The following is a 71,824-nucleotide window of genomic DNA, read 5'->3' on the forward strand; positions in this document are numbered from 1 at the left end:
TGTTTTTTACCCGTTTTGAATTTATTATTTCCTATAGCCCTGGCTCCAAGAACACTAAACCTGATGCCTTATCGCGCCTCTTTAATTCTTCAGAAGCCCCCGCGAACCCCGAGGGGATTCTCCCTGAGGGACGTGTCCTCGGATCGGCTGTCTGGGGAATTGAGAGGCAAGTTAAACAAGCGCTCACCCACGCCCCTGCACCGCGCGCCTGCCCTAGACACCTTCTTTTCGTCCCCGACCCTACTCGCCTGGCCGTTCTTCAGTGGGCCCACTCAGCCAAGTTGGCTGGTCACCCCGGCGTTCGGGGCACGCTTGCTTCCATCCGCCAGCGTTTTTGGTGGCCCACTCGGGAACGTGACACGCGTCGTTTTGTGGCTGCTTGCTCCGTCTGCGCGCAGACTAAGTCTGGGAACTCTCCTCCTGCCGGACTTCTCAGACCTCTTCCTATCCCCTCTCGACCATGGTCACACATCGCCTTAGACTTTATCACCGGTCTTCCTTCGTCGGCGGGCAAGACCGTTATTCTCACGGTCATCGACCGGTTCTCTAAGGCGGCCCATTTTATTCCCCTCGCCAAGCTTCCCACCGCCAAGGAGACGGCACAAATTATCGTTGAGAATGTTTTCAGAATTCATGGCCTCCCATCCAACATCGTCTCTGACAGAGGTCCGCAGTTCACGTCTCAATTTTGGAGGGAATTTTGCCGTTTGATTGGTGCTTCCGTCAGTCTCTCGTCCGGCTTCCACCCTCAGTCTAACGGTCAAGCCGAACGGGCCAATCAGACTGTTGGTCGCATCTTGCGCAGTCTTTCGTTCCGTAACCCTGCGTCCTGGGCCGAGCACCTCCCCTGGGCAGAGTACGCCCACAACTCGTTGCATTCGTCGGCCACCGGTCTGTCTCCATTTCAGAGTAGCCTTGGGTACCAACCCCCACTGTTCTCGTCTCAACTCGCCGATTCCTGCGTTCCGTCCGCCCAGGCTTTTGTCCAACGTTGTGAGCACACCTGGAGGGGCGTGCGGTCCGCTCTTTGCCGCTATAGGGACCAATCTGTGAGAGCTGCTAACAAGCGTAGAACTAAAAGCCCTAGATATTGCCGCGGCCAGAAGGTATGGCTCTCCACGCTCAACCTCCCCCTTAAATCCGCCTCTCGTAAATTGACCCCGCGCTTCATCGGTCCGTTCCTTATCTCTCAAATCATTAGCCCTGTTGCAGTGCGACTCCTTCCCCGCCACCTTCGGCGTGTCCACCCGGTCTTCCATGTCTCTTGTGTTAAACCCGCCGTGCGCTCTTCCACTCGTCCTGTTTCCCCCCCTATTTTGGTTGAGGGCGCTCCTATCTACAGGGTCCGCAGGATCCTGGATATGCGTTCTCGGGGTCGTGGGCATCAGTTTCTGGTAGACTGGGAGGGATACGGGCCCGAGGAGAGAAGTTGGGTTCCCTCTCGGGACGTGCTGGACCGCTCGCTCATCGATGACTTCCTCCGGAGCCACCAGGGTTCCTCCTCGGGAGCACCAGGAGGCGCTCCTTGAGGGGGGTAACTGTTATGTCTTGTCTTTGTTTTGTCATGGTATGTCTTGTCCCTGTTCTTTCTCTTTTCTCTGTCACCCTCTGCTGCCCTCTTTGGTCATTTCTCCTTTCCCTTTTTCTCCTGTTCCTTATCTCCCCTGAATACTTCGCTAATTCTCTTCCCACCTGTTCCCGTTTTTCTCTGATTAGCTCTCTACTTCTTTCTCTGTTCTTGCTGCTTCCTTTGTCGGATTCTCACTAGAGTTTCTCCCGCAAAGCTCGCCAGACGCAGCGAGAGGAGCTGGATACAGCTAAGTGTTTTCTCTCGACCCTAGCCCTCCCTGGGGAGACCAGTCGCCACTCACTGCTACCCCCGGCCGCTACTTTGTGACGCCTACTGAAGTTCTCTAGGAAGTCTTCTGTTTGCATCGCCCTCTCTGTGGGTTGTTTATGTTCGCTGTCATTCTCTGAAGGAGAACATTTGTGTTTTTCATTATTGCTTCCTGAACTGACATTAAAAGACTCTTTTGTTAAATCGCTTTTGGGTCCTAACTTACCATTGCAACAACATCGACACAATTCTAATCCTTTTGGCTCTATACACCACCACAATGGATTTGAAATGAAACGAACAAGATGTGCTTTAACTGCAGACTTTCAGCTTTAATTTGAGGGTATTTACATCCAAATCAGGTGAACGGTGTAGGAATTACAACAGTTTGTATATGTGCCTCCCACTTTTTAAGGGACCAAAAGTAATGGGACAATTGGCTGCTCAGCTGTTCCATGGCCAGGTGTGTGTTATTCCCTCATTATCCCATTTACAAGGAGCAGATAAGAGGTACAGAGTTCATTTCAAGTGTGCTATTTGCATTTGGAATCTGTTGCTGTCAACTCTCAATATCAGATCCAAAGAGCTGTCACTATCAGTGAAGCAAGCCATCATTAGGCTGAAAAATCAAAACAAACCCATCAGAGAGATAGCAAAAACATTAGGTGTGGCCAAATCAACTGTTTGGAACATTCTTAAAAAGAAAGAACGCACCGGTGAGCTCAGCAACACCAGAAGACCCGGAAGACCACGGAAAACAACTGTGGTGGATGACCGAAGAATTCTTTCCATGGTGAAGAAAACACCCTTCACAACAGTTGGCCAGATCAAGAACACTCTCCAGGAGGTAGGTGTATGTGTGTCAAAGTCAACAATCAAGAGAAGACTTCACCAGAGTGAATACAGACGGTTCACCACAAGATGTAAACCATTGGTGAGCCTCAAAAACAGGAAGGCCAGATTAGAGTTTGCCAAACAACATCTAAAAAAGCCTTCACAGTTCTGGAACAACATCCTATGGACAGATGAGACAAAGATCAACTTGTACCAGAGTGATGGGAAGAGAAGAGTATGGAGAAGGAATGGAACTGCTCATGATCCAAAGCATACCACCTCATCAGTGAAGCATGGTGGTGGTAGTGTCATGGCGTGGGCATGTATGGCTGCCAATGGAACTGGTTCTCTTGTATTTATTGATGATGTGGCAATATTATCTGCTCATATTCAGCCAAATGCTTCAGAACTCATTGGCCGGCGCTTCACAGTACAGATGGACAATGACCCGAAGGATACTGCGAAAGCAACCAAAGAGTTTTTTAAGGGAAAGAAGTGGAATGTTATGCAATGGCCAAGTCAATCACCTGACCTGAATCTGATTGAGCATGCATTTCACTTGCTGAAGACAAAACTGAAGGGAAAATGCCCCAAGAACAAGCAGGAACTGAAGACAGTTGCAGTAGAGGCCTGGCAGAGCATCACCAGGGATGAAACCCAGCATCTGGTTATGTCTATGCGTTCCAGACTTCAGGCTGTAATTGACTGCAAAGGATTTGCAACCAAGTATTAAAAAGTGAAAGTTTGATTTATGATTGTTAATCTGTCCCATTACTTTTGGTCCCTTAAAAAGTGGGAGGCACATATACAAACTGTTGTAATTCCTACACCGTTCACCTGATTTGGATGTAAATACCCTCAAATTAAAGCTGAAATTCTGCAGTTAAAGCACATTTTGTTCGTTTCATTTCAAATCCATTGTGGGGGTGTATAGAGCCAAAAGGATTAGAATTGTGTCGATGTCCCAATATTTATGGACCTGACTGAATATTACGGGAAAACCCACCACGGCAATAATTTGTTTCTCCTCCATTTTGTCTTCGGAACAAATGTTTGGTGGAAACCAAAGTTTACACGGTTGTGTTCTCCAGCGGAGCACTTCTATACTCCAATAGGTTGCCGTTGAACCGCATCACAGCTCATTACCATAATGTTGCCCGCACTTGAACTTTCCTCTGACGCCCACTCTGCCCAAGACTCGCCGCACCACTTCTCGCCGCGAAGAGACGCTGGCTGCCATAGAAAATGAATGACTTCCGGTCAATTTGATTCTGGTCTGAATGCACCATTAGGCGTTTAATAAACGATAAAAAGTTCAAGCGTGTTATTTTAGCACCTCACTTAACTTAATTAGCCCATTAATTTGCTCATGTACATAACTCCTCCTCTATCGCATTTGAGGGATCTACGGCAAGTCGGAGGATTCAAATCATTAACGGAACGAGAACCTTTGTTTCACATTGCAAACGCAATACTGCAGCCAACATTTGGCTAATATTGTAATATTAGCAACCCCCCCTACACACACACACACACACACACTGCAGTAAGTGAATGACAATTTGTGAATTAAAGTTAGTAAATAGGATCTTGGTGAACGAATATCCAGCTTCGTTAGCCAAAAGTTGGCTGCAGTCATTTAATGTCGGTTTGCAAGGTAAAACAAAGGTTCTCGTTGCCGTTAATGTTTTAGAGGAGGAGTTATGTACATGAGCAAATTAATGGGATAATTAATTTAGGTGAGGTGCTAAAATAACACGTGTTAACTTGACGCGTGACGGCGTACAGCTTTTATGTAACTACTAACGCTGTTTACTTAATGCATTACGGCGTTTAGAAAAGGCTGTTTCAAAGCTTAATACATCGATGCAAAACACGTGAATTTTGACCCATATGGCTTTCCATACACCCCAACCCTATATACCTGTGCATCCCTTACTTCTGCCCACACCATGTTCACCATCATGATTGTTGTTGTCATCATTAGCTCCGCCCTAATCTCCAGCCTGAGACTGCTGTGACGTGTGGCTCTGCGGAGCGTAATCTTTTCCCCACCCGTATACTGGCAAGTCCCGCCTCCTGCATTCGGATTGGCAAGAGCTACATACAAGCGGTCTGCGATTGGCCAGTTGAGAAGTCGTTCATATCACCTTAGTAACCATTCCATAATAAACAGATCTATTTACTAGATCTATTCAGATGTTTCAGATCTATTTACTATACAGTATATCCCATACAGCTAAATATATTATATGTTACATTTGCCAATTATTTTATTTAACTTCTTATCATTATTTAATTCTGGAATTGGTTTTTAATAATTTATAATGTTTGACTAAAATAGAGTGTTTAAACTTAAATTAAATTATCAAGATGCGTGTTTGTGTAGCAAACTTAATATCAAGACTTTAAAAGTCGTGTAAATTGTTTATTAAAAATAATAATATTTCAAATGAACAATTAGATTAAAGGAATATTTCACCCAAAAATGAAAATTCATCATTTACTCACCCCCAAGACATCCCAGATCTGTCTGACTTTCTTTCTTCTTCAGAACACAAAATATGATATTTAGAAGAATATTTCAGCGCTGTTGGTCCAATAAGTAAATGGTGACTAAAACTCTTAAGGTCCGAAAAGCATATAAAGGCAGAAAAGTAATCCAGATCTTCAGAAGCTACAATATTTATCTTTTTCTAGGAATAGGGTAAGAAATAATTGAAGTATATATTTCTTAGCTTAGATAGCCTAAGTGAGAAATACACTGTCAACTTTTGTTTTCCAATTTTATAATAATGCATCTGACTCCATATATAGTATTCAATTAATTCAAGTTCTGCTTTAAATTGAATTAAATTACCTATTTTCAGTTCTAAGGGTGTATATAAAAGTCACAAAGACAAAGAAAGAGCGAACAAAACTGCCGTTTCTCCAAGATGCAGTTGAGATATAATCTAAGTTCAAACGCAACATTTCGAGCAAAATTATTGGTTGTTTTGTGGAGTAGCCTACTCGTTAGTTCAGCTTCAGATGTGTGTGCTTGTCACCCTGCATGTTCAAATCAGACAGACACACTGAGGAAGAGTCGTGAGATTCTCATATTTGGGTTTGTACATCCGCGTCGCCAGGTCATTTTTCAGGGGCGTCATTCAGCCACGAACGTAATTTTAAATGTAGGTAACACAAGTTTAGGGGCAGCTCAATAACAACAACAACAAAAATATTTCAGTATGAATATGCAATAATCTTCATAAACGCAGCCTGTCACGCAGGTCTTCGAAGAATGTAGGCTATATTGTATGGCTACATTTTGTTTGAGGTTCACGTGGCGTGACACCCTCCGCATCCCGCTACTAGTAGAGAGAGGCGGCTTGTGTCACTCTGGAGGAAAAATGAAACGTCAAGAAAAAACCAACGCTGCCTTTTGGACTTTATCGAAAAGAAGTGTATGGTGAGAATATACTGATGTTACCTACATGTTTAGCTTAATGTTTTTAAACTTGTGGGCTGGTCAAGGACGTCCAAATGTAGGGTGATACGTCCTCTTTTTCAGACCTTAAAAAACGTCTGGCCGGGATTTCTAAATTTCCGGAAATGTCCGGGATTCGGCTTTAGTTGCATTATGATGTGCATCTGGTCTAATATTTCATTATTTTCAATACGCGCGCGCGCATATTTGCATTGCATTAACACCTCTTTGTAATTCCCGCCTTCTCCCACACCAATTGGTCGATTATAAGAGGCTTGCAGCAACTATTGGTTAAATAGTTATATTCCTGCCTGTCAATCTCTCCGCGAAGCGCTGTTGTTTTCGGCATCAAACAGCTTTGAAAAATTGCTTTATTTTACATGGCCATTCAAAATAATAGTAATAGTAAATTAAGGTACACACATCAAATATTTTATTTTAGTACATGGACATGAATGTTGGACATTTATATTTATTAATGTTATGCTAATAGAGTGTCTTTTTCACTGGATTAAAGTTTGCATTCATAGTAGCACTGATTTGAACCCTATTATAAATGGTCTGCATGGGCTAGTCCACTTATGGTAGTAACAGGCAACTGACTAACTTAGATGTTCATATTAAACTAATGTTACACCAAAATAAATGGTTTTAATGTTTAATGATAAATCAGGAAATTAGCAATTTTTTAGGTAAACATTGAAAGTTTAAACATTAGTTCGGCGGGTGATTGACTGGTGAGAGGTTTTGCTTTGCTGCTATCAGGATGGTGTTTTAAACCTCAAATATGATGTGGTTTTTAACAACCTCTGTATGTGGTTTTTTTTGTATGTGATCCAATCACATTACACCAATCATCCAATCCAATCACATTTACAACTATATTTAGCGCTGATCTTTTGCATTTTTTTACCAGCTGTAAACGGGGTCTTAAGCTAGGGAATGCCGTGTGTAGGGCAAGATGGAACCGATATAACAGCAAACTTTGCTCCACTATAAAACGTTATATGCAAGACTTAATGTCTTGAATTTCTATGCTCATGTTTATTTGTAGTATGTTATTGTGTAATATACTCTCTCAGAACCAAGTTTCAACAATAACTGGGACCTGTTTTAAGTTTGGCAAGATGCAAGAAGAATCATTGTTAAAGCTGCAGTCAGTTGAGATATCTGTGAAAGAATACACAGCATCAATCTGTAAGCTTTCTTGCTCACTTGAAGCCATGAATAAGCTGGTGGAAGATGTGATGGAGAAGGTGATTACTCTGCAGGCAAAGATGGCAGTGGTAGAAAATGAGAACAAAGTCCTCAAAGAGAATTGCAGCCGTTTTTATGGTTGCATACACAGATGGAACCTTTGTGTGGCCGGGATACCTGAGTGTGAAAGGGAAAACGTTAAGCAGATCCTTGTTGATTTGTTCAGGAATCTCTCTCTGAACATCACGGTGAAGCTCCAGGACATGATCGACATCACACATTGGCTTGGTCCAAAGTCTGGTAGTGCCAATCCTCCACGCATCATCGTCCAATTTTTGTCCTGTACATGTCAAGACATATTATGGACAGCAGCCAAATGTTCCGATCTTTTGAAGCAAAAAATAATTCGGATTATGGAAGATTTGACACAAGAATGTAAGGCAAGAAATAGGCTCTGGCCACTGGTTGAAAAGGCAAGCAAGTAATGGAAGAAAGCTGGGTTTAATGGCCCCATTGCATTCATTAACATGAAAGGAATCTCTGTTCACAATATTTAGACTGGCATTGCAAAATTACTAAAAAGGCTGCTGTTGTTGCATGGGAATTTTTTTTTTCCCCTCCTGTTTCCTCAGTTCATATTTAACTGGGCATTCATGATTTAGTCATTAGTTATTTTGACTTTTATTGTTTTAATTATTATTATTGCTGTTTTATTGCTGTTGATTTTATTTAGTTTTTATAATTAATCTTTTAATTTGGGTCCAAGATAGGGTATTTATCTGCCAAAATACTCTTGGGTGGGGAATTTCGATTGTAAGTTTTGGATTTAATTTAGACTAATTGTAGTCGTATTCTGTTCTATTCTCATGTTCTTTTTAAATCTTTCTTGTTTTTAATTGAATGTTAGGGGACTACGTGACATAACCAAACAAAAAGCCTTGTTTTTGTTTTGTAAATCCAAAAAAAGGGACATATTTTCAACAAGAAACGCATTCATGTTCTGTGGATGAAAAGCTCTGGTGTAACCAGTAGGGGAGCACTGTTTTGTTCTGTCATGAATCTAGCTCTTCAAGTGGGGTCTCTGTTTTACACAATAGCAAATTTCAAGGAAAGGTTACTGAAACATTCTCTTCAGGGATAGGGAGATGGATAATTATAGTTGTCCATATTGATAGTAATGTTCTCATAATGGTTAACATATATGGGTATAACAGGTCATCACTAAATGTAACTTTATATGATGAAATAATTTCTAGCATAATTAATCTAAAGGCTAAATATCCCTCTTATTTATTATTAATTGGTGGTGATTTTAATGAGGCACCAGACTTTGATGCTGACAGAAATCCACCTAGAAGAGTTCCCCCTCATAGGAAAATTCTGTCATAGCTTGAACTTGATCGATTCACATATATATTTATACCCTGGTAGTTCCATGTCCACCTGGTTTAAATCAGATTTCTCTCAAAAAAAATCACAAATAGACCTATGGCTGATTTCAGACTGCCTAATACCTTATCTGGCTTCTGTAGATATTTCACCCTCACCTTTAACAGATCATACAGTCATTTACATCGTTTTGTCTGATTTTAGAGGGCAAAGGAAAAAGTTAAACACTGGCTACTGGAAATTAAACCACCTTTCTACTATCTGAAGCGTCAGGAAATAAAGAAGATCGCAGAGAATTTAAAATCGCTGGAAGATATCTAAATGGGAGCCATTTAAATATGAGTGCAGAAAATTCTCCATTAAATTTGGAAAAATTAAAATGGCTGGGGAAAAAATAAGGAATTTTCCAATCTAATAAAAAATGAATAAGATCTTGAAGAATCATATTCTTAATGATGTTGACAAGGAATCCCTTAATGTTTTACAAGATAAACTGGATGACATATATCGAGAAAAAGCAAGGGGTGCGTTTATCAGATTGAGAGCGAAATGGCTTGAGATTGGGAGAAAAATTCTGCGTATTTCTTTTACCTAGAGAAGAAATGTGGAAACAATAAGAACATTTCATCTCTATATATTAATAATAATTTGTCTCATGACACTTGTCTGATATCATCTCATGTTTTTGAGTATTATCATAAACTATATACCTCTTTATTTGACCCTCAAGCTTCTACCCTTTTCTTTAATAAGATTCAATCTATGATTCCACGATAAGTGAATACAACAGGGAGCTCTATGAGAAAACTTTTTACTATGGAAGATCTATATAATGTAGTGAAAATAATGCCAAACAACAAATCTCCAGGGCCCGATGGCCTACTTCTTTAAAGTCTTCTGGGACACTATTAAGGAACATCTTTATGAAGCACTCAAAGAATGTGCTGTGAATGGTGAATTGGCAGAATCAATGAAGCAGGATCTCATCCTTCCCACATCACTTCTTCCCACAACTAATAAAGATTGTAAATACTTGGCAATTGGCGCCCGATCACGCTTTTGAACTCAGATTTTAAATGATTAGCATCTCTATATTCAAATAAACTCAAACCTTGTTTAGGTAATATATCTCTCACCCAATCTGTTTTTTGTTTTTTTTAAATAGGCGTATCTCAAAAAACAACTAATTTTAGATATCTTAGACTTTTCTGAATTGATGAATAAAGAGGCTATATTTTTTTTACTGACTTTTACAAAGCCTTCGACACTGTTAAGCATTCTTTTATTTTTTAAGCATTACCTATATTTGGTTTTGGCAGTTCATTTATAAAAATGATACACACTCTTATTAATGGCATTAATAGTTGTTGGTAGAGGTATCTGTCAGGGATGATTACTAACTTTCTATTTCTTATATCTTCTGAACTTGATGGTATAAATATGGGAGAAAACAGTGTGTTAGATATTTTGGGATTGATGTTTGAAAATCAGGCTCCAATCGGCTCAACAAAAATTGGATTAAACCAAAAGATACTAAATTGCTTGGCTGCAGAGAGATGTAACAGTCTGTGGGAGAGTTCTCTTATCTAAAGCTAAGGATATATCACGTTTAGTATACCCTGCTCTCTCTATATAAATTGATAAAAAAAAAAACATTTCAAGTCTATTGACTCTTTGCTGTTGATTGTTATTTTTCCAAATAAAATGGAATGTGTTCAAAGGAAAACTTTGATAAGAAGTTATAAGAAGGGTGGTCTTGATGCATTAGATTTTCAAACAGTCAACCAGGTCTTCAAAATTAATTGGATTAAAAAATGTATTTCTGGTAGTGATTTACCCTGGTTTTGGATCCCTAACCTGATTTTTGAGCAATGTGGTGACCATATATTCTTACTGGCTTGTAATTTTTAATTCAAGAAACTACCCATCAAACTCTCAAGTTTTCATACACAAGATTGCTTTCAAACATAATTTCTCCCCCAGACATGTATCAAACCAGCACTAGTGTTCACAGAGATATTCAAACTCTCCCTGGAACAGTCAGTAATTCCAACCTGCTTTAAACAGTCCATCATTGTTCCTGTCCCAAAGAACCCCAACCTTCCTGCCTTAAGGTATATATTTTATATCAATTGTGATGAAGTGCTTTGAAAGACTGGTCAGAGACTTCATCACCTCCTCACTACCTGACACCATGGTTCCTTACATAGTCTGCAATTATATAGTGCTTTTTTTAACCTTAGAGGTTACCAAAGTGCTTTAAACTGTGTCCCATTCACACAATCATACACCAATGGCGGCAAAGCTGCCATGCAAGGCGCTAGCCTGCCATTGGGAGCAACTTGGGGTTCAGTGTCTTGCCCAAGGACACTTCAGCATGTGGAGTCATGTGAGCTAAGAATCGAACCGCAAACCCTGCAATTGGCAGCCGACCCACTCTACCACCTGAGCCACAGCTGCCCCTTACAGTTCACTTACCGTCCAAATCGCTCAACAGAAGATGCCATTACACATCTCCACCACACAATCCTAGATCACCTGGACAAGAGAAAGGGAAATTATGTTAAAATGCTGTTTGTTGATCACAGTTCAGCTTTTAATACTATATTTATCTCTAAACTCATTAACTTACACAACATCTAAACTATATTTAACTTACACAACACCCCCCACTCTCGGCACCGGAGCCCCCCAGGTTTGTGTTCTAAACCCCCTGCTGTACTCATTGTACACTTATGACTGTGTGGCCACTTCCAACTCCACCACCATTGTCAAGTTTACTGACAACACTGTTATGGTGGGCCTGATATCTGATTATGATGAGAGGGCCTGTCTGCAGGAGCTCAAAGGCCTGGAGTATTGGTGCCAGGAGAACAACCTCCTTTTGAATGTCACCAAGACAAAGGAGCTGATAGTGGACTTCAGCTCAAAGAAGGCGAGGAACTACCACCCCATTATGTTCAACTGGGCCACAGTGGAGAGAGTGGACAGTTTCTGATATCTTGGCACACACATCTCGCCCGATCTGTCATGGTCCTGCCACATTAACACCCTGCTGAAGAAGGCCCGTCAGCGTTTTTCCCACCACAGGCTCTTAAAGGACTTTAAACTGCCCTCTATGACGCTTTTTTTTTTTTTTTAAACCTGCACCATTGAGAGCATCCTGACAGGAAACATCACAGCCTGGTCTAGAATCTGCACAAAACAAGATAGACTGGCTCTACAAAGAGTGGTGTGATCAGCAGAGTGCTTCACCCACATCAAACTCCCTGACCTGCAGCAAACAATGCTGGACCAAAGCCACGAAGATCATGACATCCTAATAATGGACTCTTCTCTTTGTTGCGGTCAGGGAAACGCTTCCGCTCCCTGATTGCCATCACCAGGACTAGTTTTACTATTCAACACCACACACTTGAAGCAATATTACACTCTGCATTATCAACATCTACAACTCACCTCACATCAGCCTGTGCAGGTCAACATTACTGCACAATTGCAATTTACCTTGCACAATGTACATATTGCCAGTAAACTGTTGCTACTACCACCTCTACATCTGTCATTATGCACTATGTCATACTCATATGCATACTTTATTGTATTTCTTCTTTCTCCTATTTTATTGTGTTGTATATATTACCATAATCTCTTAATTTTTTCTAAATCTTAAATGATTTTATTCTAATATAAAAAAAATCTAAAGTACTTTTAGCTTACAAATAAAAAAATAATTTAAGGGTAGCAGTTTGGAGTTTGTGTCAACCCTTTTTGAGTGGTTGACATTCTTACAGAGTGTCTGTCAGAAATAGGTATATCTCAGCTCTGTCCAAGATAGAAAATGCTGTGTTGGGACATTCCATTCCAAATACATTATCAAACAATAACTACAGATGCATCTATTTACCCACACCAAGCGTTCTGCACATATCACCCCAATTTTGCATGATCTTCACTGGCTTCCTGTGGTTTACCGTATCAAATTCAAAATTCTCCTTCTCACTTTTAAATCTCTGCACGGCTTGGCTCCCTCCTATCTCTGTAATCTGCTTCACCCCTACGCACCGACTCGCTCTCTACGATCCTCCGACTCTAGCCTTCTCGTCGTCCCTCGGCATCGCCTTGTTTCGATGGGGGGCAGATCATTCAGTGTTGTAGCACCCAAAATATGGAACTCTCTACCCCGATCACTCTGTTCTGTTAACACTATCTCTGAATTCAAATCCATGCTCAAAACTCACTTATTTGCTGAATGTTATAACTCTTAAGTTGTACTGGTTTTTTTTTTTGTTTTGTTTTTTTTCCGCTGGGTGCTGTCCCATCTACCTAACATTCTCATTTTCTGTACCTTCACTGTTATCTACCTGCTGTTATTTTGTCTGCTGTCTTTGTCCTCTGCCTTTATTGTTGCTTGTCTATTGTAAAGCGTCCTTGAGCTCTGGAAAGGCGCCATATAAATAAAACTTATTATTATTATTATTATTTATACACTAGGCAACATGCCTAACAGCAGGCAAACACACTCACATACGTATCTCCTAGCCATTGTTATCATATATAGACAGGATAATAAATGAAATCTGATCCAGATTAAATATAAGAATAAGGACTCGCGATTGACGGAATCCATCATTCACGGGACGATCATTGGCTGAGAAAGAAGGATTTGGCGAACTCGGATTGGACGGCTGAACCAGACGATCCGACAGAGACCGGATACACCACACTACCGTATGACTCATAATTATTTATATTGATTTGAATTTACTGGAAAGGGTACTTTTTGGAGAAAGGGGGGTATGGGGTAGAAGGTATTTGTAAACATATATGCAGCAACACATTCCCGTTATATATGTAGTCTATTTATTAGTTACTTTCAATTTCTCATTGAGATGAATTATGTTTTTTTCTTATGGAAGAGTGAGGTTTATAATGGAGTAGTACGTACACTTATTCAGCCCGGCTAGCTCAGTCGGTAGAGCATGAGACTCTTAATCTCAGGGTCGTGGGTTCGAGCCCCACGTTGGGCGTCAACTTTTGCCACAACAAAAAGTGCTTTTAAAGCAAGATCTAAATGTACACAAGGGACAAGTGTTTGAGATGTGAACACTTTTGCTATTTTTCTTTTTGTATTCCCCTCTCGCGCTATAAAAAAATGCGACTGTGACCCGCTTTAATGAAAATATCACATTATTTTTTTCAACTCAACTTCACTTGGAATCTCAAGGTCCAGTGTTGTTAGAGTGATCCAGCACATTGAAAATCCGCCCAGAAAGTGATTTTTTTTATATTTATCAAACAATAAGCATGAAAATATAACGGCTACATTAACGATTAATAGTTTCCACAAACACAGTCCAGGTTCTACAGGGGTGCTTGAACGAAACTTAGACTCAGGCACCCTAGAGCTAATTTCTGGTAGCGATATCCAGAAATGGTCCAATCACGGCCCGCGTCGCTACTTGGATTCTTCGAAGAAGTGGCCAATGAGGCGCGCGTATTATCTAAGTAATACCTAATCATGTAAATCGTATATTATTTTGGCTTTATGTTAACAAATTGCATTGCTGTAAATATATAACCTGTGAAATGAGTGTTATTGACTCTCATGGCAAAAAATGTAAACAAATAAACAGGTTTGTAAGCATTTGTGCTCACGTTATTATTTATTTTTATATTTTCCCTTATATTACTGAAATATATTTGCACTTACTGTATATTTTTACTCTATTTATAGTAAATCAAGCATTTTAATGGTGATGCCAAAAAACAACTTGTACAATAAAACAAAAATCACATGTTTGCTCTTAGACATTTTAAAACATAAAATCACATATTTATAGTACAGATTAAAAATAGCATTTTCCAGTTTTATTAATATACCAAAAGTATTGTTACGCCATTGATTTCTATACATCAATTAAATAGTACTGATAAAAAATAACAGTTTCCAATATTAATGACACATCAGAAGAATTGTTACACCATTTATTTCAGTCCATGTATCTTTATTTGTAACAATCGTTTTAATAGTGACACAAACAATAAGAACTGTACAAATATTTCTTAAGTGTATCATCAGGCACGAAACTTCACAAGATTAAAATCACATAACGATTGTTCAACTGATAAAATCATTTCAATGTTTATACTCCAGAGCTGGATTTGAATCTGCGTCTCTATGACGATTGACGTCAGTTCTCTTGGAGCTCCACCACGACGGAATCGTAATGATACATGACAATCTTCTCAAGGATAAGATATGTTTTATTTGCTTTTTTATTAGATAGCCTACTGAGCACAGGGAGTCGTAACATAATCATATCAATAGCGGGAGTTGAACAGCCTAAAACTGAGTTATGAATCACAATCCGTAACCTTGCATTTGCGTATATGAAAATGACCACACAAAATTAACACTTTAAAAAACAATACAGATGTAACCTGTAAAATAAAAAGCTTATTGTAATAAAATAAAAAAACAGCATTGATATTTCTTTCCAGAAACCCTTCACAGAGTCACATTCAAAAACTAATGTGGTATTGTTTCAATATTAGAGTTACAAAATGATGATTTAATCCACTAGGCCTAGAATGAACTCTTGTAGACTCCTGAAACTGATCCCGATTTCAAGAGTCATGCAGTGACACTTGTAAAACTGCAGGAAAAAAAATTATTTGGGAAGAGCATTTGTACAATGTATCATACAGTATCTGTAAATGTCTCCCAAGGGAAAAGATCAAAATGTTTTCCGTTGGACTTCTGTTGTCAATTGGACAAACACACAAAAAGCAAAACAAAAACACAAAACATTTTCTTCACATTTATATCCTAGAATAGTTTACTATCGCTATCAAAGTGTATATGCAATCCAGCTACAGAATATCCAGATATTATCCAGAAACGCATGTTATGCCAGATGTAAAGGGGCTTAAATATCTGAGACAGAAATGATGTGGTGAAAGTGAAGATCAGGGACGTGCGCAGACATTTTGAGGGTCAGGGGCTCTAACCCCTTTAGAGGGGTTTGGGAAGTGCACATGAGCGTCCTCAATTTCTTTTATGCTAAAGTTAATTATTTTTTTTCTTTTTTTTTTACTTTTAAAGCTTAACTAAAGAAATGAATTACACTTTTATCAATGGAGTAGGCCTTTTAATGTATCAAAATATGATTAATAGCCTAATTAAACATAAAACTGGATTAAATTACTTTGCATCCAAAATTATTTTCAAAAATATGTTAAAGACAAAAATATAAATGGTGGGATAATTTGCACTATACAGAAAAAGAAAACAAAAACACCTTGGGTTTAGGTTACATTCACCGGTTCAAAAATGAATTTGTGGATAAGAAATGCATTGTGTTGAACAGAAAAATGCACAACTGTAAGAAGATTCCAAATCTTTATTTTTTATTATTTTTAAACATTATTTTTATTAATGGACTACAGGGAGATTTGGTCTATAATAATAATAATAATAAAAAAAAAAATAGATTTAATTTTGGGTGGCATTTGCACACCCTGGAACACTGTTCTGTCAGAGGGGCACCTCAGCAAAAGGGCAGGGCTTCAAGACACCCCCTGTGCATGTGCCTGGTAATGATCAATGTAGTAACTGCAGCCTGTAAAGACTGTCAGAAACGGTGAAATTAAACAACATATAATAAGTTGCAATCTTTCAGTGCAATACATTTAACAATATTAATTTAAACAAATAACGTTGAATTAATAAATTATCCATATTCTCTGCATTTCAGTTTTTTTATACAAAAAGAAGTGCATATGAGTTAATTATTCTCTCTTATACCTCACCATTGTTCCGTAAAGAAATGTTCCGGCTTCGATACAAGTTAAGCTCAATCGACAGCATTTGTGGCATGATATTGATTACCACAAAAATGTATTTAGACTCGTTCCTCCTATTCTTTAAAAAATCAGTTATCAATGAAGAACAAAGCTGAATCCAGTTTCTTATTCACGCTATCTCTTCCCCTTTAAAAGATGCCATCATGTGGAACAAACTTGATCTGTGCATGTTTTACCAGTTTATCATGACTTGACGACTTTATTAGTATAATTTCCCATTTGCCTTTATCACATTTCAAATACACCTTTGTTTATAAATGCTTTAGTCAATTCAGAGTTTATAAGTCTGTGGGTCTTTTTCAGGATGAAATTCTGTATTGTCACATATAAAAAAGTAATACAAATGCCACATATCATATTACATGGGTTGACATATGTCACACCGTGCAGTTCCAGAGGGACTCTGATGTGCTCTGTTATTGTCTCTTCTGCACTGACTCTGTATGCTTTGACTTTGGCCATCTGCAATCTGTTTGATTTTTTGCACCTCTCTGTAACCAACAGTACATAAACACTGCGCATCCTTTGAAGATCAGGCTTTGGGCAGATATACCATTTTCTATTACGGGATTCATTATCCACGTCCGTTGTTTGCCACATGATTTCATCAAGCGATGTTGTCTTATAGATTCATGTCATTGTAACCCATAAAAAGGGTTCAAATTAGACATTTTAATGTAGTTTTATGTGTGCTGCATACTTTAATATTTTGATATACATTATTTAAAAGTGTTTTACTGTCAGATCTGAATAGTTGATCAGGTTTTCATGAGGAATGCTGAGGTTGATGCGAGGATGATGTGTGTCCCAGATCTGTACGTTCAGGATGCTTCAATCAGCTGTCAGTAGTCACAAGACAGAGTATATCCTTAAAGGGATATTTCACCCAAAAATGTAAATTCTCTCATCATTTACTCACCCTCATGCCATCCAAGATGAGTATGATTTTCTTTCTTCTGATGAACACAAATGAAGATTTTTAGGAGAATATTTCAGCTCTGTAGGTCCTTACTATGCAAGTGAATCAGTGTCAAAATTTTCACATTTACTCAGAAGATCCAAAATCCACATAAATCAGCATTTCTGTAATCCATAAGACTCCAGTGGTTAAATCCATATCTTCAGAAGTGATATGATAGGTGTGTGTGAAAAACAGATCAATATTTAAGTCCTTTTTAAATCATAAATTCTGCTCAGTATAAGCGATATGCAATGTGAATCACCAAAAACAGAGGAAGAAAAATGTGAAAGTGAAGTGGAGATTGATCGAACAGGGAGGAGAATTTATTGTAAATATATATATATATATTACAAATTAAATAGACTTAAATATTGTTCTGTTTTCACCCATACTTAACGTGTCATTAACATTGATTTAACCACTGGAGTACTTTTATTTTGCCCTTATGTGGATTTTGGATCTACAGAGCTGAAATATTCTTCTAAAAATCTTCATTTGTGTTCTGCTGATGAAAGAAAGAAATAAAGAAAGAAAGAAACTCATACACAACTTGGATGGCATGAGCGTGAGTAAATGATGAGAAAATGTTCATTTAGGGGTGAACTAACCCTAACAATGAATGTTGCTGTCCTTTTCTGCATATCGCGGCCCCCTCTGGCATATTCCGGCGCTGTTTTGCTGCTCTCTTCAGCAGAGATTCGTACTAACCATTTAAGGACATGTGAGTGATTGTTTCAGGGTTGCTGAAAATGTTAAAAAACACTGTAAATTATTTCTGTTGTTTTGACAATATTATTGCTGTATTTACAACTGCATCTTACTGTAGATACTGTTTACAGTATGTTACCATCAAATTGAGGAAAAGGGAAGGATTTATTTAGGAAAAAATGAGCAGGAAAATTATTACAGTCATTTATTTTTAAATTGCATGAGAGCCCAATCTCAAACCTGTCCATACACAATTTTCATTGTGGTATTATTCAGTGATCTATCAAAAAGAAAAACCCAGGAGATGTCTTCTCTGCAGACCTGTATGGTAATGCACCTGGCAACCGTTGAGCCTGCACTCGACTCCTCGTCACTTCAGCCTTGAGAGGAGCAGAAGCAGATCTCTTTTCAACTGAACCATGTGAACATCAAACTAGAACATCTTTTAGCAGTTTATAATCATATTTTCAAACATTCATCGTTTGACAATGAAGATCTGCACATCATTTTCAACAAGTAGCTTTGTACAAAGTAACCAAATTTGTCTGTGAACAAATGTTGTATTTACACCGGTCATGAGTATGACTCATCCATTTAAAATAAAGTTATAATATATACTAAATTTTATATATATGTAAGTAATTTCTCAGTCCTTTCTAAATGATGCACAGCCTTGGTTGTTGAGAGTGTATTCTCTTCCTTGTAGTTTAAATGTCATGTTGATATAAAAACAAGACTGTAAAAACAAGTTATGTGATATTAATTGATTTTTCTATTTTGTTCTCTATGTCTGGACAGGCAAATAATTGGAGAGTGTTCTTTCAGACATTTTGGCATCTGGAGAAATGAATATTGAATATTGACATGATTTACCTTCTTGAGTAAAATGTATGTTATATTTGAGTTGTTATTGTGTAATAAATGTTCTGTTTGCAAAAAGGCCTCTGTAGTTTCATTACTTGTGATAAATAGACATTAGTTATTCTACTCTAAAACGGTGCTTACTGTGGTTAGTCCTATGGTGTGGATACTGCAATTTAATATACAACATATAAACAATTGCTGTAATACATTTTAATGTACTGCTAATATACTCTTTTTTAATATATGTCATACAAACAACTTCCGTAATTAATCTTGCAGTTCTGCATATTCTGTAAATCATTGTACAAGGATGCTGTAAACTACTGTAGATCATTTACAGTAATTTTACTGTGGTATGAAACACAGATGCTTCCTGTAAGTTGCTGTTGATTTAGTTTTTTTCTTTTTACAGTGAAATTATTGTTTTTAACAAACAAATGTAAGACTTTTTAAGACCTTTTTCAAGACCTGAACAAATAAAATAAAACCATGAATCCATACCAGAAACAAACCTACACAAAATCAAAATAAACCACGTATCACTTTGAAGCGTGCAGCACAGCCAGATTATGTTTGCTATTTATATAATTACATCATAGCTTTTTGCAGTTTAATAATCACATGAGGCCATGTTACGATTCCTGTCTTTCTGTCCCAAAATCTTCAGACCCCTTTAATTGATATTTAAGATTAATTTGAGTCATTTTAAGACTTTTAATGGACCCTTGAGAACCCTTTGTTGTGTATGTAACATCTGGATTAAAATTATGTAACTGTTTACGTTAAAATTTTATACCAAAGTAATCAAAATTCATGGCCCACAAACATTAGGCACTTTAGGCCATTTAGTAAGGTTTTGAAAGTCTCACTATTTATACTGTAAAAAGTGGTACTGCAATTGTTACTTCAAGGAGCTAAAGTTATTTAATCTGAATGAATCAACCTGACAAATTAGGTCACATCAATGAAAGTCATTTTTATGGGTTATATCAAGTGAACACTGATGCTTGGGCTAACAACTGAAGGTTACCACTTTTTCAGTGTATATGTGAATGAAAATGTCTAGGTTTGTTTCATGTTAACCATTTTCTCTGTCTTAACCTTTCTTTCTCATTTCCCCCATGTTGCTATGGTCTCTGTTGAGACACCAGATGTGTAGGACCACTCATGAAATTGGAGAAAGTTTTTATCTCACCTAAATGGAGATTTTTTGTGGCTGCATATTGTATCCCATCGGCCTCTCTCTAAGAAGCACTATGAGAGAGAGAGCTACAACATTGAGGTATGCACAGCTTGAAACAACAACATGACAATAATTAAAGGCCAGATCTAGAGAAGTTCTGAAAAAATATATATAACTAAACAACACACTAGTGAACACACATGCAAATTTCAAATTCAATAGAGAATTTGAACTACTATGTTAAATAGAGAATATGCGTTCATTCAAGTACGACTGATATAACTTTGTTGATATACTGTACATCATGTTTCCTGTGTGTTTTTGTTTTACCTTTCTTCATATCACATTTTATATCTTAGGTATTATTACATTTTTCTCTAAAGGTTCGCTATACAATGACTGATTATGGTGGCCTGCTGATGTGTGTACGGTGTCAAATGACAAGAGAGCTGAGGACGTGCCACAGGCCCAATGTCACACATGCAAGAAACCAATACAAGATAATGACCCCAATAAAGCTTCCCAAAAGAACCCAGGAAAGAAGGCCACTGCCAAGCCAAAGAGCAACACCATCTTCTTTAAAATGTCCCAACCAAAACTGTCAGTTGTACAAGTGAGCTCTGTACTAAGTGCACAATATTTGAGGTGTAGCCTACTGCTTTTGAAGCAACATAAAGATTAAAGACAAGTGCTTGCTCCATGATAGTTTGCTCTCTTTGGTTTTTGAGATCCTATCCCTTTATAGTCCACTGTACTTTATCATTATGCTTAATCATAGTGATTAATCATTTAAATGTATGTAGGAGGAGACCACTTGATCGGTTTCACCTTCTGGGGGGTGGGGTGAAGATGGGGCATCACACTTGATCCTTTTTGACTTCTGGGGGTCTTTGGTGGTTTAAAAAACAGCCCTGTTGGGAACTCCTATGGCAAAATAGATGTATGTGTGAAAACAAAGAGTACGTATTTGTTCAGTGTTCAGAATATTGTGTTGTAGTTCTCATAAAAGCAGGTGGACAGATCACCTCCACTTACTTTAATGTTCCAAAAAAGGCCCCAGCACACTTCACACGAAATCGAAGAACAAACTTGTGTGACAAACAACAAAATCTGGCCAAAAAGAAGGTGTTTTCAAGTTTGTTTCTGTGGTTTGTAACAGCTTGCCAGCATGTACTTTCAGGAAAACTTCTTACTGGCTCCTAAAACACCTTACTGCCATTGGTCCATGTCATCATTAGGTGTGACCTGGATCCCCACCTACTTTGGGGCTGACAGCTAATTCCCATTTAGTCAGTTAAGATCAGTCAACATGAACACACTGGTGTGTAGAATTATTAGTGAGTTGGTGCAAATTTACCTACACATGTATGACAGTTTGCATAGAGACATTTTCAAGACCATGTCATGTGATTTTTTAAATTTTTTATAAGTCAACAAAAGGATTCAAATCTACTGAAATATTCTTAAGTGCCTGTGGCAGGGCGGAGGGCGGGGTAGTGATCCTATTAGGCTAATCAACCCTCCCGAGAGGGGTAAAGGTCGACTGCAGAGGATCGTGCGGGAGAGGGAGATCGTTAACGGACATGTCCATCATGTGTGTGTTTGTCTTTTGTTTTAAGTTTATCATTAAAACTATTATTTATATTATCAAGCCGGTTCTCGCCTCCTCCTTGCCCATGTAATCCCTTTACAGTGCCCATTCACAATATTGTTTGATAAGCTACTTCACTCATGTTCCATCTGCAGGCGAAACCCATTCACACATCTGGCCAAAGATATATCATTATTCTTTTGTCTGTATTCAGCCCATTAACACTCTTTTATACACCTATCTTTGCAGTAGTATCAGTGTCATCATAAATTACAATAGCAGTGCATAACCGACACATATTATGGCCCATACAAATGCAAAAGGTAAACATTACAAATGACACATTATCTACTGCATACATGTCACCTTAAATCAGCATTGAGTAGTTAAAACAGCTAGTAGTTTTATAAAATATTATCACTGTGATAATGATGAATTTAATGATAATGAATTGATGTTTTATATGAAGTCTTAAGCATCCAATTATTCATGAGATATTGAAATGTACCTCTGAATGTTCGCAAACAGTATACAGTTGGTCAGGTGTTTCGAACATATTTTTGGCTCTGAGAGAAGAACGGTTAAGCACTTCACTGTGAGTGTGCCAGGGCCTTAAGGGTGAAACATTTACATTTAGTCATTTATCAGATGCTTTTATCCAAAGTGACTTACAAATGAAGAACATATAAGCAAGCAACATGTCATGCTGAAGTCAAATGTATCTCCAGTATCGCTCTGCTAAGTTCTCAAAGTGGCTGGAGAAGTATAGAATCTAGCGCAGAAGAAAGAGACTGACAATAATATGTGGAAAAAGCGTTTTCTCAAGCTTTTATGGTTTGAATGATTATATCTAGAGTCAAAATCTTCAAATTATAAAGGAAATTCTCTATTCATTTAATCACCCTCATGCCACCCCAGGTGTGTATGACTTTTTTCTTTTGCAGAACACAAATTAAGATTTTTAGAAAAGTATTTCAGCTCTGTTGGTCCTCACAATGCAAGTGAATGATGACCGGAACTCAGAAGGTCCAAAATGCACATAAAGGCAGCATAAAAGTAATCCATAAGACTCCATTGGTTTAATCCATGTCTTCAGGATTAATATTTAAGTAATTCTTTACTTTCACTTCTGCATTCTGCTGTGCAAGTAACTTTCACTTTGATATTCAACCATCTACTGGTTTTGGGCTGGTCAAAGGTGGAGATTTATTGCAGAAAAGGACTTAAATATTGATGTGTTTCTCACCCACACCTATCATATTGCTTCAGAAATTATAGATTTACCCACTGGAATCTTATGGGCTACTTTTATGCTGCATTTATGTGCATTTTGAACCTTCTGAGTTCTGGTCACATTTACTTGCACTGTGAGGACCAACAGAGCTGAAATATTCTTCTAAACAAATCTCAATTTGTATTCTGCAGAAGAAAAAAGTAATATAGATCTAGGATGATATGAGAGAAAGTAAATTATTAGATCATTTAAATTTTGGGGTGAACTATCCCTTTAAGATGCAGTTTAAGTTTTCTGAATTCATTGTTTTTATTCGCAGTGGTGAGCAGATTTTTTATTTTTGTTTGTACAATAAGGGGAAACAGAGAGCCACAGCTGAAAGAACTATAACCAACTTCTGACCCCTTCTTCACCCTTGTTTTTTCTGTGCTTGGGCAGAGTGATAACTGGTTTTTAATGTAAAAAAACAAAAACAACAACAACAACAACAGTGTTAGTGCACAAGAGTTTTAACAAACTTTATTTCTTTTAAGGCATCCCGGAAGAGTGTTTCAACATATTTACACTTAAAATAAAGAGCAGAAGCCATTAAGTTCAGATAGTTTCAGATTGCTCTCTCCCTTCCTGTCATTTCAGCATTGTGCAACATAGTTCCACGTCACATCACATTTTATAGCTTTGGTAAAATATTTTTTCCTTGAAGGGTTTAAAACAAAATACTCATGCTTACCAAATCTCCCATCAACACTCCCTCAGCAGCCCCCAGTAAGTCAGCAAATGTAAAAATGTGTCACCTTGTCATCAAGCAAAATAGCAAGCAAGCAACCACTGACCAACTCAAACCTTAGATTCCACAAGAAAACTTATTATACAGCTTATTATCAGCATTCCCAAAATATACCAGTGGGGGTTTGGTGATGTTTATCTAACTTATAAATACAAACATTTCATCCATGTTGTGTTACAGGTTTTCTTGTTTTGTCTATATCACAGTTTCAATCTACCTTGTCTGTGAAATCATTTACTGTAAATCATCTACCTAGGTGGTTGTTAGCTGATGCTTATCAGTGCTTTTGATGCAAGAACAGGGACAGGAGTTGGGTAAAGATTTTAGATAAGGAGCAAAAGATTAATCTTGAGCTCAGAAAATCCAACAAACCTATAAACAGGTTATACATATATACTGTATGTAAGTAAATATATATATATATATATATATATATATATATATATATATATATATATATATATATATATATATATATATATATACCCTATATATATATATATATATATATATATATATATATATATATATATATATATATATATATATATATATATATATATAGGGTGGGGAGTAACGGAATACATTTAAATTATTAAGTATAAGTAACTGTATTCCACTACAGTTACACATTAAATTGTTGGTAATCAGAATACAGTTACATTCCAAAAGTATTTTGATTACTGAAGAGATTACTTTGTTTTTATTGTCATTTGTTTAATTTTATATTTAGTCTATTCGGTTGGAAAACATTTATCAGTGTAAATTATGTGATCTGAGGAACATTTAAACAGTGGGAAAACACTTTCTTATGATTTGTTTAATTCATACGAGAGCTTTCCCACTGTTGTGAGTGAAAAAGTGGATATGACATCATTGAGTAACCTTCCCTTGGGAGCTTAACAGAGGAGCTACATAATGTTTCTACAGCTTAACAAAAAACAGTTAGAAACGCTTTGACAGATGAAACATATATCCAATAAATACACACTTACATGCCTTGACAATGTTTTTTTATGCAGATAGCCTTTAATATCATATAGAAATCTACAAATAATTATATAAACAGAATCCACATATGATCAGAACAGGATGTTGTTGTGTACTCGCTGTGGGGTTATGGAGTTTGGAGCAGCAAAAATAGTTAACCGTGTAAATTGCACACGAACACTTGTTCGTGTGCAATTGCACTTAATTTTAAGTTAAAATGCGAGTTCTTGCCTTTACATGCATCTGTTACCAGACGGCAGACCAAATTGTATTTTAGAATGAATTCTATGACGAAAATGCACTTTGGAGCATAACGTTTGATATTAAGTAGATAAGATCTTATTCTTAAAGAATTCAAATATTGTTTTCTTGTACAAATATCTAAAAATCCTTCAAACACGATACATTTAATTGAGTAGAACAACTGCATAAGATATTTAAGCTTTTTAATAATATTTATTTTTTACAGTGAAGTGTATTTTTTACTTTATTTCATTGTTTATAGTCAAAACAAGTGAAAACATCTGCCAGTGCTGAAGAAGTAATCCAAAGTATTTAGAATACTTTACTGACCTTGAGTAATCTAATGGAATATGTTACAAATTACATTTTACAGCATGAATTCTGTAATCTGTGGCGGAATAGTTTTTAAAACTAACCCTCCCAAGTTGTTTGCACACATACAAATTACCTCTATATTTCAATAGAGAATTTGAACTACTATGTTAAATAGAGAATATGCGTTCATTCAAGTACGACTGATTTAACTCTCATAACTTTGTTGATATACTGTACATCATGTTTCCTGTGTGTTTTTGTTTTACCTCTCTTCATATCACATTTTATATCTTAGGTATTATTAAATTTTTCTCTAAAGGTTTGCTATACAATGACTGCTTATGGTGGCCTGCTGATATGTGTGTGCACGGTGTCAAATGACAAGAGAGCTGAGGACGTGCCACAGTCACACATGCAAGAAACCAATACAAGATAATGACCCCAATAAAGCTTCCCAAAAGAACCCAGGAAAGAAGGCCGCTGGCAAGCCAAAGAGCAACACCAAAGCAAAATAATTTCATAACAGTTGTACAGTCTTCTTTAAAATGTCCAAATGTCCCATTGTACAACTGTCAGTTGTACATGTGAGCTCTGTACTAAGTGCACAATATTTGAGGTGTAGCCTACTGCTTTTGAAGCAACATAAAGATTAAAGTCAAGTGCTTGCTCCATGATAGTTTGCTCTCTTTGGTTTTTGAGATCCTATCCCTTTATAGTCCACTGTACTTTCTTCTGGAATCCCCCTTGATTCTTTTTGAATTCCGGAGGGTGGGGGTCTTTGGTCATTTTAGATCAGCCCTGTTGGCGCCCCATTTGTGTGGCACTCCTATGTGTTGAAAACATTTTTGGTCAGTTCATAAAAGACCCTTTTCATTTTCAGAATAATGCAGTCTTTATTTACACCAGCTTCCAATATGTTAAATACTGTTCATAAATAATTATGTTGTGTCTATAAAATCCAAAATAAATCAAAATGGTTATATTTTAGAATCTTCAAAGTAGTCACCCTTTGTCTAGAATTTACAGACATGAACTCTTGACATTTTCTCAACCAACTTCTTGAGGAATCACCCTGGAATGCTTTTTAAACAGTATTGAAGGAGTTCCCATCTATGTTGGCCACTTATTAGCTGCTTTTCTTTATTATTCAGTCCAAGTCATCCATTTCAAAATATATATATAGGTATACAATTTTTGTTTTGTAATGAAATAAATTAATATGTTGGCACGATTATATTTTGGTCTATAAAACTCAGGAGGAGCACAAGTTGCAATCCTCAACTTCAAACCAAACCTCATATATTTAAACTGACCAATCAGCAGATCACCTTTAACCCCCACTGCACTCAAGTTGTGACCATTTACAGACTTACAACACACAAACACCTCGACCAATAGGCTGAGAGATCACTATCAGTACCCTCTGTGTGCACTGGAATGCAAGAGGACTGTTTTGAAGTGAAAAGGCGTTGTGACACAGAAATGAATTTCTTTGTTCATTGTCAACCCTACTTTTTAGTTTTACAGAATAACACCTTTTCACGTTATTTATATCTCAGATTTGAAAAATAAGTTTAAGTACCTATACTATTCTATTGTTGGTGTATGAGTGTGAATGTATGTGAGAATGGGACACAGTGTAAAGCCCTTTGGTAACCTCTAAGGTTAAAAAAGGCACTATATAAGTGCAGACCATTTACCATTTATTCTACAAAGCAATATGGAAAAAGTTAAAAAAAAAGTTTATTTCGTTAATATAGACCATGTTATAAGTGGTATATATGAATAAGCATAGCTGCCAAGTCTCACACTTTGACCGATCAACCAGTTAACACGCTCACACGCTACACCACGTAAACACACTCTGAAATTTTGGTGAAACTTGGTAGCCCAGTTAATAAGCCTTCAATCACTGTGATTTCACATTTTCAAAAGCATGTGATTAATATTTCAAGTAACAGTCAACACAATACACTAAACATACAGATGTGATTAACACCAAATATAATAGAAAGCATTAAATTATGAGCAAATGTATGAAAAATATACAATAACATTCAGTGAAATATGATAACATATCAGTACAAGGGAAGACAAACAATCGAAAAACACAAAAGGCAACAAAACTAGTTCAGTGAAATTCCAAAGGAAAAGATAGAAATGTGTATGTACACTTGGAGGATAATCTATAGTTCTAGATCTCATTACATAAAAAATGCACTGACTGTTTAAATAATAATAAAGATAATAATAAACAAATTCTACAATCAGATTTTGGGAGAGGAAGGACCAACATCCCTGCCCAAACCATTCTAGACCATTGGATCAGAGCAATGGGAAAACACCTATACTATTATTGTCTCATCTGACTCCAGTGGTTCATGACTCAGCGGTGCTCCATTCTGAAAGTTTCTCCATTCTGCACCAGTATCCAGAATCGCTGGACTGCATGGCACATCTATGCCCATTTCCTGTGAAGGGGGCCTAATGCATGTTTCAAACAGGACTTCAAATTTACTCTGAGACTCTCCGGGCTCTTGCCAAATCAGCAGTTCATATCTCCCAAACCGGAGAAGGGCCTTGTCATCAAGCTCTGCTCTTTCAAGGTGTCTCAGCTCAGACCCACTGACCATGAGTTTACCCTTCTGGCTCATGTTCTGAATCATAAAGCTCAAACTAGGGTTTCCGACTTTCCTATACGCCTGTATGGAGAACTGTTTTCTGGAGACACAGGTGTCATTTAGGACAAAGGTGCAGGTTTGTCCATCCCGACCAAACCTTAGTGGATCTTCAGCGTCCATTTTGTGTGGGTGATTTAGGGGAAGTTTGTGGAAGATAGGACGGCCGGCTTGATCAGGGTGGAAGAGTTGGATATGCAGACATGTGAGCAGTTCTTCCGTCTCTAGTTTACTAATCTCGTTCATTCTGGCCGATAAATGGAGATTTAGGGGGTTATTTAGGGACTTCTGTGGGGTTAAATGGAGACACTTTACAATAAGCTTGTGTACACTATTAAATTAGTTAATACAAGAGTTAACATGAACTAACAAAAACATGCATTTACTGTATTTTTTTTATCTTGGTTAATGCACATTTCTAAGATTAATAAATGCTATAAAAATCATACCGGTTACATTCAGCTATTGTTACAAAGACCTCAGAAAAGATTAAGAAACAACTCGTTACGTGGCATACACTCAAGTCAGTGCATACTTCACATTTTAATTCTACTGCAAGGCAGATAAATTCAAACTACATTGGAAATGAAATAAGTACATTGAGTTTCGAAACTCATGATCATTTAACACAGATCTAATGAATCACGGTACGCGATTTATAAGCGCCATCTTCTAATAAAGTTTCGTACCAGTATAACAAAGCTAAGCAATAAGCAGTAGCTCACCTTCTGAAGCTGTTTGCCACGATCATCATCTAACGGACTAAACCGAAGATCACTATAATAACAAGACGTGAGGAAACAAAGAGGGATTGCATCAGAAGCGCAGAAGACCCCGCCTGCCAGACATGTGATTCTCCAAAACTCCAGAGTTGCGCAACAACCCCCATTCCTTAACTATCGACTTTGTTATTTCTCTGGCCGAGGCTTTGACCTTAACACACATGGTGGTAGACGCATTCTTCTCATTTAGATAAAGAAAAGATATTGTCATTTAAAGACTGTTATCATATTATGAAGCCTGCTTGTTTTGATGAGTGATAAAACACTACCGAGAAAACGTTTATGGTCATAATTTGGTCTTGTTAGTCACTGGTGTCGACCCTGATATCACACGTGTACACACACACACACACACACACACTAGACATACTTATTTTTATACTGTACAAACTATATCCCCTAAACCTAACACAACCCCTAACCCCGACCCTCACAAAAAACTTTCTGCATTTAAAGATTTTCAATAAAACATTGTTTAATATGTTTTTTGAGCTATTTAAACTATGGGGACACAAGAAATGTCCTCATAAACCACATTTATAGCATAATACCCTTGTAATTACCAGTTTGTAACCTAAAAAATTGTCCTCATAAACCACATTAACATGACCCCCCCCCCCCCCCACACACACACACACATATATCTTCTTATATGCTAAAATGAGAACTTTCCTGACCCATTACATCATTTATATATTTTGGATGGTTTATATATATATATATATATATATATATATATATATATATATATATATAAATAATTTTTTCTATTTTATTTGTAAAAAAATGTCCTTCACCTTTAATTGTGTTTATGATTTTATTTATACAATGTTTGATCTTATTGAACATTTATATAGAAAAAAACTCCACAGTTTTGCACAGTTTTAGTTGTAATGTAGCACATCATAAAAAGCTTTCACCACTGTTCAAATGCACTTTGGATCACATCATTTATTAAATTAAACAAATGACAATAAAATGCCAAGTAATCTCTTCAGTAATCAAAATACTTTTTGAATGTAACTGTATTCTAATTACCAATTATTTAAATCGTAACTGTAGTGGAATACAGTTACTTTTACTTTGTATTTTAAATAAGTAATCCTGTTACAAGTATTCCATTACTCCCCAACCCTGTGAATATAAGTGAATATATGTGGCTGGAGATTGCTGCCGAATTCAATGTACATGGTAAGGAACCATTTAAATATAGGTTGCAACGAGGCAAAATGTATCAAGGTTGAAAATAAAATTATTTATATGTTTTGAATATTAATGGAGCAACATAATTTGTGTGAAATGAAATAATAACAGAAGGCTGTTTCGATTAAAATTCAGTTTTTAAAAAGAGGTGGTGAGTGAACCATTTACCCCACACCTGGGATAAAAGGCTTCCTCACTTGGGGTAAAAGACCCCTAGGGGGTTTAAAGTCATATAGCGTAGTAGACACAGGGGCAATAGTTAGTGCAAAATTTGTTAACTAATGCTAATACTTTTGAGACACCAAGATGCTTTTTTGAGTAACACATTAAGAAGATGCTTCCTCAAAATAACCACTTCAGAAAAAGGCAACAATTTCCTGTTAATTTCAAATGCATTTGACATTTTATTACATCTCAAGTAGGCTATTCTCTGTTGTTGAGTCAATTTGAGCACACTTTGATCATTTTTCATAACAAATATAACATGATTACAATTCACTAGTAATCCACCCAGCACGGTCAACAGATAAACATTTAATGTAATCTACTTATTCATTTTCTTAAACACATTGGCTTGGGAAGCAGTCTCAAAGAGCTTTTTGTTTACATTTGTCCTTGAATAATCTGGGCTTGGTTTGTGATCAACTTGCTTTTTTCCCAAAACATTCTATAAACTACAGAATGAGCTAAGGTGATGAACTAAATACGAAAGACATCATGAATTCCAAGAAATCAAGTGTTTACTGAGGCAAACACCAGACTTAGCAGAAAGTCACGACCTCGACATGCAAGAAAACTTACATACGCCCGCCCATTTCTATTTGTGATTGACTGTCATTTCATCCATTCAATAAATCAGAAATCCAGAACATTCTAATGAACGAAATTCTATTGGTTGTCACGTCTCGCTTCAGCAGCATTCTCATACGTGATTGGTCTCATCAGCCATGTAGGCGGGACTAAATAAGGGTATTAATTTAGATGACCCACCCTCTTCCTCATTGCGGTGTGAAGCAGACGGTGAGTGTTATCCTATGACCTTTAGTGCGACAAGATTAGCGTTTATTTCAATTTGTACTTGATTTTTAAAGTATTGTAGTTATAAGACTGATGTATATAGTGTCATTGTAGAAATGTAAGTAAATGATTTGGTTATTTGTTCGCAAACATCACGTTTATCTCGGCGCGCAACGGCTGCTAGGCTAGCGTTGTTAGCTTATTCAAACTTCGCAACAAAAATGTTATTTTCACTCAGTGCGCTGTATATGTGAAACAACGTCTGCTTGTAGTAATCTCATTCCTATTGCGATCTTTAGTGATTTTGCGAAAATTATTGTTCACAATTCTTTTGAGGGAATATGTATTGTTTGTCGACGAAGCGTGCTAGTTAGCTAGTTTTTTTTTTTTTTTACACGAGGCCGTGGTTTAATAATTGCTTGATTTTATTAGTACTTAACCGTATTGGTTAAATATTGTGAACATCGTTATACAAATTTAACATTTTATATATACGTTTCCGAATCGTAAGGCATTAAAATGTATTATTTGCATAAGCAACTGGTTTGACTGGCTTGCTTTTCAGGAAATGTGAATGGGATGGTTAACCCGTTTCGATTTCAGCTCCGCTCAAGTTTCACGTTCCAGTGAGCTGTTCACTGCAGCGTTGATTTTAACAACTCGTAGGACTTGAGGGACAGTTAACCAAAATGAAAATACTATAATTTACATCATGCCATCACAGATCTGTATGACTTTTCTTCTACAGAACACAAACGAAAACGTTATAAAGAATATATCGGCTCTGTAGGTACTTATAATACAAGTGAATTGCGATGATATCTCAGAATGACCAAAAAGGACAAAGGCAGCAAAAGTAATTCTTATGAATCCAGTAGTTACATTTGTGTGGGTGAGAAACGATCAACTTCACCTTTGACCAGCCCCAACCAGTAAGTGGCTGAACGTAAAAAGTCACTTCAACACCAGAATGTGACTAGACTAACAGTAATAGTAAAAATGGCTTAAATATTAATCTGTTTCTCAACCACACCTATCAAACTACTACTGGTTTAGTCTGATGGGTTACGTTTATGCTGCCTTTTCTGCACCTTCTGAGTTCTGGTCATCATTCACTTGCGTTGTGAGGACCAACAGAACTGAAATATTCTTCTAAAAATCACCCGTTGTTCCGCAGAAGAAAGTCATACACATCTGGGGTAAGGGTGACGCAGTGAGAGAATTACGTTTTTTTTTGTTGAACCATGCCTTTAACGCAGCCCTTATTTATTTAGTGTTGCTGGAGACTGAATTTAATGTATATTCTTTTCTGTATTTTTCAGGCTCTGTAACACATCAACCAAAATGGTAAAGATCTTCATTGGTAACCTGCCTCAGCAGGCAGAAGTAGAAGAAATAAAGTCTCTGTTTACGCAATATGGAAACGTCACAGAGTGCGCCATCATCAAGAACTTTGCCTTCGTTCACATGGATGATCGCAAAAGTGCAACAAAAGCCATCCGAAACCTGCATTTGTACAAGCTGCATGGAACACCCATCAATGTTGAAGCAAGTCGTGGCAAGAGCCAGGGCCCAGTGAAGCTTCATGTGGCCAATGTGGAGAAGGGATCCAATGAAGAGCTCCAAGCATTGTTCGAGGAGTATGGTACTGTTAGTGAATGCGCGATCATCAAGAACTTCGCCTTTGTGCACATGTGCAATTCTGATGAGGCCATGGATGCCATCAAGGGCTTGGACAATACAGAGTTTCAAGGTAGGAAACCAAGCCTTTATTACAATAGTCACAAACTTAAATAGTCATCAGTTCATTGTTTACAGAATTTAATAATTTCACATATTTTACAGGCAAAAGAATTCATGTGCAGATTTCAAAGAGTCGACCAAGAGGGGATGAAGACGAAGGCTTCGGCCCCCCAGACCGAGGATATTGGCCACCCCGTTTCCCTGGTGATCGTCCCGAGCCACCTGGTCCTCCTAGAGGTCGCTTTGGCTATCCCCCTGGCCCCCCTCCACCACCACCACCACCCCCCAGACGCCCCCCATACCCAGAGCGTGCAGCACCTGCATATGATCGTGATGGCTATGGTGTGGTCGACTATTATGAGAAGTATCGTGCTCGCCCTTATGGCGCATCCTCATATGAGGAACGACGTCCTAGTGGCATGCCCCCTCCGCCCCCCTCAAACGCCGTTATGAGAGAGCGAATGGGCGGCAATGGCCTTGACCCCTATGAGCGACGCCCCCTCCCACCCCCTCCATCCTCATTCTTTGCCCGGGACCGCAGTCCTATCAGACGTGCTCCTCCTGCCCCTCCAGCACCCGCAGGCGACGGTTACTCGTACGAGCGCTCGCGTCTCTCCCCTCTCTCCATGTCTCGGAACCCGATGTACAGCATGCCTCGACCCAGAGACCCCTATGCTGAGAGGGCGCCGCCTCCACCTCCTGCGCGTTACGCGTATTAAAGTGAATTCCTGCGCTTTTGTAACCCAAGGTGAGAATAGGGTCTCGCAACCCCCAAATAAGCTCTGAAGCATCCTTCTAATATAGAACCAAGAGTTCAAGTACTGCCCTGTTCAGTCCAGTACTAGTGTACTGTAAGGGATGCGCAAGTAGCAGTATGTATATTGTTTCTGGGTCGTATATTTTAATTACTTTTTATAGTCTTTTAAAACTACACTGACCTTCGTATCGAAGTGTTTGGATTGTAAATTTAAGTGACCTTGTGGTCCAGTGAGCTAAATCTCACTTCGCTTAATTCAAAATAAACTGTTTTACAGATGTTCTAACTAGGCTTGTCGTTTCAGTAATCACAGGTGGCACCTTTTTGACTCATGTGATTTGCTCTCTTTCCAGGTGTAAATTATTCCAGATCGTCGTCGTCTCCAGGTGCCCGTGATGCGATGCGTCGTTGTCTGCCAGAGCGCGTTTCGTTCGCCTGCGCACCATAGTGGAAGAATTGTCGCGGACTGCACATTCTATAAAACAAACGCTTTTACACGCATAAAATTCATTCTCATGCTAAATTGTTAATTCTGCATTTCTTTTTGTTCTGCTTGTGTTTTAGTTTTTGAAAGGTAAAGATTACACAAAAAATAGGTTAACTTGGTGGTTTGGTCAAACCTGTTAAAGGAACGTATACAAAAATTTCTTTCAACTAAAATTTCTGTGTTACTCTGTATGTTTTTTTTTTTTATATATATATATATATGCTTTTAAGCATATCGTTTGTTATTAAACTGTAACGAGCGCTACAAATAATTTGATTTGGTACAAAGCCCACAATACATTGTATTGTTTTTATTAGGCCTTTGTTGAAGCCTGAAATGAGCAGATACACGTGCGCCATGCAAGTATAAATATCTCCGCTGCAATAAAACTTTTAGTTTACTGGCTTTTGTGGAATTGTGTTTTAGTTTGGATTTTAATGGCAGAGTCTAGTGATTCAAGAACTGTGTACCGTTTTTCTTTCATAAAAACACTTGATTAAAACCTTTTAATAAAGACTGGAACTTGGGTGCGTCGTTTTACTTGCCAAACTTTTAAAGATGAAAGTAAAACTTAAAACTATTGTGGTGATGTATATCGCTCTGCAGCCACAGAACTGCTTGTGCGGCGAAATTTAAACGAGCGCCATGATAACTCGTATTACCATTCCTAGTCTGTGTGTACATTCTGTCAGTTTGAATTGCCATTTTGACATCACTAGTTGGATAGACTTTTTAATGTTTTCAATCATTGGTCCTTTTTCACTGTTTGCGGTTCATCTTAAAAAGGTTTAATTTGAGCCAGGTAAGTCTTCTGATGTATTAAATGTCTTTACCACAGCATGCCTTTTTTCTTGCTCCAACTTGATTGTTTCATGGTGCAGCTGTTCACCTAATGGCACCCAGACATTCAGTCACTGAGTACAGACATTTATCTAAATTGATAATATCAAATATTTGGTGTCACTTCATGATGACCTCTGGTGAATCTTAATGGTAAGTTCTGTTTGAAATGCATGCACAATTATATGCATTCTCCCCCTCCATGTATGAAGTTTGCAATAAAATATATATATTTGGCAATTATGACTCCTTTTTTTTAGTAAAGGCCTGGTTTTTGGGACAACCCTTGGAAGATGGGAAATAAATAAAACTGGAAGGTTTCTGTGACAGTTTATGTACAATATACATACGAATGCGTGACTGCATTAAACCGAAAGCAACCACAGATGAACAAACAGAAACTACAGGAAGTATGCATTTAAAGCTTAAAGACGAAGTTGTGCTGTAAATATGTGATATGCGAGGTTAAAAGTAGCTTTGATGGTAAAATGATTCAAGTTGTTCTATACGCCTTTTTTATAAATAACTACAGTGCAACTTAACTTTATCACATTATCAGTAATTCGAGTATCGTGTAAAATGTATAAATTACATACACAGACCGTGGCTGCGTTTCTTGAGTTGATCGGACAATGGCCCTAATTGCTTCTGTGATCTACTTAGCCTTACGAAGCTTTTTTGGAAGCTCAGCCATGGTTTACATTTGAAAAATTGAGTGCGTTTTCGAATTTGAATGCACAAAATCAAGGAAACATGAATGTTTCGACACATTAAATAAATACATAAAAGAACACGTTACGGTATTTACGTGGATCTTTACTTCAGTGACCAGTGTTTAATATGGTCTCCCTCTATAATAACTTTAGTACATGCTAAAATTTCAAATTATTCAACTCGAAGTGGATTTCCGTAGACCGGAAGTGCTGTTGACTGTTGAGGAGGCGCGAGACTCCATTTTATGTTTCATTCATCTTTGCTCTCGCTGGCGGTGAGGTTGCGTTCTCGCTACGGTAAGGCAATGCTATTCTTTCATAACAATTTACACGCGTGTTATACATTTGATTTCATAATCGGTTTGTAACGTTAAAAAACATCTATAATATAGTTTGTCTCGTAACATGGCGACCACAGCTCGGGTAATCATGCTGCTGTGCTAATTTGAGTTAGCTTGGCCGACGCAGTATCCTACGGATCTAGTATCCGACGGTCACCGGTGCTCCTAAGTCGTGTAACTAACCCGTAAATGTATAGTTAAGTACTGAGAAACTAATAAACGCGAGGGTTTTTTCGGTAATTCGGATATCATGCTTCAAACCCCATCGGAGAAGCGGCGAGGCATGGCCTAGCAAAGCGTGTTAATTCAGCTGCGCCATCAAGTCCAACCGCTGAAAATAGGTTCGGTAATTGAGCTCCCATTTGACTCCTTTTAATCAGATCTTATCAGTGTGTTAGACACTGCGTGTTTATTTATTTTTTTTTAGCTTGAAGTAAAACACTTCTTACGCGTATGATCAGTTCTAGGATTGGGTTCTTTCAGTTTTCATCTCTTGCTGTGTAGGCCAGCACAACAGTAATGTAAAGAAACGTCGTTTTAAATAACGTGCATTTCGCAACTATGCTCCCTTTATCCAGGACATAAACGGCAATAAAGATGGTTAAGATCTTTGTTGGCAACCTATCCTCAAGCACGGCCGCGGAAGATCTGCGCTCTCTTTTCTCTGACTATGGCAAAGTTAAAGAGTGCGACGTGCTGAAAAATTACGGCTTCGTGCACATGGAAAGTAAGCAGGACGCCGAAGAGGCCATCCGAAAACTCAACCATCACGAGCTGAAAGGTCAAGCCATAAATGTGGAGATGAGCAAAGGAAAACCCAGGGGGTCTACCAAGCTGCATGTGAGCAACATCAGCAGTGGCTGCACCACTGAGGAGCTTCGAACCAAGTTTGAGGAGTACGGCCCTGTGGTTGAGTGTGACATAGTCAAGGACTATGCCTTCGTACACATGGAGCGAATGGAGGATGCCATGGAGGCCGTCAATGGGCTGGATAACTCCGCCTTCCAAGGTGAACAATAAGAAAAGACGGCGGAAAACATGCTTACCCAGGGTTATATTTTACTCTTTGAATGTAGAAGTGAACACGGGGAGATTATAGAACTCCCCTTTTAATTTATTGTAATTGTTACATTGATATTTTTTTTATATATATATATATAAACAATTGGCAGTAGACAATGTTTTCTGTATGGAGTTACATTTGAATTAAGGTAATTTTTCACATCATTTACTGAAACTGCTTGCCTGCTTTCATTACAAGTTTTGCTACTAGATGTTAAGTGATCTTTGGCTGTTGTGATGCAATGATTTTCTTTAATACGGTGACGTGAGCGGAAGAAAATTTTACATTGTTTTGCGTGTTCTCTTCCTCCCAAAAGGAAAGCTGGTCAAAGTACAACTGTCCACGAGTCGGCTCCGTACAGCACCCGGCATGGGAGACCAAACTGGCTGTTTCGTCTGTGGGGAGCAGGGCCATTGGTCCAAAGATTGCAGACGTGGTCAGAATGGTGGCTATGGTGGAAGCATGGGGGGATTCCGCGGCAATAGAGGTCCCCCGAGGGGTGGGCCAAGTTATGGCATGGGTGGCCCTGGAGGTCCTCCTAGTAGAGGTTACACAGCAGGGCCACGCCCCCCTCCCCCACCCATGACCCGCCGTCTCAGCTATGGCGAGTATGGCGCAGATGCTCGAGATCGGTACCCCAGCAGGCCACCGGCTGCCTATCCAGTGAGGTCGGCCACAATTGATCGGGATCGCTATGGAAGCATTGATTATTATGAGAAGTTTCGGGCTCGCCCGGTTAGCTCTAGCTTTTTTGAGGATAGGCCTCTCTCTATTCCCCCTCCTCCTCCCCCTCCCTCTTCTTCTTCTCTCTCAAGGATGCGGTTGGCTCCCCCCAGACATGATCCCTATGAACGACGCCCTCTGGGGCCACCACCTACCACGGCATCGGCGTACTTCGCGCGGGACCGTAGCCCAATCAGACGTGTGGGCGCCGGTGCGGAAGGCTACTCGTACGAGCGCTCGCGACTTTCTCCGGTCTCCAGGAGCTCATCTTACGCTGTGCCGCGAGCCAGGGAGAACTACACCGAGCGGGTTCGATACGCATTCTAAGCCACACACACATGCAAAGGTGAGCGAATGCGGGTCGTTACATTGATGATCCTGATGAGATATGTCAGCGTAATGTGTTCTGACAGGTAGGCCTGTCGCGATTATTAAATAATCATCTGCTTGAGGCTATGTAATCTAACCGCGGTTATTTGAGATGGCCGCGATTTTATTATGCACTTCAAATTCCAATCACGTTTTAAAATAAGAGAATTTTAAACTAATATATAAACTCCACAAACAATGCGTTGGTGTGTTATTCAATTGAACACAGAACGCCACTGAGCCGCTCCGCGGAAATCAACCCAGAGCAGCTCCTGTTCGGAAGAGCGCGTGAAATGCTCTGATGCTTGTGCCGTCAGCAGAGGCTTATGCCAAACTCGCACAAAAATATAAACAAACAAAGGTAAATGTTGATAGGTTTCACTTTTAATTTAACGATTGGGTAATGGCAAATGTTCCTGGCCAAAGTGGGTTCATTCACACATTGTTGATGACACAGTAGCCTAGTTTCCATCCACCTTTCGCACCATTTTGATATCGACAAAGTGAAAATGCGGACATTTTTTTTTACATTAGCCGCCTTGTGTCCGTTTCCATTCAAATGGCCTTTTTATCGATAAAAAGGTTGTGCGTGATGATGTCATGCCTAAAAAAAAAACTTTGTCGTACAGGTTTTGGTTTAGCGCAAAAGAAGTCTGCCCTGAAGCCATTCAGAAATGCCCCTAATTTTTTCCCTCCAAAGTTTTGGTAAAATGGGAAGATTATTGAAACAATTCATTAAATTTGGCCAGTTTACTAGCATTTTAATTTCACAAATAAAAGCAATCAGAAGAGGAATTGTAATCAAAATGGAGCAGTTGCCCTTCTGATATGATTTTAATATTGGTCCTGATGTTGCACCTATTGCAGGTTGGCACCGGTTCTGACCCGAAAGCAAATCGTCATGGCCCTGTTCAAGCTGGCAACCTGCACCAAGTAGTGGTGGAAACTTTCTATCTCAGTATAAGGGCCATCAATCGAATTGTATATGCGGTGTGCACAGCTATTAAAGAAACATTGATGCAGTGTAATATCAGGGTTTACATATGATACATTCTGATATTCAGTATTTTGAACAATCATTAATCTAAAGCATCACCATTCCAACTGCATTATGTCCCGCATATTTCTCCAGCAACTTTTAACAACCAACTGAACTTGATTATCTAAAATTTATTTTAGCTTCATAATACAAATGTATATTTTCTGAAGCAGTAAATGTGATCCGAGGTAAAGAGGGTTAGATTTAAAATATTTAAAATGTTCAAAAGCTCATTTTCTGAAACTCAGCATTGGACAAATAGTTCTGATAGTTTATAGTCTTGAAAAAAGAGCAGAATATTCTGAGAACATCATTCAGCCGACTTTATTCATCTACAGAACAGGGGAAAGCTAATTTAAGTTTGTGTAATGAAAAAGCATATAAAGGTCTAAAAATATATATATATTTTTTGTTTGGTAATTTATTTGATTTTTTTTTTTTCAAAAGTAAATTAAACAATAATTAAATAGAATTGGGCTGTAACTGTGCGTTCACACCAGAGGCGGCGAGAGCGTCAAATCGACCGGAAGTCATTCATTTTCAATGACAGCCAGCGGCGAGAAGTGGCGCAGCGAGTCTTGGGCGGTGTGGGCGTCAGATGAAAGTTCAAGTGCAGTCAACATGGTAATGAGCTGTGACCTGGTTCGGCGGCAACCTATTGTAATATAGAAGTGCTCCGCTCTAGCGTAGTCTAGAGAACACAACAGTGTAAACTTTGGTTCCCACCAAACATTAGTTCCGAAGATAGAATGGAGGAGAAACTGATTATTGCTGTGGCGGGTTTCCCAGTAATATATGATCTGTCCCTGTTTGCTTACAGGGATATAAAACAACCAAGACCAGTTATTATTACAAATGTATTTTATTTTGATAACAAACAACTAATTTTAATTACTTTCTGCCATCGATCGATTTCTTATTTTCACATTTTAAAGAGTTCATGAGGATATACGCTACTTGTGATAGGTTGGCAAAAAGTAAATGGTCGACATGTCTGGATGTTTAAATTGCGGCCCCTTTAAATATAGTTCACAAAACAAAGCATTCTGAACAAACGTTGCCACCTATTTCAACTACATCAGAGCGTCTTCGAGCGTTGAAGGCAAGGCAGCCAGAGCGAATTTTGACGCTCTCTCACCGCTTCTGGTGCGTTTACAATCAGCTTAATTTAGATGAATTAAAACTTTATTCACAAAAAGTTCTTGGATGGAAACGTAGGTGGTGACAAAGAGGAGGTGATGAACGTTTATTTCTGAGTAATTAAATGATTAAATTAAATCTCAGAGGTTTTGCTTCATGAGAAATAATGGCTTGAGGGTTTTCTCAAAGAGCATTACAATCAAAGTGATGGAAATTTAGAGTAATATTTTACTATAGCTAAATTTAACAACATTCTATTATATAAATATAATGAAAATATTAATTTTGTGTGTTTAATCATAGAGATATATATATATATATATATATATATATCTAAATATAACCACACAATTTCTGTAATTATAAATTATTGTACATGATGCATTACAACAAACGTAAAAAAAATCTTGGTCTTGAACTCTCAATAAATGGGTTAGTCATTTAATTAAAATGAGGAAAATAATTAAGTTTGAATTTTCAGGATGTATTTTTTTTTTTTTTTTAGACAATTCTGCAGGTTTTAATCTTTGATACAAGTATATGTATACAGTACATGACGTAAAATTAGTCGATGTGCTGACAGCTTAGGGTTATTGTTATATAGTGAGAAAACATTTTTAAGAGCAAAATCCTTTGGCTTTTTCCAGTAGACTTTAATAATTGCCAATGCAATCTAAGACACTATATACAGTATACATACATAAAACATATTGAAGGCTGAAGTTTAATTTGCTGAAGTTTAAAATCTCAAAATTATTATTTTTGTCTGGATGCGGTTCAGTCTAGCATACATCTCTGCAGCTTGCTGAACGGCAATGCAATCACTCGCACACTCTTTCGCGGTTCCACTTTTGAAACTGGCAGTTGCACATTTACAGGCGATGCGAAGAGCTACAGCAGTTTACCCGTTATGCCTGATTCATGCGACGTCTCCATGCAGTAAATCCGCTCCCATGTATGTAATACCTGGGACATGTGTTGTATATGACGAAACATGCTCTGCTCCACACAATTAGTTTATGGGCTAGGATGTGCAGTCGTGTCGAGCGTGTACCTCCTGAAAATGTATGTATCCCAATTAGCCACAGAAAGTAGGGAAAATATCAGTGAAGTTTCGCCCATTGTACAAGGGTGCCCAGGGTTTTTTACAGACAGCAACAGGTGCCATGATCCCAATCTCACCCTATTCCTAACAAAATGCAAGGCCGAGTACCCTGCCAGTAGCAACTTAAGACACCTTTCTCCTATCTTGCGAAGGTGTGGTTAGGATACTACATTAGTTGCGGAAAGAAAATCTCCATTTTCCGCAATTTTATTTCCCAGCTCTAATAATATATAAAGTACCAAAAACAACAGTGTAAATGTAAAATTGACAAAAGAGACATATTTTAAGAATTTAGAAATATTTTGATATCTAAAACATTTTAATGTCAATCATGTAGTTTTAAAGCCGTAAAAGGAAATCTTTTATCCCAATTGTATTATTTGGATTATGTATTTAAAGTTAAATATGTACAAATTACTTAAGATCTTAAGAAATATGACAGTTAATCATGATAATCATCATAATCGCAACTATTTGTTTGACAATTAATCGTCAGCTACATTTCATAATCGTGACAGTCCTACTGACAGGCATTTCAGTGAGTGGATCAGATCAGTCTGTAAGAGCAGCCGCTTTACTCGTGTTACAAGGTGGAAATGTCTGATGTTGCCTGTAAAATGTTTCCCCTCTTAAAATATTTGTTCTCCTTTTTAGGTTTTTTCAAGTCACGAGACTTTCCCTCCACCTACATGATATTACCACGAAGACGCTGTGCTGGATTTAAAAGATGCAGGATTGAGAAGGCAAATGTATTGATCAGTATGCTTATCTCTGCACATTAATATTATTTTACCCACATAAAAAAACTACCATTTAATTTCCTCTTTCCCATGGAGTCAGTTTCATCCACGTATGCCTGCAATATTTGTTGATTTTGGGTTTTGCCATTCAATTTTGTCCAGAGGTAAGGAGCCGTGTCTAATCGAAGTATAGTTTTTAAACACTGCTATTAATTGCAATTAAACATGATGTTTTGAGTTGTATTTTTTCAGTCTATTTCTGTCCTCTGTTATTCACATTTGACTTGTAATGCTTAGATTTATCTCAAGCTGTTGGGTCCGCTTGCCACCTTAGTTCTGTGATTTTCATTTTGGTAACCTCGATTTATGTTTTGTGAGGACAATCGGGTTAATTTGGAGATTAATGTCAAATTGTGTATAAGGAGGGAGTGGCAATCTGTAATTAATCCTACAGCTGAAAAAAAAAAAAACTTGATGGGAAAATCAACATTCCATTATATCTTTTATTCCCATTCATTACAGCTTTTTTTTTGTTTTTAATGGCATGTTTTGCATTTGCTCAAAGATGACGCTTGTTGAATTGGTAGTTGTGCTGTATCTACTAGGTACGTTCAACAGGAGAGACAACTTTTGCTCCTTCCAATGCATGTAAGTTTTTGTTTTGTGTTTAGCCTAGATTTGGGACTTTGGCTACATACGTTTTGGAGTTTTGATTGTAACCCCCTGACAGATGTATTAGTCATTTCAAACTATGTGATTTAATGTATAACCTAAAGTTGTTGGGCAGCTCATGTGATATAGGTGAACAACATGTACCTGATTTCAGAGGGATGCGCACTGAATGGTCTTCTATTCTGTATTCGTCAATGACTTCTTGTCAGGAATATTTAGGTTGTCAGAAGCACCTTCATGTATGAAGATGGAATTGTGGACTGTACGTGGGAATAAAGTGGGAATGCATGAGCATATGTGCTGACCAACTGTCACTCAGGGCTCCATTCACTTTTGAGGCTGCTGGCGTTTCTTTTCTATGGGTGCCTTGGGAAGCTCTGTGAAAAATGTTTATAAATTTGATTTTCTGTAGTTTGTTTAATTCCTACAGAAGTCAGGAGTGTGTTTTATCAATTATCTTTTGTAATAAACCAATATTTTGGTGACAACATGTCTGCGTCTCAATCGTAAAGTATTTCCTTTTATTTGAGTTAAACATGAATAATGTACAACCAACCCCCCTTATTTTTTTTAACACATTATTTTGAAAGGGCTTGCGTGTATTTGTTTTGTTGCATTTATAGTTATACACTACGTGATGCTTTAGAGTATCTGAAGGCTGCAGCAGCCAGTTATTACACGATTATTTTAGGATGGAGAACAGAAAAGGGGATGGGCAGACCCCTTTCCATTCTCCAACCAGCCTCGCTTTGATCCGACGCGAGTGTGACGCCATTTCACCTCACGCCGGCTCCTGCAAACACTGAAAAGGTATGTCATAGCATCCATAACAATGCAAAAAAAATATCGCAATAACCTCAGGCCTGTATTTTAATTATGTCGGTATTTTGCAAAGGCGTGTAATTAGTGTTTTTCCTCGTTGACTTCAGTGTTTTGTGTCACTGCTAAGCTAGTTGCAGTGCTAGCGTACTTGCTGTATATCAAGCAAGTCAAATTAATGCAATAGTTTCTGTAATGGTACATGCGATTTTTGGTTTTGATGTATTAATATTGCAGATTTGGTAGTTCTGTGGCATGCAGCTCATTAATCAGTGCACGGCATTTATGTTGAGTGTATTTCTATTGTTCTCCCATGCAGTGCTCCCGCGTGCACCTCGTTTTCCCCAATATTTTGAAATTATATATAAATTAATGCAATCTTTTAGTCTGGCTGATTTGCCATATACTATTATACTTTGGTCGATGACAAATTAAGATAGTCGGAGATGAGGAAAATGATCATGTTTTAAAACCTATATTAAAAAACGTATGATTTTTATTTTCTCTATATTTATTTTTAGAAATGTACTATTTGTGTCCATGTTCGTTTCATGAATGTGAAAATGATTATTTACACGTGAGTGTACAAAACTATATATACATTTTTAATTTGTTAAAAATTGTAGTAACAAATATCAATGTTTTATTAGGGTTAGTCCATTTGACTTAAAATGTGCCTTTCATGAAAATGACAAACTATATATTTTTTTCTTCATATACTACTGAAAAAGTCATGTGGGTCTAAAAGGGTCCACTCTGTTTTGTTTTACTTTCACAACAGTATAATGTTACCCATTTGGTCTTTATTATTAAATAATAATAATAAAAAGATTATTCCAAACTTCTTAAATCAACATTTCTTAAAATTCAGCTTTTAACGAGACAAAAATAAAATAATAATATCAAAAGTTCATCATAGTAGAGGTGTTCCCTTACTCAGCCACCTGACATTGCGTATTAACGCATATGGGGTGAGAGCCTTCATAAACAACCTATTTGAAACCTCTCTACAATAATGCCAATATTGTAATATTGGTTATGGTGTTTGAGCCCCTCCTGTTTTGGCTGAAACTGACCGCTATAAAAACAGGTGCACAGACACCATTTCCTCAGAGTTTCTTCAAGACAGCGATCAACTCTTGTCTCGAAGCCTCTACCTTCGCCGCCGATACATGCGAGTCAGCAGACGGAATCTTCACGGCAGGGAGAAGACTCTGCTCCCCTGCGGTGCTCCGGCAAACATCACTCCGTCTAGCCACTTCGCTGGTGAACGGACCTCAGCATCCTGATTCTCCTCAGCACATTTGCAGGTGTAGAGTATCCTTTTAAAAAGCAACTGTATTTGTGTGAAATAAATATAAATTATATAAATATATTTATATAATATCTAAATGAGTCATTTACGTGTTCGTGTCTTTTTCAAGATATCGTTCCGTAAGTGTTCCTTGTGCAAGAGACTCATCCCGCTGTCAGACAAGCATGAGAGCTGCGTTTTCTGTCTGGGCTGTGCCCACGCAGAGTCTACTGTCATGGAGAGAGACTGTCCTCACTGTGAGGACATGAGTCACATTTCGCTTCTCTCATGAATCGCCCTCGTTCCGAGTAACGATTCAGCCTCTCGCGCCCTCCCATCCGCCTCTTCTGTGATACCTGAGGGTTCACACGAGGAGGCACGGCGGGGCCGCAAGATCAAGCAAGATGAATTTGAGGTGGATTTTGTCCCAGCACGAACCCCTCAATCTCCACGAAGCGCATGTTTCCCAATACGCTAGGAGTGAGACAAGCTCCGGCCCTCTGAAGGAGCGTGGGGCCTTGTCTCGTTTGGCGGATCTGATGCTGGGGATGATGACGATGTCAATATCTCTCGCTGCATCAGGCGAGTGGTGGGTGGATGATGCTGCCGCCCCTCCCCCCAACGCGGGCGAGGAATGTGCATGTGCCACTGACAAGGAGATACTCTGCATCCTTAAAAGGGTGGTCGAAGAGCTTCACCCTGACTGGTCTACCCCAGAGGAACCTGAACAGTCTTGCCTCGATGAATGGTTCCAGCACTCCGGACGCTTTCAAATGCAGCATCCCGCACAATTCTTCCCCGAAGTTCATAACGAACTATCCAAGTCTTGGCGCGAGACCTTATATGGTGCGCTCGCGCAGTGACGCCATCCTCTTTAAAGTGGATCATGGGAAAGAAAACGGTTATGCCCAATTACCCCCTGTGGAGGAGGCGGTAGCGGCACACCTCTGCCCAGCGCGTAACGTACATCCTTCCAAACCATGTCGACAAATGTCCGCACTGGCGGGAAATGTTTACTCAGCAGCAGAACAAGCTGGATCAGCACTCCACACAATGGCGGTGCTCCAGAGCAGAAATGAGTGATAAGCCAAAAGCCACTCTTTTGGATGCTCCTGTGTCTCCAGCCAGGCTTTTGGTGGCTCTGTGAATACGTTTGCTGAGCGTTATGTCACAATTCAGCAGCAGTCACAGGCTATGAGACACTTTATGCCTAAACGGAGTATATAAAAGCCGGTTTGCCCTCACTCGGTTTCGAGTCGGCGCCCGACTAAAAGGCCATACCTGCTGCCTCACAGGCACCTGCGTATCAGCACCTGCAGCAAAAGCATTCTGAGCACACACATTATGCGCAACCACTTCCCTATAGTAAGCATCGCATCATATCATACGGTGAGCAAACCAAATCGTCCTCTTTCCCATTACGCTGCGAGCCCTAACGAGTATTTCAGAATGGGTGCAAAAATTATGGTTATACAATCCAATTTTGCACACCGGCCTCCCTGTTTCAATGGCGTTCTGTCTTCCACGGTTTCGTCCGAAGACGAGCCAGTGTTACGAGCCGAAATACACAGTCTCATGATAAACGCGTTAGAGATTGTGAAATTTTAAAGCACAAAATTCTTTTTTTTTTTTTTACAGCCATTATATTCTTGTTCCAATGAAAGATGGTGGGCTTTTGGCCAATGGATCTGAGACATATAAATTTCACACTAATAAAGTGCCTACTCAAAATGCTTACTCAGAAACGGATCTTATCGCATATATGCCCACACGATTTGTTTGCGTTGATAGATCTGAAGGATGCACACTTTCACATCCAAATTGTATGACATCACAGGATGTTTTTGAGATTCACGTTCAAGGGAACAGCATATAAATGTCTTTGGCACCTTGCACATTCACAAAGCGCATTGGTGCGGTTCTCGCCCCTGAGACTGAGCGGCGTATGCATCTTGAACTACCTTCAGCTGTTACTGCTTCAGCCATTCTACAGTGTCCGTCTCAGTTCAAACTGGGGAGAACATTTCCACTGAAACATGTTTCAGAAAGCATTGGGACTTGTAGCAGCGACATCAAATAGATATCAATCTATTTGCCTCAGTGGAGAATGCCCACTGTCCCCTCTGGTACTCGAAGTCCCAAGTTGTCAGGCAGAAAGTGGTGACCACAGATGCTTCCAACACAGGCTTGGGGGGCGGTGTGCAGTGGGCGCCTAACTTTTGGCACCTGGACAGGTGCCAGGAGGGCGTGGCACATCAACCGCTTAGAGCTATCAGCTGTAATTCTAGACTTAAATGCTTTCAGTCAGAAAAAGGGAGCTGTCATGTCCTGGTTTGCTAAGTCAACATGACAGTTGTGGCATATTTAAACAGCCAACATGGAATTCATTCACCGCCAATGTCGAGAATCACCTCCTCCTATGGAGCGAGCATCATCTCTCCCTGAGAGTGACACATGTCCCAGGCCACCTGAATTACGGAACGGGCCTACTGTCACACTAAGTTGTGATACCGGGCAAATGGATACTTCATCCTCAGAATGCACTGTGGATTTGGGAATATTCGGCAAAGCAGAAATTGATCTATTTGCCTCAGTGGAGAATGCCCAATGTATCCACTCTGTCATATGCAAAGTCCGAGAGGACGAGGAAACGGTTCTATTAGTTGCACCGAAATGGCCCCACCAGCCATGGTTTCCAAAAATTTTGGAGATGCTGTACAGCTCACGATGGGAAATACCACCGAGGAGGGATCTCCCCTCTCAGGTGCAAGGCACAATCTGGAAGCCCCAGCTGTGGAACCTGCATGTGTGGCCCCTGAACGGAGCGCACTACAAGCACCAGAACTGACGCGTTCAGTCATGAACACCATTTTACAAGACAAAGCACCGTACAAAAGATGCCTCTATGCACTAAAATGGAAGGTGTTCACTGATTGGTGCCACTTACACAGCAAGGACCCAGTAAACTGCCCCATACATGAAATTCTAATATTTCTTCAAGAGCAATTAGACACAGGACTCACCCCGTCAATGCTCAAATGTATGTGGCAACTATATCTGCGTATCACACACATAAAACCGGCACCTCTATTGGCAAGCATGATTTCATTGTAAAGTTCCTTAAAGGAGCAAGATGATTAAACCCACCTCATCTAGTTACAATCCCGACTTGGGACTTAACTTTAGTCCTAAAAGCTCTCGCAAGGCCCCCGTCGAGCCTTTGGACTCTGTTGATTTGCGCATGCTCTCCATTAAGACCGCACTATTGCTGGCTCTGGCCTCAATAAAACGGGTAGGTGGCATGCATGTATTATCAGTCACAATTCATGTAGAGTTTGGCCATTGTCAAACCCAGAAAAGGCTATGTACCTAAGGTTCTGACCACACCCTTCAAAGCGCAGTTGGTTCACCTTCAGGCCTTCTTCCACTTAGTTCAAATTTGCGCTCCATCAAGTGGTTTTGAACGCAAGAACGTAACGCATGTTTGTATTGTGCTATCTGCTGGATGGTTGTTTTCTTCACTGTATAAACTGTGCGTTGCCACAGCTGAAATTTCAATTACTGCCCTCTGGAGTAAACAGGTGGTACTACAAGCTTGCATTTCTCAGGAATCTTCCTTATTACAGTCCAGGGGCATTGCGATTAATTGCGTAAAAAATTTGTACGCGTTATTTGTAATGAAAAATGAAATCGACAGCCCTAATATATATATATATATATATATATATATATATATATATATATATATATATATATATATAAATAATATCAGATAATTAAAAAACATTACATTCTTGTGGCAGAACAGTTAATCATTGATAAGACAAAACAAAAAGCTTATATATATATATATATATATATATATATATATACTTATGCCCTTCCCTCTAAGTAGGGGCTCCCCATCATTTGCACAATTGCCTGGATTCAGGCCGTTACAATTCCATAAATTAACAAGCACTTTATTATAAATGAACTCCCTTCCCGACTGGGTTCATAAGGAGTCATAATATATGAGTGTATATATAGTTCATATATTCATTATGAGTGCTCTCCTCCTGGCCATCATGAGGATCACTCACTGCGGCATGCTCATGTCGGTCGCCGTCCCATAAGACTGCGCCGCTATGTTTCCTCTCTGGGATGTTATGTTGCGTAGTGTGGCATGATCGGATGATGTTCCCTATATATGTTAATAAATGCAATGTCAAGTGGACTGAGTCATAAGGGAACGTCTCTGTTACGTACGTAACCTCAGTTCCCTGAGACGAATGGAACGAGACATTGCGAACGCTAGCCGCACCACAAGGCTCAGGGTTCTTAAGGCATGAGTGATGCGCTCCTTGTTCTCAGTCAGAAGTTCTGAGGAAATGGTGTCTGTGCACCTGTTTTTATAGCGGTCAGTTTCGCGCCAAAACAGGCGGGATTCAAACACCATAGCCAATATTATAATATTGCCGTTATTGTAGAGAGGTTTCAAATAGTTTGTGTTTGGAGGCAGTCCTCATATGCATTAATAAACCCAATGTCTTGTTCCCTTCATCTCAGGGAACCGTCAGGGTTATGTACGTAACCAAGACGTTTTCAAGTAATTGTTTTGTGTGATTCGCATTTGTAATGTGTATTTGAATAACTTCATAGATATAGACAAAAAAGGTGTGTCACATCATTGACCCAATTACATACGTAATGTACCATCAATACATTTCTCTCGTAACAGGGCCTGATATTTGAAATTGTATTACTACAATGGTGAAAATCTTCGTGGGGAACCTCTCACCGGACACTACAGCGGATGATATCCGCTCCCTATTCTCTCAGTATGGCAAGATCTCAGAGTGTGACGTAGTGAAAAATTTCGGCTTTGTGCATATGGATGACAAAGCAGAGGCAGACGAAGCTATTCGAAATCTTCACCATTACATGCTGAACGGTTTGGCCATGAACGTGGAGATGAGCAAAGGGAAACCCAAGACCTCTACAAAACTTCATGTCGGCAACATCAGCAGTAACTGCACCAACCAAGAACTTAGGGCCAAGTTTGAGGAGTATGGTCCTGTGGTTGAGTGTGACATAGTCAAGGATTATGCATTTGTTCACATGGAGCGAGTGGAAGATGCTATGGAGGCCATCAGTGGCTTGGACAACACAGCCTTCCAAGGTGAACCAGTATGGCACTTTGCCTAATGTAGCCCAAATAGTTTTTTATCTTGTCATATTTGTACCAAAAGTGAGTCTCATTACAAGTTGGTAAGTAGAAAAAGTGGTAAGTGAGGAGTGGAGGACTGCTGTTAGTCTTGTTTATGGATCCACTAGACTAGGGGATGTCCATTTAGCTCTTCGATAGTTTTGTCCCAGGTCCGTATAAGCCATATCCATTGAAACCAATACTCAGTTAAATACATTTCATCCTAAAAAGGCAATTGATACAGATTTTTTCCACACAGTCAACGTGAAATCAGAATATTAGTGTGCAAGATTCACTTGGTGCATGCTATTCCAAATTAAGAAAAGTTTTGTCTTTGTAATGTTTTATCAAAGTAAAATAACTTGCTCTCCCTTTGAACATTTATTTTCGGCGACATTACATATCCCTATACATTTTCAACCAACTCAGTCCTTTCTGTTAAGTAATGGCAACTTTTCATTGATAAAATCAAGTTCTGCCCTACTTTTTTTGCTCAATGAAAATTTTTCACACTTAGAAATGAGTCTGATTACATTAATAAAATAGGTTGCGAACGGCGTTTCACATTGACTTTAAATTATACAATTGAACTCCAATTGTGGGGGATTATTGATAGCTGTGTTGGAACGAAAGTCTAAATTTATGGCTGCTTGTGAACATTTTCTCCGTGTATATGCGAAAGAAGTTAAATAGAAATATCATGGCAAATTTTCTTACGTGTTTCTTTTCCTTAAGGCAAACTGATGAGCGTGAAGCTTTCAACTAGCCGCCTGCGTACCGCGCCGGGAATGGGAGAGAGAACGGGTTGTTATCGGTGCGGGCAGGAAGGCCACTGGTCCAAAGAATGCCCATTGGACCAGAACGGCTCCTATCGACAGGGCCCAGACTCTGCAGGATATGGGCCCCTCAGGTTTGGTGGGGTTGGCGATCGTGGCGGCCGGGGTTTTCATCGTGGCTTCAGTGGCGAGCCAGGCTGTGGTGGCAACTTCGCATCCTCACATGGCTTCTCCAGGGGAGCAGGGTATGGTGTCCCTGGGTATGGAAGGGGTGCAGGTTTTGAGAGCGCAATGAATTATGGTATGCCAGCGGGCTACGGCATTGGCGCGGATAATAGCATAGCCCCGGCGTATGGCAGTGAGGCTGCGTATGGGAGCATGGGCTATGGCGGTGCATTGCCTGCGTACCCAATACGCAGACCGCCCTATGAGGAAAGAGATCCGTATGGGGTGGTGGACTTCTACGAGAAGTATCGGGCACGTCCGTATGGAACCAGTTATTTTGAAGATAGACTCGCAGTTCCACCTCCTGTCCCTCCTCCCCCGTCTTCATCACCGGTCGTGAGAGACCCTTATGAGCGCTGTCCCCTGCCCCCTCCTCCAGCTCCTGCCTCTTCATACTATGCCCGTGACCGGAGCCCGATCCGGCGAGTTCCTCTTGAGTCAGAGGGATACGCGTATGAGCGATTGCGCCTCTCCCCAGTCTCTTCGCTTCCCAGGAGTTCTGTGTATGACATACCGCGGGATCCATATGCCGAGCGGGCGCGCTATGCTTACTAACCTAATACCTGTGTACACTAAGGTGAGATCTTATTAGTAGTACATGAGGTGAGAGCAAAGTTTCATAAACTGAAAGTACGTTGTCAAATAGCAGTTAGTTATAGTAATCAATACAATGGAAGTCTAGCGGAAGGATAGTAATTAGAATTTATTTCTTATGTCATAATTTTTCATCAAATGTTCATCAATTATTATGGTCCAGCTTAATGTAGAGGATATATATGTTACAGCCCACATTTGTTCATAAATACTAGCTGTCAGAAAGTTGATTGACATTATAATTTTCAAATTAATCATACAAGAACTTGTTTACCTATTAAAGGTCTTACATCAATTAATGTTGGCAACGTAGGAGTATGGCCACATGTCAGTCCAAAGAATTGATAACTTAATGATTAACAGTTTAATGGTCTCTCCTCTCTGCAGGTGTTTCTTGGTTACTCATCATCGATTGCTTTAGAAGTTGTGATGCATTCAGTTTTGGCTGGATCAAGGATACAACAAATGGCCCACCTCTTGGCACTAAATTACTTTTGTCTTAGCTAATGCCACATTGCCCTGTGATGTTTTTGTTGTTTGTTTGTTTTTTGTTTTTTTTAGGACAAATACCTGTAAATATTATCCTAAAAGTTATTTTGTTTCTAGAGATCATTGCAATTGCATTTAATAGAAGAAACAGACATTGCCAGCAGATGCTTCAGACGCAGTGTCTGTGTGGTCATTGACAACTTTTGTCTCCTAAGAAGACTTTGCCAGACTCCTCCACTACTCACTACACTAACCATCGCCCCCCACCCCCCGTCCAAAAACATAAATCGAGTTTCAAAGGTAAAGGCCCCAATATTACCAATTATGTGCAGATTACGATGCTAGTGCAAAGCATTACTGTTCAATTAAGATTCCAGCTGTTTGCCCTGTTTTTCATGTGGTGTACATGCATTTTTTTTTATCTCTGATTAATCATGAAGAATTGTTAATCAACCAGCCATCCTATATCAGATTTGTGAAAATATCATTTGAAATTGAAATCATCCATGTTTTAAATGTGCTAATGAGTGAAAATATCTGTTAAATTCGCAATAAAAGTCCTTTCTAATGTTTTCGACTGGTTATTTCAAATGCTTGGAATATAGGTCTATTCACACCGCGTGCCCAATTATTGGGCGAGTATTCTGATTTTATCATAACTTCTATGCACATTTTCCAACTCCAAACCGAATCAACTTGAATGCTTATTGGATTCAATAATTTTTAGGTGGTACGTATTTGTGTAATGAGGGAGGGTGTGACAAAAGGGACTAACACCTTATATCAAGGTGTGCATAATTATAATAGGCAGATTCATTACCTTTAAGTCAGATGCAACATTCTTGAAATAGTTCAACTATTTTGGCGTGACCACCGGACAATCAAACGTTTTGTTGCGAATAGTCAACTGGGGCGCAAAAATCGCATGGAGAAGAAAAGGCACGAATTAACTGCAAAAGACTTGAGAAGAATTAAACGTGAAGCTACCAGGTACCCATTATCCTCCAGTACCACCATATTCCAGATCTGCAACCTACCTGGAGTGTCCAGAAGTACAAGGTATCAAGTGCTCAGAGACATGGCCATGGTCAAGAAGGCTGAAACACGACCACCAATGAATAAGATTCACAAGTTGAAGTGTCAAGATTGGGCAAAGAAAAACATGAAAACAGATTTTTCAAAGGTTTTATGGACAGATGAGAGTGACTCTTGATGGACCAGATGGATGGGCCCACGGCTGGATCACTAATGGACACAGGGCACCACTTTGAGTAGCAAAGTGGAGGAGGGGTACTGGAATGGGCTGCTATCATTAAGGATGCGGTAGTTGGACCTTTTTGAGTTGAAGATGGACTGAATCTCAACTCCCAAACCTGCTGCCAGTATCTGGTAAGCACTTTCTTCAAGCAGTGGTACAGGAAGAAGTCCTCCGTATTCAAGAAGGCCATAATCCTTATGCAGGACAAGGCTCCCTCACATGCATCCAAATAAGCCACTGCTTGGCTAGCCAGTAAGGACCTCAAATATGCCCAAATAATGATTTAGCCCCCTTCCTCACCTGACTAAAATCCTATTCAGAACTTCTCAAATGTGAGATTTTCAGTGAGAGAAGACAATAGACCTCTTTGAACAGCATTTGTGAGGCTGTGATTGCTGCCTCAGTGAAAGTTGATCGTGAACAGATCAAGAAACTGACAGACTCCATGTATGGAAGGCTCATGGCAGTTATTGAAAAGAAAGGTGGCTATATTGGTCACTGAATATTTATGAAAGGCCAAAAATGTTATTTAGTTGTCATTTTTTGTTACTTATTTGTTGCACCTACTCCAAAAATTGAGAATAAGCAATTGAGTTGGGAGAAATTATTTTTGTAATTTAGTTGCCTAATAATTGTGCACACTTATATATTCCCCTGAGAAAGACAAAACTCACTTTATCTTTGTTAAACATTCAGGTTTGAGGTTCAGTATATTTTTGCATAGACTGAGAGCATTGTGTTTGTTCAACAATAAAATTAATCCCGAGGAATACAATTTGTCTAATAATTGGGCGTGCAGTGTTAAAATAAACAGATAACAATTTATATAAACCACTCAAGAAAGGAAAGGTTACTTTTAACTGCTCACATGGTGATATACATAGACTAAATATTGTATATACTGTACATAGGTGTTTCTTCAACAATGAAAAATTCTGTCCCTGTGGAATTATACAAAATAAACTCCATTATATAACAAAATAAACCCAATTTTCAAACCCTCACTAGTCTACTTGGTCTATTAATATTATCCAACAATAGACATGCAATCATCATGGGAGAATTTTTAAATTTTTGTCTCTCTTTTTCTTCCCCCTGAAAATCGTGAATATTTCCACCATAGTGTTCAATATCTCAAATGATGTACACCTTGTGTACTTTTTAACACCTCTGTCATTTTTGGAATACATTTGTAAACACCTTTGTCTTGTTAAGGCTACTTTCATAGATAGTGTTCCTAAATAATCCTAAATACAATAATTTAATATTTTCACTCAAAATTGCAATCACAAAGCTTGACAGGAAATGACAAATAAATAAATAAAGATTCTGTTCACAAATTATATTTGCTTTGTTTTCTTTATTTTTCTTTTCAAATCATGTCTCAGATGTCATATTTACGGTTGCTTCCTTTGTAAACAAGGACACTAATATTTACCAGATTTTATAAGAGGCAAAATTGTTGGTTGTTGTGGATATGTGCAATATTGATATTTGATTTTTACAAAAATATTGAAATGGTTTATTTCTCTCTTTATTTAGACAAAGTAATATATTAAATATATATATATATATATTACTTTGTATATATATATACAGTGCATCCGGAAAGTGTTCACAGCGCTTCACTTTTTCCACATTTTGTTATGTTACACCCTTATTCCATTCATTATTTTCCTCAAAATTCTACAAACAATACCTCATAATGACAACATGAAAGTAGTTTGTTTGAAATCTTTGCAAATGTATTAAAAATAAAAACCGTAAAAATCACATGTACATAAGTATTCACAGCCTTTGCCATGACACTCAAAATTGAGCTCAGGTGCATCCTGTTTCCACTGATCATCCTTGAGATGTTTCTACAACTTGATTGTAGTCCACCTGTGGTGAATTTAGTTGATTGGACATGATTTGGATAGGCACACACCTGTCTATATAAGGTCCCACAGTTAACAGTGCATGTCAGAGCACAAACCAAGCCACGAAATCCAAGGAATTGTCTGTAGACCTCCAAGACAGGATTGTATCGAGGCACAGATCTGGGGAAGGGTACAGAAACATTTCTGCAGCATTGAAGGTCCCAATTAGCACAGTGGCCTCCATCATCCATAAATGGAAGAAGTTTGGAACCACCAGGACTCTTCCTAGAGCTGGCCGACCGGCCAAACTGAGCGATCGGGGGAGAAGAGCCTTAGTCAGGGAGGTGACCAAGAACCCGATGGTCACTCTGACAGAGCTCGAGCATTTCTCTGTGGAGAGAGGAGAAACTTCCAGAAGAACAACCACCTCTGCAGCACTCCACCAATCAGGCCTGTATGGTAGAGTGGCCAGACGGAAGCCACTCCTCAGTAAAAGGCACATGACAGCCTGCCTGGATTTTGCCAAAAGGCACCTGAAGGACTCTCAGACCATGAGAAACAAAATTCTCTGGTCTGATGAAACAAATATTGAACTCTTTGGCCTGAATGGCAAGTGTCATATCTGGAGGAAACCAGGCACCGCTCATCACCTGGCCAATACCATCCCTACAGTGAAGCTTAGTGGTGGCAGCATCATGCTGTGGGGATGTTTTTCAGCGGCAGGAACTGGGAGACTAGTCAGGATCGAGGGAAAGATGGATGCAGCAATGTACAGAGACATCATTGATGAAAACCTGCTCCAGAGTGCTCTGGTAGTCAGACTGGGGTGAAGGTTCATCTTCCAACTGATTTCTTCTGTTTTTGTGTATATCTTGTAAAAACAAAATGACATAAAACAAGGGCATTTTGAGTAAAGACAAAATACCATTTTTAAATTATAATATTATTTATTGAATCAAAAACTTTATTCAATACAAACTGGGCATGTGTGAAAACGTATTTGCCCACTTAGTTACTAAATCTCGAATATATGAAACTGTGTTAAAAATAATGGGGTTCAGCTGGACTAGACGCACCCAGGCCTGATTACTGCCAGCTCTGTTCAATCAAATCAACACCAAAATAGAACATTTTCAGCTGCATGATGTTGGCTAAAAGGTCTCACCCAGTAACACACTATGTCAAGGTTGAAAGAAATTCCATAATTTATAAGGGGAAAAAGTGATTGAAATACATCAGTCTGGGAAAGTTTACTAAGCTATTTCAAAGGTTCTGGGACTCCAAAGAACTACAGTGTGAGCCATTATCTCCAAATGGCACAGTAGTGAACCTTCCCAGAAGTGGCTGACCTTCCAAAATTCCTCCAAGATCACAGTGACAACTCATCCAGGAAGTCCAGGGCACCTTGCATTAATTGAGGGAATGTAAATTCTGCTCTCAACCAAAAAAATCCTAAAGGAGAACGTCCGGTCATTAGTCCATGAGTTGGAGGTCAAGCGCAACTGGATTATGAAGCAAGACAATGATCCATAGCACCGGAGTAAGTCCACCTCTGAATGGCACAAAAGAAGCAAAGTGTTAGTTTTTGAGTGGCCTAGTCAAAGTCCTAACTTGAACCCATCTGAGATATTGTGGCAGGACCTTAAACAGGCAGTTCGTGTTCAAAAGTTCTCCAATGTGGCTGAATTAAAGCAGTTCTGCAAAGAAGAGTGGGCCAAAATTCCATCACAATGTGTGAAAGACTGATCTCCAGTTATCGGATGGATTTGGTTGCAGTTGTTGCTGTTAAAGTCATGAAAATTGTGAAATAATTTGAGAGACTGGTGTTGGCCCACCTGAAGAACATCACTGGACCCTTTCTAGATCCCCTTCAATTTGCTTATCTTGCAAACAGGTCTGTGGATGATGCAGTCAACATGGGATTGCATCATGTCCTGCAACATCTGGACAGACCGGGGACATATGCAAGGATCCTTTTTGTGGACTTCAGTTCGGCTTTCAACACCATCATCCCAGCTTTACTCCAGAACAAATTACACCAGCTCTCTGTTGTCTATCTGTAAGTGGATTACCAGCTTTCTGACAGACAGGCAAGCAGCTTGTGAGACAGGGGAAATTCACTTTCAGCACCTGTACAATCAGCACTGCTGCCCCCCAGGGATGTGTGCTCTCCTCACTACTCTTCTCCCTCTACACCAATGACTGGATCGCCAAGGACCCCTCTGTCAAGCTCCTGAAGTTTGCAGATGACACCACTGTCATCGGCCTCATCCGAGATGACGATGAGTCTGCATACAAAAAGGAGGTTGAACAGCTGGCTCACTGGTGCAGTCATAACAACCTGGAGTTGAACATGCTCAAAACTGTGGAGATTATAGTGGACTTTAGAAGGAACACCCCAACACTGACCCCCCCTCACATTCTAAACAGCACTGTGGCAGCAGTGGAGTCATTCAGGTTCCTGGGAGGTACCATCTCACAGGACCTGAAGTGGGTGACACACATTGACTCCATTGTGAAAAAGGCCCATCAGAGATTGTACTTCCTTCGAGGAAGTTGAACCTGCCACAGGTGCTGCTGATTCAGTTCTACTCAGCAGTCATTGAGTCAGTCCTCTGCACTTCAATAACTGTCTGGTTTGGTTCAGCTATGAAATCAGACATCAGAAGATGTGTTGAGAGGATTATTGGTTGCCCCCGCCCCCCCCTTCAAGAGTTATACACTTCCAGAGTAAGGAAAAAGGCTGGAAAAAACACTCTGGACCCCACTCACCCAGCTCATTACCATTTTGAACTGTTGCCTTCTGGCTGACGCTTCAGAGCTCTGAGCATCAGAACCGTCAGGCACAGGAACAGTTTTTTCCCTCAGGCGATCCATCTCATAAACAGTTAAAACTGCCCCATTGAGCAATAATTATGTGCAATACACAGTATATACACATGTATCAAGTTTTTTTTATTCTTTATTTATTAAAAACAGAAGTGCATGAAATAACTCTCAAAAGAACAATAGATTGATTAATTTGAGGAGATATATGTTTCTTATGGTGGTTTTTAAAACCAAAATTTGCATACTCAAGAAAGTGACACTATATTGCAATTTCCACACTTCATTAAGTAGCACAACCATTTTAACAAAAAAATAAATGTTACTTTAGTACCGAGTTCACACATTAAATTATTTCTTAAGGATTATGTCACACATTATGTTCTTAGTAGACTGCATGAGAGCTTAAAATTGGGCTTTGCCATCAAGAGTATTAACTGATTTTATTATAACTAAAAGCATAAAACACTTATTTCAAACAGTAATAATAAATGACAACATTTCTAATGATTTTGCTAGTAATGTTGATAAATGTAATGCATCCAAGCATAAGGTTTTAATTTTTTATTTTTCAGAAACAAAAATGCCTTAGTCTTCTAAAACATTTTAATGGTGATGTGTAATATAAAGGCATGATAAAGATTATATCACTTTAATCTTGGTCGAAACTGAACATTCAGAACAAAATCAAAAAAAGGCAAATCAAAAAAAGGCAAATCAATTAGATATACAGTATTCCCCTTCATTTTAATTAATGGGCATTTGCTGTCAGCCACGCTAAACCACGCCCCCAGCATTGCCAACAAATATGCAATAAACAATTTGCACGTTAACATGATTTTGGTGTGATAAAATCACTTTCTATCATTTTCTGTGAAACGTTATAACCAATTTTCAACTCTGTTTCCATGACGATGTCAACAAACATTAAAATGACTGTAGAAAATTACAATTTAAAGAATTTGCAACTCAAATAATAGACGAGTTTTAACAGAAAATGAATTGCTTTAATAAAATAAGCTTCAAATTTCTGTCTTTATACCCACCAAAAATTGGCCCCCATTTACTTCCATTGTAAGTGTCTCACTGTAACCTCGATTTTTGCTTCTTTTTTATTTTATATTTTCAAGTAAAGGTGGGCCGATTTAAAATTTATTTGTGTGGTATTCAATACTATGCCACAAATGGTGTCGGTTGAACCCGTGATTTTCGGGGTGAGTGTCGAGACCGTCGAGACCGTCTACCATGCTGGGAGGTTTGACTCGTTTGCTGAGCTCTTGAACAGCCAATGAATGCCAACAAATCATTTTGCCGGAAGTACGACACACTCCAAATAGTCCAATGACTTGAGCCCACACGTAGATTGATATGATCGTAAACCAATCAGATTGTTCGTCAATGATGTTCAATCTCCTTTGTCAACCGCGGACGCCATTTTAACCAGTGGATGACAGAAGAAGACTCCAAGATCAACGACACACGTTTATCTACATCAGGCGTTCTGAAAAGGTTACAGACATTTTCTGTGCAGACATTTAACAAAAGGAAAGCCCCTGACGTCCAGAAATGGCAACGGGAGCCAACGCAACCCCGCTGGGGAAGCTGCACCCGAGTATTGGCGCTAAGCGAGGCTTCGACTCCGGGCCCGGCACGGGTCTGATGGCTCCGCCCGTGCCTGCGATGTCTTTCCCGCTGCAGACCTTCCAGCAACCGCAGTTATTAAACCAAGGCTTCCCCCAGTTCCCTGGAGCCGTGAGTTCTGCGCTCTCAAACCCGGTTGGAATAGGGATGCAGGCACAGACGGGTAGTGGAGGTAAAGGCCGTAGGCTCGTTCAGGGCCAAAGTCCCGGTCCTTTATTGTTCTGTCCGTTATTGCTATTCGGGGTTTTTAATTCATTACATTATATAGCACATCCTTCGATGCATCAGCTGAATTATTTTCCATTCTGAATAGCTGAATACTGTGTTGTGTACTATCCCTGATAGATTTCGGCCAGAAGAAGCGGAAAAGGAGCCGATGGAGCAGCGAAACCCCCGATCAGAAGACCGTTATCCCGGGCATGCCCACTGTGATCCCTCCCGGGCTGACCCGCGACCAGGAGCGAGCTTACATAGGTGAATATCTGAATGTCCTCGTCATGCAATTTGTCTTATGAGTTTATGAGTTGGGGGATGTTTAATCTGCACCCAAACAGCTCACTTTGTTTTGTCTCCGAGCCCAAAAATGTGTTTTATTATTATTTCCTCACTGTTTGCACATCACATGCAGTATGTAGTTGCTGAATTTCCTTAGTCTGACATCCTTGCTCATCAAATTATAAAATGAAGGCTTAATGCCTGGATATTTGCTGATTATTGGGATTCCTTTGAGCGTTTTACAAATTTTAGTGCAGTGTTTTAATTAACCATTTTGAGATGGTGTTCTCAAAGGAGTCATTCAATGGAAATTCAGCACTTGGCCCCCCAACTTCACACAAAATACTAACTTCTTCGATGTGCAACATGAGGATGTTTCTTTGTTTAGGAAAGAGTAGCACTGTGAATGTTTGCGTCACATCTGATGTCCGTTAGCAAGAACCCACAGTGTTTTCTGATGTTGCCGTGTGCTGTGAAAGGTCTCCAACTGCAGGCTCCATCACTGCTCATGTTTACTATGCCAAATGTCTTGGGTCAGATTTGACCGCAAAGCAATGCTGGTCCAACATTGATTTGTGAGTCATCTCCATCCCCAGTGTCTGAAAGCATCGTGTATTATATTGCTTTCTCATTGCTATCAGGCACTTGTTTTGCAGTGGCATGTGGTGTAGTGTTTGTTCAAAGCTAATGTGACTCGAAAACCGGACATGCATCACTTTAGCTATTCCTTTATTAATATCTGATGCCTCATGTCTCTTACCATCCACATGCACCATTCAGACAACATGTGAACTGTGGGGTCTGATTCTCTTAAGCATGTCGTAGAGAAATGCATGTGTAAAACCATTAAACGCTTCCATGAGTGATGCAAAACCTTGATTGATTACAGGTCACAGTTTTGGGTTTGTACAAACTAATTTGATTGGTGTGGATTTAGGCCTGGTTAAATCTAGTCTTTTAATGCATGAAAGATCACAATCCACTAATGTTGATTGGTTCATCTGATAATTTTTCAATATTGGATTTCAGTTGTCCTAACTGCTGGTAAGTCGTGAGCCGTCAATAACTCATTCTGTTTTTTTGAAGTTTCTTGTTAATGGTTGCTCACAGTATGTAACTGTTCTAGTTTTGTGGGCCTATTTAATTTTCTTTATTTCTTTTTGCATTGTCTTGATGACAAAATAAATGGAAATAAACATTAAGAGCAATGCAAAACTCATCTTAAGTGTCATTGTACAGGTTGTTAAGCCTCTTTCAATCTAGTTGAGGTTGCAGTTGCTCAAGCCTCTCAGTTTTAGCCAATATGATATTTTATTCCGAACCCTAATTTTTCCCCTTAGCAGGCCTTTGTTTTTGCCACCATTTCCTCCCAATTTAAATGATGATTGCCTAATGATAATTTTACATATATTAAAATTGTGATCTTTTAGTATTGTGTATAATATATATATATATATATAAAGTTGATGGTATAAAACCAAAAGCCTGCTGCAATGAACCTTCACCTGTGGAATGTTGTGTTTTTTTTTTTTTTTTTTTTACTGAAATCCTTCCCGGTGTCTGGATCTTGGATTGGCCCTACAATAAACGTAGACATTTTCCTAACTTAATTTTAGGAAATCTATATGAGCTTTTATGAATACTTTAAAGCTCAAACCTACGTGTATGTTCCACAATTTTAAGTGGGATTTCAGTAATTCAGAATATTGTTTGAGGATCAGAAGTCTTAAGTTGACCTTGATTCTTAGTGACCTGACAGTTGCCATGGTCCATTTTTTTTATTCATTGTTTAACCTTTAGTCACATTGATTTTTACAGTGTACTGTTTCTGCCTTTGTGGGTTTTTTGCCGTTAACCACATTTCTCTCCGTCCTTGTTTTTTTTTTCTTTCCTAACCTGATTTCTTCCAGTCCAACTGCAGATTGAAGACCAGACACGTAAACTGCGTACAGGAGACCTGGGAATCCCTGTTAACCCTGAGGACAGGTCGGAATAACAATTTAAACCCACCAACAGTAACATTTTATTTACCTTTTCAATGCGTCATTTTGTGTGAGGCCAGTTTGTAAATGTGATGCCTCACAAGTGATTGTTAAATGAAGTAATAAGTCTTAATTAATGCCTTGCTCTAAAATGACCTCATATCTTTGCATCTCTTGTAACAGTAAGTTTAGAAATGTCTTATTACAATGAAATTATCAAAACATTCCAGTATGTAAAATGTATGGTAGAATTTTAGCACTCAAACAATTGGATCTGTTTTGTATGGAGAAGCAAAGATATGACCAAATGCTATTATATATGGTTGTATCCCAAATATTTCAGTTAATGCTGCCAGATAACTAGCACTTCAGCCAATAATATATTGTACAATTATTAATAGTTACCTTTTATATTTCTAATTTAAGACATCCAGTGAACCTAAGATTTACTGTTGATGTGAACTGATAGTTTGTTGATTTAGTCTTTTTGAAGTTTTAGTTCTCTTTAAGAAAATCAGATTTATATTTTATTCTGAGCTGTTCTTGATTTGATATTAATGCTTTGATATCTTATTGCATGCGTTTTAAAATGATATTTTGTATTTATCCCAGTGTGGTTCCTGTAGTTAAAGTTACTCGTTTTAATTTATCAAGGAACAAAGTAAATTCTCCTTTAAGAGAATTGCAAGAGGTTTTAAAGGTGTTTTGCTTTTCATTAGATTATATATGTAATTTAAGGCCTTTACTTGTTAACCTCTGAAATGCAGGATTAACAAAACGCGCAAATCCTTAAGTACCATATTGTTGGTTGATTGGATGGTCAGTAATGGTTTTCCATAATGGGGCTACCACCATTTTGTCCAGGAATTTCCACAGTATTCCAGATTTCCGCAATGAAGACCGCTCGGAGGAGACCCTCTGACCTTTTCTTTCTGTAATAACCATAACCATAACTCTGACCTTGGCCGCACATAGACTTCATAAGCATTTAACATAGCAGGAAATGTCATGTTTCTGACGTGAGTGTCTTTCTAGTCGCCATGCCCCATGCTCTCTGAACAGTCGTAGGTTCTCCGGCAGAACTTAATCCAAAGTTTTTACAGCGCCAACTCTAAAAAGGTTCTTCTTAAAGGTCTATCCATTCCAGGATTTAGGAACGATTGCTCATCAACCCCCAGCTCGCAAAACAAAGCTGGGTGGACTTCAGGTTGTCAGCGCTGGAGATATCAAATTAAAAGAAACCAGCAGAAAATTCTTCCCTCTTTTTTCCCCCCCAAACTTTTCTCCTCTTCGAGTTGCCTCTAATTAACCTGTCACGCTTGTGTGGAAAGTTCATATATAATCCAGATTTATTTCTCTAACCCAAATTCCCCCTCTCGTAACTTTTTTTCAAGCACAGAGCCTCGTTGTTCCGACTAACAGGTTTTCAGCACCATCCGAGAGGAAGGTAACCATTGGAATTCTGAGAGGTTGTGAAGGTTTAGATCAGCGTACAAGAAGAGATGCTCTTCAAGTGTGTTGGTTGACTCGTTTGTCTCGGATCCGTTTTTATTTTGTCCCATGTACTATTAGATAGAAACCCACTTTGTCATTTTAATACACTCTTATTTATATATATATATTTTTAATTCAATAGGCTTCTTGATAGGTTTTTGATAGGTTTTTTTTTACTTTTAGAAATCACTGATGTTCCTGTTCAGAGTTCCAAGATTTGTTTTTACCTTTTTAGTGGTTCGGTATGCTAGGTTGACTTGTCTGGGCATGTCTTTTTGCCCATTCGTGCCCCTGTGTTGCCTGTCCACATGGCACACGAACACTCTGGGGCATCCCATGGACTTAATTGACCACAAAACAGGAGCCAAACGAGTATCAGTCTAGAGTAGGCAATCCAGTGAGCATTTAACAGTTGTTGTAGGTCTAAGTACCACTTTTAAGATTTTGACTGTTTGTTTTGTACCTTCTGTTCTTCCTTTCTTTTCACAGGTCTCCATCTCCGGAGCCCATCTACAACAGCGAGGGGAAGAGGCTTAACACACGTGAATACCGCACACGCAAGAAAATAGAGGAAGAGAGACATTCTCTAATTACTGAGATGGTGGGACTCAACCCTGAATTCAAACCCCCTGCTGACTACAAGTATGGAGTCTCTCCCTTCCCCTGTAGTATTATCTTTTCTCTGGTTCTGTAATGATTGTTCTGCATTTTCTTTGCTAATCTGTTCATCAATTTCAGACCCCCAGCTACTCGGGTCAGTGATAAAGTGATGATTCCTCAGGATGAATATCCGGAGATTAATTTTGTTGGACTGCTTATCGGGCCTCGGTGAGTCACAAGATGATTTTTCTGAGGTTTTTGAACACACAACTTGGTTGTGCTTTAAACTGTTGTTACGCACCCCCTTTTTGAACACAAACCATGAAAATGTCACAGCTGAACTTAAATGGTCATATTTAAGTATTTAAATGGTCGGACCCTTTGGAGTATGGACACAGTTGTAGTATCTTTTGAAAGAAGACACTTTGGGCTTTATTTCCCAAGTTTCAGAATTAATATATGTTGTTATTTTTTTTTAAAGTTAGAGAAGCTGAAATTTATAGTAATGGAAATATTTTGTGCTAAACATGTTTTTATAATAATAAAAAAAACAATAATAAAAGTGCCAAGACAACCCAGAAATACAATGTTCTCAAAGCCACAAGTCTATAAAAGTTATGTTTCAAATTTGAAGATGATCTAACAAAAAATGAGGTTCCTGCAAGCTTTTTTCTCTGTAAAATCGCTGGGCGGCATACAGAGTAAAATGAAGACTCTGCCTTTCAAGACGACACAAAATCTGACTGCTCTGCTATTATGAATAAAACGGCCCCATTTTTAAAAATAGACTTTGGAGACAGGCGCGTTTTGTTTGAGACTCTTAATATATAAGATATTATACAGTTTTACAACATGAATGCTGCTCTGATTGCATAGTTTGTTGAACGATGATGAAGGGTAATTCAGGTGAGATCGCATGTAAACAATGGAGAATATATCAATATTTCTCAGATTAATCACTTTTATGGACAAAGTGCTTTTGGATGTTTTTCAATGAACGCTTATGGACAATTGACCCAAGTGTGGGGAACTGGATTCATCATCGCGTTTTCATAACAAAGGTATGAAGTCCCGTTTTGATATTGCATGTTTTCATTTGTACTCCTGGCACAAATAACTAAATTGCTGTTTCTGGAGCATTGGCGTTTTGAAACATAGATCGGATATCAATGTTGAACCCATAGACATTTGAAAAGATGTATAATTTGTTAACATTAATTACATTTATAGACTAAATTATATATTAAATGGAAGCATTTAAGTGACGTCACCAATGCATGCAGAGAAATTGCGTATCAGCAGGTTAATCTGGCACCACTAGCAGACTCGAATGCATTATTTTGGCCGAAGGAGCCGCTCTTGTAGCCGAGATTTCACTCTTCAGTTGGCGGTGTGATGCACTTTCCAATACAAACTGATTGAGGGCTGACAGTCATACCAACTCGCAACTCTTATTCCCTGTCACGTGGAGCGTGCCAAAATGACAACAGGAGTACCACATTAGCATAAACAATTGTAATAGATGTGATAACTTTACCTTGTAAAATTATATGATTGTGTTTTTATCTTGTGTATGTCCATATTCAGCTTTAAGTGAGTAAAGAAATTACGTTAAATAAAAACAGACTGTTATGCCTCCACTTTGATTTATAAGTTATTTAGTTTAGGAAAAATGCTTTGTGACCAAATCACTGAACAGTAGATTACAATCAGCGTTTGTGAAGATAAGCAGGTGAGTGCAATAGCAGATCAGCTTAATGTCTTGTCAGTTCTTCAGTAAAGAAGTTAATTGGTCACTTGACAAGAACACAAGCCTGCCTTGGCGACAGAATGATTTTTCTTTTCAGGCAAGCTTGATGTGCTTATTCAGATTTTGAAGCCATAAACTCAGCAGGATGGCCTTCTGTTGGCAGATGCTTATGCTTGTCTCTCACTGATAGAAGAAAAATCTATCAGTGAGAGACACCGGCTTTAGTCTATATCATTATCCAATTTCTGTCTGGTTCTTGTTTTCTCAGTGGCAACACTCTGAAGAACATTGAGAAGGAATGCTGTGCGAAGATTATGATCCGTGGCAAAGGCTCAGTGAAGGAAGGGAAGGTGGGTCGTAAGGATGGACAGATGCTGCCTGGTGAGGATGAACCTCTTCATGCCCTGGTCACTGCTAACACAATGGAGAATGTCAAGAAGGCTGTAGAGCAGGTGAGTCTCCTTCAGACCTGATTGAAATTCTTAGCCTGTCAAATACATTAGAAGAATCCTTTATTTTTGTCACACATACGTTTTGCATATATACAGTGAAATTTTTGTTTTGCATGTCCCAGCTTGTAAAACTTGTTCAAAAACTCTACATTGGATTGTACTTATGGAGCTATCAAGTAGGGCTGGACGATATTACCTAAAATCAAAATGTTACCTCGATTACGATTAATGAACGACTATTTTTTGCTTTTTTTTTTTGCCCTCATAGTTCACTGGCAAGGTTTGTACTGTAAATATGCTCAACAATATTTTTTTCTAATAAAAGGGTGCATTTCGTATCTTTGTGATTTTAAAAATAATTGAAACTATTTATGGTTATTTATTGAATATTTTATACAATTGAAATCAAAGCACACATTGCTTGAATTGAAAACATCTTCTGAAAAACATTTCAGTTTATGTAAAAACCAAGATTCCTAAAAATTAGAAAATGAATAACTAACTTTTTTTGCGAAGAAAATAAATCATTTTAAAAAATGCCATGTGCAAAAATGTAAAGAACTGCTGATTAAGAGCAGGGCTTGGTGGCACCTCTAATTGATTAGCAGGCTGTGTGCTCATAGCGTTATAGATTTGAATCGGACTCATGATCGCTGTTGCATGTGATCTTCCTCTGATCTTGTACTGTCACTCTATTTTCAAGTATTTATTCTAGGTTCTTACTAGGAAACACTAGCATGTTGACCTTTTTAGGTTTCAGGCAGGATCTGAAGCAGCGCAGTTTGGGAAAAATATGGTTGTGATGTATCACTGTGTATCTTCTGTGCAGAGTTTTAACGAGGTGTTTAAACCCACTGTGCTCCTCTGTAGCTATGGGAGCCATATCCTTCGCGATGTAGTAACAAATGGTGTCAGTTATTACTTTCCATCTTGTATCCATTTCATATTGTGTAGAATTTGTAAATGTTTGTATTATCGACACCTGCTTTGTGGAGTTACTGGGTGCTTGTTAGTGTCTTTTTTTCAGCCATGCACTGTTCGTATTCGGTAACGTGATTGTGTTGAAACAGTTTGGTAGTATTACCTTTGACTAATGCCAAAATGTGTCCAAATGACGGACACTGAATTTTCTTTGGTACAACCTGCTTCTGTTGCTCAGTTGACTCAGTGTTTGAGTTCGCCTCCATGTTGTTTCCATTCCACTGACTGGACTGGGCGGAGTCACGTGACCAAATGCAGTAGTATGTTTTTAAGGGGAAATTAGTAACCGATGAAAAAAAAAAAACGAAATAACCGACATTGGAAAATTAAGTCTGTTAGAGGTTCTAAATTTCGGTTTCAATTACTTTCGATTAATTGTCCAGCCCTACTATCGGGAACCCTTAGCATATCACTAAGTGGTTTCTCTTATCTTGATTGTCCTCATAGATACGTAACATCCTCAAGCAGGGGATTGAGACACCCGAGGATCAGAATGACCTAAGAAAAATGCAGCTGAGGGAGCTGGCACGGCTCAATGGCACTCTAAGAGAGGATGACAACAGGTGAGAGATGGCACATCTTTGGACCATCTTCTCAGAGCAGTATGCATGTAGATGTTCTTTGATACTCATGTACATCTTGTTGTCTCAGGATCTTGCGTCCATGGCAGAGCACAGAGCCTCGCAGCATCACAAACACAACTGTGTGCACAAAGTGCGGTGGAGCTGGTCACATTTCTTCAGACTGCAAATTCACCAGGTAACCAGAACCACTAGCTGTCTCGTGATCCATACTAATGAGATATGGAGTCTTTACAATGATAGTTTGGTGCCTTTTAGCAATCTCAGTCCTCTTTGCAGTTCTTTTGCTCCTCGGGCAGGAGAGCCACCCCAGTCTGCCCAGGATAAGGCCCGAATGGATAAAGAGTACCTGTCCCTCATGGCTGAGCTTGGAGAGGCTCCAGTCCCTTCCTCTGGTGGGGGCCACAGCAACCCTTCCCACAGTGGACCACGTCCAGCAGGACCAACCAACAACCAGCCACCACCAGTACGAACAATTTCTCTGGATGAGTAAAACACTCTTAAGACTGTCTTCACTGGAGTTGTTGAAGTGAACTTTCTAAACCATTTATTTATTTGTCTTATTGGCAGGAGTTGCACCAGCATGTGCAGTATATCCATCTACTGACTACGTTGTGTCATGACTCATCCACTTTAGACTGCATTATTGATTATTATGAGTTCTATTTGCTCTTATTGCGACTCACTACTCGCATCCAGTGTAGATGGGATGTTAGACATTACCTGAGTATTAAATGGTTTGAAAAAAAAAGTTTATAATGTGCTTGTTTATTAACTGGCATTTTTTTTTTTAATAACTAAAGATCTGTTTTTAAACCACTTTTAGAATCGTCCACCTTGGATGAATTCAGGCCCTGCTGATAACAGGAATTACCATGGCATGCATGGGGGTCCTAGTGGCCCTCATAACTTTCCTCCACCAATGCCGAACATGGGTGGCCCTCCCATGCCTCCAAACCCCAACGGAATGCCTCCCCCCTGGATGCAGCCTCCCCCTCCTCCAATGGGCCAAGGCCCAGCTCCACCTGGACACCCTATTGGTGGGTATAAGTCCAGACTGACATCTATCTATGTTTAGAATTAATGAGTGCATTCAAAATTTTTATGTCATTTGGCAGTATTCCAGAAAGCTATAAAAGGGTTTTTCCTAACCTTTTGATTTGTGTATAGGTTTATTGCCCCCACCCATGGGGATGATGCCCCCACCTCCACCTCCCCCCAACAACCAGCCACCACCTCCACCCTCAGGACCTCTGCCACCATGGCAACAGCAGGCTCCTCCCCCACCACCTACCAGCAGCATGGCAACCAGTGCTCCTCTACCATGGCAACAGAGTGAGTAAAGATTTCATGTCATTGAATTGTAATTTTTAGCCTCTTTTGAAAGTACAAAATTGTTCTTTTGTAGGAACATTTTAACTTGGCATATTGGCACTGATTTGCTTATATTTCCATCAGATACAACCACATCATCTACCCCTGGTACTGGAAACCTGCCTCCCTGGCAGCAGCCTCAACCGACGGCCACCTCTGCCACTCAGCCCCCTCCACCCATGGGCGGCTCTATGGTTCCCCCTCCACCTGGGGTCCAGCCCCCACTTCCGCCTGGTGCACCTCCCCCTCCACCACCCCCTCCACCTGGCTCAGCAGGCATGATGTATGCACCCCCTCCCCCACCCCCACCCATGGACCCTAACTTTGTAACCATGATGGGGATTCCTGGAATGCCGCCTTACGGGATGCCCCCAGCACCTCCACCTCCTCCACCCCAGAGTTAAAGCCTCTGTGTAGTCTTTATGGCCCTGTGACCGTGCGGTGATGCCTAAAATATATATACAGATACACCACAGGACTATACCTAGTTCTGTTCATTTAACAGCTTGATGTGTTTAGTTGCTAAAGGTTTTTTTTTAATATTTTTTTTATATATATTAGCTTCGGTTAACATTTTTTGTTTTTGTTTTTTGTTCTTTCTGTTTGGACAAAGAAATCGAACCAGAGACTGAGAGAGATGTTGTTGGACTTTGTAAATTTCTTAAATTGTTAATGATTTTAAACTAGTTATCGATTGATTGGTAGAATATTTGTTCATGCTGTTAATGTTGATGTGCTGGAAATGTGTATTGATTTTTTTTGTTTGTTTATTTTTCCTGCCAGCCTACTTTTTCATGTTTTCTTTACTGTACCTCTCCAGTGGAAAAAAAGGAAAATACAGTGATTCAATTAACAATGTTACAATAATAACATTATTTTTGTTTTATTCACAGTACCCCCCCACACACCCCGTTTTAATTTGACCGGTTATTTACAATTATTGCCTTCATCAAATATATTTCAATATTTTTGTAATTAAACAAGAGTAAATAAAAGTTGGCATGGCGTCAGGTCGAGTTGAAGCTCTCATTTTAGTGTTGATTTGACAAATCTGTTAATTGATCTTTTCGTTTGGCTCAAGGCCACAAAAATGCTTGGTGTTATTTTGTGACAGTGGATATGTTTGATCACTGAACCTGGGTGCACGGAGCAGAGAATCTGAGTTCTTGAAATTTAGCTTATATGGTTTCACAAAAGTTCCTTGCTGCTTAAGGAATAGTTCACCTAAAAAAAACAGCAAGGCCATCCCAGATGTGACATCTGCAGAACAGAAAGATTTTTAGAATATTTCTGCTCTAAGTCCATACAATACAATGCAAGTGCATGGTGGCCAGAACTTTGAAGCTCCAAAAAGTTCAAGAGTAATCCATAAGATTCCAGTGGTTTAATCAATGTCTTCTGAAGCGATCCAATTGTTTTTCTTTTGGTGAGAGAATACCAAAATGTTCCATTTTCACTATAAATATTGACATCAGTAGTCTCCTTGGCGATCATGATTTCAAGCTCAATTACACTGTCTTGCTCCATCTAGCACTCTGCAAATGTATCAAGCGCTAGGAAGTGTGTAATCAGGCTAGTGTTGCATTCTGAATATAGTCATCAAGGAGGAACCTAACAAGCCCATGACACCTAGGACAGTTAAGATTGGTGGAAGGGTGAGACTGATCAATTGCAGTTAGATCTGACCTACTGAAGTTTGAGACATTGAATGGTCATTGGTTGATTTATGTGCCTTAAAGGTTGCCCCTGGGTATCGCACTGCTAAGATATTAATCAAACTGATCACGGCAGTAGTGGTAAATAATGATAAATAAGTCATCATCTTTGAGAACTACAGGGTCAGGAAAGGTATGATGCGGTCTGCCCATAGAAATACATAGACACCTCTTTGGCCGCTGGATCGTATGTCAATGTTGTCGCCATATTGGACCAGGCAACTTGCCATAACTCTCAGGTAGCGATACTGGAGGAAATGTGCCTGACTTGTGTTCAGCTTGTGGCTGTACAAACATTTGCACAATCCAAACCATCTCTCGGGGAATTACCTTTCATAGGTAAGACTGAAGAGTTGTTTCTGTTGTATACACTCACCTAAGGAACACCATACTAATACTGTGTTTGACCCCTTTTCGCCGTCAGAACTGCCTTAATTCTACGTGGCATTGATTCAACAAGGTGCTGAAAGCATTCTTTAGAAATGTTGGCCCATATTGATAGGATAGCATCTTGCAGTTGATGGAGATTTGTGGGATGCACATCC

At 39.0% G+C, this 71,824-nt stretch overlaps 5 protein-coding genes and 1 non-coding gene across 10 annotated transcripts; 5 read left to right on the forward strand and 1 right to left on the reverse strand.

Moving 5' to 3' along the window:
* The first annotated feature begins 13,683 nt into the window (after positions 1-13,683).
* Positions 13,684-13,756, forward strand: trnak-cuu (transfer RNA lysine (anticodon CUU)). Its single transcript has one exon. It is a non-coding gene; the product is annotated as a tRNA-Lys (tRNA).
* Positions 13,757-24,987: 11,231 nt separating this feature from the next.
* On the reverse strand, positions 24,988-28,995 carry LOC127651008 (TRAF-interacting protein with FHA domain-containing protein A-like). Its single transcript, XM_052136704.1, has 2 exons — positions 28,875-28,995; positions 24,988-28,437 (listed from the first exon to the last, which is right to left on the reverse strand). The coding sequence occupies exon 2, from the start codon at positions 28,393-28,395 to the stop codon at positions 27,817-27,819; it is 579 nt and encodes a 192-aa protein (XP_051992664.1). The 5' UTR covers positions 28,396-28,437; positions 28,875-28,995; the 3' UTR covers positions 24,988-27,816.
* Positions 28,996-32,434: 3,439 nt separating this feature from the next.
* LOC127650981 (RNA-binding protein 4B-like) lies at positions 32,435-34,664 on the forward strand. The gene is made up of 3 exons (XM_052136670.1): positions 32,435-32,904; positions 32,997-33,642; positions 34,005-34,664. The coding sequence occupies exons 1-2, from the start codon at positions 32,496-32,498 to the stop codon at positions 33,611-33,613; spliced, it is 1,026 nt and encodes a 341-aa protein (XP_051992630.1). The 5' UTR covers positions 32,435-32,495; the 3' UTR covers positions 33,614-33,642; positions 34,005-34,664.
* Positions 34,665-35,891: 1,227 nt separating this feature from the next.
* Positions 35,892-43,367, forward strand: LOC127650974 (RNA-binding protein 4.1-like). The gene is made up of 4 exons (XM_052136661.1): positions 35,892-35,988; positions 36,611-37,041; positions 37,412-38,164; positions 42,126-43,367. Exons 2-3 carry the CDS (start codon positions 36,630-36,632, stop codon positions 38,143-38,145), a joined length of 1,146 nt encoding a protein of 381 aa, XP_051992621.1. The 5' UTR covers positions 35,892-35,988; positions 36,611-36,629; the 3' UTR covers positions 38,146-38,164; positions 42,126-43,367.
* Positions 43,368-43,627: 260 nt separating this feature from the next.
* Positions 43,628-52,815, forward strand: rbm4.1 (RNA binding motif protein 4.1). 4 transcript variants are annotated; one of them, XM_052136620.1, is made up of 4 exons: positions 43,628-43,693; positions 49,717-50,157; positions 50,920-51,762; positions 52,167-52,299. In XM_052136620.1, exons 2-3 carry the CDS (start codon positions 49,746-49,748, stop codon positions 51,738-51,740), a joined length of 1,233 nt encoding a protein of 410 aa, XP_051992580.1. In that variant the 5' UTR covers positions 43,628-43,693; positions 49,717-49,745; the 3' UTR covers positions 51,741-51,762; positions 52,167-52,299. The 4 variants fall into 4 exon arrangements, with proteins under 4 accessions (XP_051992580.1, XP_051992565.1, XP_051992589.1 ...); XM_052136605.1 differs by having other exon boundaries at positions 50,920-52,815; XM_052136629.1 differs by lacking the exon at positions 50,920-51,762 and having other exon boundaries at positions 52,167-52,815.
* A 6,819-nt stretch (positions 52,816-59,634) lies between these two features.
* LOC127650924 (splicing factor 1-like) lies at positions 59,635-70,604 on the forward strand. Of its 2 annotated transcripts, XM_052136584.1 has the most exons (12): positions 59,635-60,027; positions 60,201-60,329; positions 62,261-62,336; positions 64,316-64,468; positions 64,565-64,654; positions 66,445-66,628; positions 68,057-68,172; positions 68,261-68,368; positions 68,470-68,656; positions 69,017-69,230; positions 69,361-69,525; positions 69,649-70,604. In XM_052136584.1, the coding sequence occupies exons 1-12, from the start codon at positions 59,781-59,783 to the stop codon at positions 69,966-69,968; spliced, it is 1,989 nt and encodes a 662-aa protein (XP_051992544.1). In that variant the 5' UTR covers positions 59,635-59,780; the 3' UTR covers positions 69,969-70,604. The 2 variants fall into 2 exon arrangements, with proteins under 2 accessions (XP_051992544.1, XP_051992553.1); XM_052136593.1 differs by lacking the exon at positions 62,261-62,336 and having other exon boundaries at positions 59,879-60,027.
* Positions 70,605-71,824: the final 1,220 nt, after the last annotated feature.

The sequence above is a fragment of the Xyrauchen texanus genome, chromosome 1 (genome assembly GCF_025860055.1).
Source record: "Xyrauchen texanus isolate HMW12.3.18 chromosome 1, RBS_HiC_50CHRs, whole genome shotgun sequence".
NCBI classification, from domain to species: Eukaryota; Metazoa; Chordata; class Actinopteri; order Cypriniformes; family Catostomidae; genus Xyrauchen; species Xyrauchen texanus.

Coding starts and splice junctions, on each gene's coding strand:
- LOC127651008 (XM_052136704.1), bottom strand. CDS start 28,395: ATGAACGAGATTAGTAAACTAGAGACGGAAGAACTGCTCACATGTCTG.
- LOC127650924 (XM_052136584.1), top strand. CDS start 59,781: ATGGCAACGGGAGCCAACGCAACCCCGCTGGGGAAGCTGCACCCGAGT. Junction 64,469..64,564: donor AAACCCCCTGCTGACTACAA/GTATGGAGTCTC, acceptor CATCAATTTCAG/ACCCCCAGCTACTCGGGTCA. Junction 64,655..66,444: donor GGACTGCTTATCGGGCCTCG/GTGAGTCACAAG, acceptor TTGTTTTCTCAG/TGGCAACACTCTGAAGAACA.
- LOC127650974 (XM_052136661.1), top strand. CDS start 36,630: ATGGTTAAGATCTTTGTTGGCAACCTATCCTCAAGCACGGCCGCGGAA. Junction 37,042..37,411: donor GGATAACTCCGCCTTCCAAG/GTGAACAATAAG, acceptor TCCTCCCAAAAG/GAAAGCTGGTCAAAGTACAA.
- rbm4.1 (XM_052136605.1), top strand. CDS start 49,746: ATGGTGAAAATCTTCGTGGGGAACCTCTCACCGGACACTACAGCGGAT. Junction 50,158..50,919: donor GGACAACACAGCCTTCCAAG/GTGAACCAGTAT, acceptor CTTTTCCTTAAG/GCAAACTGATGAGCGTGAAG.
- LOC127650981 (XM_052136670.1), top strand. CDS start 32,496: ATGGTAAAGATCTTCATTGGTAACCTGCCTCAGCAGGCAGAAGTAGAA. Junction 32,905..32,996: donor GGACAATACAGAGTTTCAAG/GTAGGAAACCAA, acceptor CATATTTTACAG/GCAAAAGAATTCATGTGCAG.